Below are 72,089 nucleotides of genomic sequence, written 5' to 3'. Positions count from 1 at the left end.
ATATATGAGATTTGAAAAAACAATTTTATTCAATTGATAAATGATTACTCGTGTTCATGAAATACTCTACCTCTGTCCCTTTTTGTACATAACAAAATTTTAATGCATCCAACAGAAAATTTTTTTTATCCAATTTGGTTGGTGGAAAAATATTCTCATTACATTCGATTCTAAAAAACGTAATTCTCAATTAATTTCAGAATGTGTTAGTACATGCCTTCACTCCCTTCGTTCACTTTTTTAAAATAGATTTTTTTTCACTTTTAACATATCAAAATAATATAATTAATCACATCAGAACTCCGAAGTTAAGCGTCTTTGGGCGAGAGCAGTACTAGGATGGTGACCCCTGGGAAGTCCTCATGTTGCATCCCTCTTTTTAATATATATATATATAAATTCTAATTTATTCTGAACATTAATTATTTATTCTCCAAATAATTTCTCAAATTTAAAAAATATACATCAATTAGTATAAACATGGTAAATTACTCAAATTGATATTTTTTAAGAAATATGCAAAATTTAAAATAGACAAGTAAAAGTGAATCACGGAGATAGCAAGTTAGTACCAAATTAATGGTGATGTACAAGTTGTGGGCATGGACTTATTATGAGTAGAAAGGATCCAAAGTGAATTATTATTAAGTAGTTGTACATATATAATTTGGACAGAGAGTTGAGTTTTCTAAATAGATACTATTGTTGCAGTGACACTGTTTTTTACAAATTCACTTACAAAAACAATCTCATGATTTTGCGCCAACTCAACGCAACCTTAATTTATTGTCGGGAAATACAAACTAAAGACTTTAATGCAACAAAAAACAAAAAATAGAAATTTCTTTTTTTCCTAAAAGACACTATAGCTTTTCTATTCTCTTTTTATTTTGCCATCAAATATGTTGAGTAAAATATGTCGGCATCCATTTTCTTAACTTTAAACTTCAAAGAAAAGTGAGCTTTTTGGGCTTCATTTATGAACCACAAGTTTGTGTAACAGAGTTATATTTTTCTTGTTTAAGTAAAAACGTTTCATACTTTAAAAGGTATGTGAACCTACTAGCTCTTTCATTCTTTTGTTATTGTTAAATATGTGGTATTAATTTTATATAATTAATTAAGGATTTAATGCTGATAATATTGTCCTTGTAATTAAAGAGTATAGCTTGTTTGGTTAAGTCTAATCAACATGTTCCAGTCGAAACCTTGTGGATTAACAGTTGTTAAGCCCCACAAAAGTAGTTAGGTTGATCCTTTCATCAACCTTAATAATGCTACTAATCTATTTCCTATTGGACCTTTTGTGATTTGGCTTGGTTGGTCCACGGAGAGAGGGGTGGAGCTAGTAGCTTGCATGTGGACCCAACAACTTTTATTTAAATAATGTATTTAATTTAGAACTCATAAAATTAAATTTTAGTTTCGTCAAAGCGTGTCTGATTGGTAAAAACAAGATATATCTCCCATTTATGACAAGAACTCTCGAGTATATCTTCAAAATAAATGCTCTTCATAATAAGCCATATCATTCTTATAGTATTTCCCTTCGTTCTTTTTCGAAAAAGTAGACTAGTAGGTCCTAAACAATAGGATATCATTTCCCAGATTCAATAAATTAAACGAAATGCAAAATTGACTATTATATAACAAATGAACCATCCTTCTGGACTTTCTTTGCCTCCAAAAGGACTCATGGACATAGTGCCAACTGCCAAGTCAAACCAAAATGAAATATATCAATTTATTAACATTGCAGTTAATAATCGTTAACGGAGCTTGGTACGTAACAAAAGGCAATGGAAAGTAAAAATAACAAATTTAACCGAACCTAATACTTTTAATACAACTAGAAATAAGAATTCATGAACTATACACTACACATTTATTTTGTCTAAATATTATATAATACCTATAATTAGACAATAGCAAAAAACAATTTTATTTTTTAGAACGAGGGGCAATGACTGCATGCTATAAGCTTACAGATCGTTGCGTGTATGGTTGGTCAACTTTTTCTCTTCTTTTTAAAAAAAAAAAATATTTTGGTGGGGTAGGGGGTGGGGTAGGGTGGGCTGGTTTGGTATGCTAAAAATAAAATAATACTAGTTGACCAAAGAGATCATACCGCGAGTCCGTGCTTCATGACTGCTGTGTTGTACCCCAAAAGGAGACGTACATATAATATTTAACTTCAAAAACTTTAAAAAAAAAAAAAAAGTCTATGCCATTCTTCATATATTTAATTTTATATGTATATATTATTAAAGCTACAGTAAAATTATCTTTATTTAATAGATCACGAGTTCAAGTCATAAAAATAATTGCTAACGTTATGAACTCCGCTCACATGGAATATTTTGCACAGTGGGAGTCTGAATTTCACAATAAGAAATAAAATTAACAGTAGAATGCGGCGCCTAACGATCCCACAAATCACGCCGCCAATCCCTCCTTTTAATCTTGACTTAATCTATGTAGTGTCTTACGTTAACTTCAAAATAATACAACTTAAAAGTATAGTATTGTTATATTTATATAGTAGTATGAGAAATGGATAATTAGATAAAATAGAACTGTAATAATAAAATAAAATAAAAAGGTAACGCCAAAGATATTTCAATAAATTATAATATTTCAAAGATTTGTTGTCACTATGTGAAACGGATTCTACACTAATAAAAAGAGAACTGTTGCCAAACTGTAGAATAGTCTACGTGGGAAATTTGACTGGGAAAAATATGTATCCTGACAGTTCAACAACATTAATCTTTTTTTTAAAAAAAAACTCTAGAAAATCAAATTCGTAGTAATTACTTTTAACTTTTTTCTCAACACAATTATATTTCTTTCTCTAGCGTAGTTTATGAACTATTATAAAAAAAGCGGAGTTTATCCTATGCACGCACATCACGGTTGAGAGAGAATAGAAGGTACGAGGAACATCAAAGATATATGTAAAAAAGGCTATGAATGGTAAAACAGGAATGACTATTCAGAGTAAAATGTAGTAAAAGAAAAAAACAGAAACTCAAAGTAAAGAGCATTTTACTATTCCAATAAACCAATATTGACAAGAAAACAAGGAAAATGAACAAAAGAACTTCTCTCCATCATTCATAATTATATTTGTATTCCATCTCCCTAGCTAATCTAAAACTAATCTTTCAAGTATATGATTAGCCATATAATCAAGTACTTCAAGAAATTAAACCAATCCCCATACCCCATATTATTATCTACAGTACACTTGATGAAATTAAACTAAAGTTCTTTGTTTTTTTTTTTGGAAAATCATGATTTAGAAAACATGATGGTAAGCTAGCACTAATTACTAAATCTCTCTCTTTTTTTTCCCTCTTCATTGTTGTTATGATCACATAATCATGACTTCAATTATAATCTTCTTTTTTCTAATCTGTAGAAAGAAGCCATGATTCCACCATACCTTCAACACCCTTGGTTGCAGCTACTGTTTCCTGCACCTTATCACCATGAAAATTTGTTGCAACCACTGTTTCCTGCAAATTATCGCCATGAAAATTTGTTGCGTTGACTGTTTCCTGCACTAACTTATTGCCATGAAAATTTGTTGCATTGATAGTGCTGTCGTTGATGGACGATGCTGTTGCTGCTTGTTCTTCAGAAATCAGATTGGGAAGCTCAGTCAGAAGATGTCCATGCTGGACGCTGCTGTTCATTCTTGATGGCATTTGGAATTGCGAGATGTTATTTGATGGCATTTGGAATTGAGAGATGTTATTTGATGGCATTTGGAATTGTTGTTGTTGTTTCAACCCAAATGGGTATTTTTGAGAACATTGAAGAAGTGATGTGAAGATTGAGTTGTGTTGAATTGAATTGAAATTATTAGAGCCTTGTCCGACAGAATTGGCAACTCCGGTGGGAAGTTGATAGTTAATAGCAGAATTAGTAGCACTAGTAGTTGATGATGAAGCAGAAGCAATGTTGATAGGTAAACGATTCAACACTAACGGTGAGGATGATGAAGAAGGAGAAAGATAGGGTGGTGGTGGCTGAGGGAACGGCCTCGGTAGATAATTAGACGATGGTTGTGAAATGAAGAAATTAGGATTGTTATTAGCTACAGGAGGAGGAGGAGGAGGAACAGATCTTACAGCAGAATTAGGGGCAGAAGCAAATAAATCAAATCTGTTTCTAATAGGAAAATAGGAAGGAGGAGTAAAAGGTGGTCCAGGAATCCCTGTAAATTCTTGAACCATAGCTCTGAAATTAGTTGTATCTGTTGTCAACACAGTAGTTGGTGCCTTCCTCGAAGCTCTCGATCTTTTCTTCGTATTCCGTGCCTGTTGTTGATCCGCTGCAGCTGCACCTGCCGGCTGCTCGGTAATAGTAGTAGCACTCACATTTCCACCAACGGCGTGGTGTTCTTCTGATCTTGATGGGAAAGAAATACTACCAGTAGTAGTATCAAAGGATAACGAATTATTAAAATCAGATAATGGTAATAACATCGGGTTGTTGGGCTGATCGGTTCTTATCCTTTTACTGTTCCAATGGAATTCGAGATCGTAAATTGAATTTTGGGTGTTCTGTGACGGAGGTGGTAGTGGTAGTGGTAGTGGTGGTGGTTGGGGGCGGGATACGGGGTCGAAAAAGTTGATAAAAGGGTCAAACATGGAGGAATTTTGTGTGTGAAAAGCTGTAGAAAAAGATTGAGAAGCAGCACGTGAATCGTACTCTTCATCACCAACACCACCACCAACACCACCAGTACTTGATGACTGCAAACTAGCACTGTTATTTCCAGAATCCATTAATTTTTTTTTGCTTTAAACAGCTCAGATAACAAATGGAATAAAGCAAGAAGAAGAAAGGACAGAGATATGGAGAGAGAGAAAAAGAGATTTCTATTTGTTGGTTTTAGTGCACTTACTGCAAAAAACACCACCTCACTAAAAATGGAACACAATCAGAGAGAGATATATGACTTCAAATCTCTGCACAAAAGAAGAAGAAGATGATGATAGCAGCAGTACTCCTTTTCCCCATGCTTCTTGTCTCTGATCCACAACAACACAAGAGATGAACACAAAAAGTTAAAAATTCATCATGACAACCATATATATATTTTTATTTAGGGTTTTCATCAAATTTGAGAAGAAGAAAAAAAGAGAGAAATGAAGGAGGAGAAGAAAAGAAAAGAAAAAAGAAGAAAGAGAGGCGGCTTTAGAGAAGATATCTCAAAATTTTGCACTCAAAAGTAGAGTGGGGTATAGCCATGAGAGGCGCTCTACTTGAAAGGGACTACTACAACTTCTTTTTTCTTTTTTTTTTGAGTGTGTTTTGATTTACAGTGTGAAAGGTTTTATATTGCTTTAAAAGAAATCCAGTCAATAAAAGATTTATTATCATTGCTTAAAGAGGCAAATTGAAGTTATTGTTTGGATGAGATTATATTGAATGTTTTTATTTGACTAAATCTAATTTTTAAAATAAGTGTTTAAATATTCGTTTTTAAAATTAAAATAATAAAATAAATCAAATTACACTAGTTATAAGTTTTTCGTCTGTTATAAACTATTTTTTTGTATTTCATATTAAGTGAATTTGTGAGACAATAAATATTTAAAAAAAATTAATAACATACTTTAAAACCTATTGAATTCTTATTATTGCCTTTTGTGAAATCATAAATATAATTTTACAAATAATGCAATCCATCTCAAAAAAAAATATAAAACTTCTATAAAGAAAAAGATAAATATTTTAATTAGTTATAAGCATATTTAAATAGGTTTTTAGCATAAGTAAATTTAGGACCCGCGAGGGTGTTCACACTAACCCTTTCGACAAAAAAATGTAGGTTTTTAACATTTCTCAATTTTAATATATATATATATATATATAAATTTTAAATCACCTAAACACATGAGAAGATATTGACTCAGCAGTTTAGATGACTCAAAATTCACCTTTACATTTCAAATTCAAATACTAAACAGTATATTTTATTTTTTAAACTCTCTTAATAAAAATTACTCTAAATTTGTCACTAGCTCTTAGTAGCTTTGATCGGCTATACTTTAATTTGATTGGTAAGTACTCGATTCTGCTTTGTAATTATTTCCCACATTTTCCCTTTCTCTTTCCTCGTCCTTTAAAAAAAAGACTTAAAATTATATATATATTCCTTAACATGAAATAATGAGGGTAAGCATTAAGCCAAATTATTAGAGAAGATGATGGTTGGGGAAAGAAAGGCCATGAAGGAAACAGAGAGAGCAACTAAATAATTTAAGTACATATCACCTTTCATACAAGCTAACAAAATGTATATATCCACATCAAATATTATTATTATTTATCATAAAAATTTGACAAGTCAAAATACTCCTACTTTTTTGCTATATTACTTTATATTAATCCTATTTATTTAATTTAATTTAACTCAATAAATAATAATATTGAGTACTACTTTTTCTAAAGAGGGAAACGAATATCACTTCCACAAGTATTTGGATGTTATAGTTTATATATTATGCTTGTACAAACTACTTTAATTGAAAGTTGTTAAAATAACAAATCTTATTCCAACATTCTTGAAATTTAATATTTTTGAAAGATAAAAATGAAAGTTACACTTGGAACTTACAGTAAAAAATATATATTGCATGTTTGACTAAGTGGGAAAATTCAGAGTTTTTTTTTTCAGAAAAAGGAAAAGTAGGGGATATTATTACAAGCCTACAGAGAATCTCTCGTATATGTCCTCTTTCAACTGAATTGTAGGTAAAAATCATCATTCTTTCCTGCTTTTACATCGTTAAATTACCTCCTTATTAAATATTTTTCCTTATTACGACTGCAATAATAAAATAATATATTTAGCATAATTTCATAATATATTTGGATGTTATTATATTTTAAAAATAGAAAAAATATTCTTGATAAATTTTTCAAGGAAAAGTTATTCAAAGTAATATTAAGAAAAAATAACAAAATAAAGACAATTACAAATTTACTTTTCGTACAACAAGAGTACATTTTTTAGATGTAACCAAAGTTTATATTTTTTTAACAAAAAATAATTTTGCTTTTGATGGATGGATAGATCAGTTCAACAACACTTCAAGTTCGCTGCAACTATCGAAAAACAAATTGTCATTAAAAATTCTTTAATTTTGTAAAATCTATACGTATACATTTTTATTTCGATTATACTATTATTTTGGTGTAATTATTATTATTATTCACATATTTTATAATACTTTTTGGATTGTTTGTCTTCAAATCAAGTATCTATATGAAACAATTTTTATTTTAGAAAATTTTTTGTACATTTTTATCATTTTCACACTCTATAGACTAGGCTGACTATGTTATTATCATTGGTACTTTCATATTCCATGGTATTTTATATCCAACTTGCTTGCGGAAAAGACCGTCTTGGTCACTCAACGTAAGATTGTATAATTTATACACAAACATTTATTAATGTATTTATACCAATGTTTTCTTTTAACACCCAACTACGAACAAAAACCCTAATCCTAAGGCTAAATCCCTCACGTTATGCTGAGTCTTACACGTAATATCATAAAAAAGCAGGTGGCAAGTGGCTTAACACTCATCTCTAGTGTTTCTTAAAACCTAAACAATTCACTAAATTTTAACATATTAATTATATACATATATGCACACACCCATAAGGATTGTGATTATAGAATAGTAAATACTTCTTTATTCCTAATCAGAAATTCGAGATACGAATTTCCTTTATTAAAAAACGCTTTAATGTTCAATATAGGACATCCCGCTCCGAAAATTAAAAAATATACTAATGTATACATATCATATGGAAAGGGAATACTTTTAAGATATATAGGATTTCATAGATACACGTGGCATTAAATGCTGAAAGAATTGATTACCTAAACCAAGCTTAACATATGAAGTTGCTTGTTCAATTTAAACTACTCAAATGGTGTAACACTATGTAGGCACCGGTTTCTATCAAATCATATAATATATATATATAATATGTGTACTAAGTACTACTTACTATAAAGAGCTAAAAAAATATTTTCGATACCTCAATTGTATGCAAACATAATTTTTAATTCTAATTATAACATAACTGTTTGATTGAATAGTACATAAAAAAATAAAATTATGTTTAGGACACTAATGATAAAATAAATGCATGTTTATGAAACTAAGTGTCTGGTATGGAGAAAAATATTTTCTCATTTTTTCTCATGTTGCTTTATCAATTTTTTGAAAAATATTTTTTACATAAAACAAGTTTCTTAACCATGAACATAATATTTTTTTTATAAAGATATATGAGAAAAGTAAGTTTTAGAATGTGTCACTTTCAGTCTCCAACCTACCCCACTCGTCATATTTAGCTACATCGCCATCATCCCTACACTCCATAGTATTTACCTTAATTATATATAAATATTTGAATTTTTTACCCTCTATATCACTAGGCCCAAACTAATATTAGTCATAGTGAGCCTATTTTTTTGAATTTTATTCTATTTAGTTCATTTTGTATATATTGGGAAATACTTAGGAAAATGGTAGGAACTCTTAATTTGTGATTATGATTTTCAAAAAAAAATTCTGCTTAGAAATTTATTGAGAGTAATATTCATTTATCATCACAAATTTAATCAATGTTGTGTGAATTACAAGTGAAAATTTTAAAATTACATCAGATGAAATTTTTATTTATCATCATAGATTTAATTGTTGTCTGATAAATTACAAGTAAAAAAAAAATAGAACTCCCATCACTGGGATTTGAAAGATTATAAATGAGTTTTGTGATTTATTCAAAGTTTAAATAAATTGATGATCGAAATGTCACATCAAAATTTTGGTTAAAATTTGAAGTTACTTGATTGAGATTTGAGCTAATTGGTGATGTTTTGCCCTATTTCAAATAGAGCTTCGTGGGTTGAACTTTATAGGACACGAAATTCAATTTTTTGTATGAATTTATACAATATTATATAATTGCGTCAAAGTGTGCATAAAATTCTCTTATACTCTAATATACATTTTTGTACAAAATTGATATATGGTATACAATTTCGTTAGAAGGAGTTATTCATGCATTAAATTTAACATAACGTTATACTTTGTTTGGTAATAAAGATGAGGAAAAATAATTTCTACACAGATTCTAGCATAAGTTATATATACAATGTTTAGTTGCTTGTTTTGTTTTCACATAAACCATAGTATTGCTAATACAACCTAAATTTGGTTCATATTCATAATTTTCACGACTAAAATATGTATAAGTTATGAGAAGATATGTAGGATAGAAGATGAAATAACTAATATATGAGTAATTAAATCCTACATAACTAATTTATGTATTACTAATCTCTATGTTATTAATCTCTGCATAACTTTAGTCGACAATCAAATCACCCCTCCTTGAAAATTAGTTATGTAGGATTTAGTTATTCATGTATCATAAGTTTATTTCATCTTTTGTCTTGCATAAACAATACATCAATTCCCTCATAACTTATACTCCCTCCGTCTCATTTTATATGGTAACATTTGACCGGGCACAAAAATTAAGAAATAAATGAAGACTTTGAAATGTTTACCAAATTACCCCTTCAAAAAATAGCTCACTTTTCTCTCCTTAAAAATGTATTGAAGTACTATTTTTATGATTAAGTGGGACCAACCAGGGTAAAAGAGGAATTGTACCTTTAAATACTTACCATTTAAGGAAATGTGACATTCTTTTTGGAACTAACCAAAAAGGAAATGGTGCCACATAAAATGGGACGGAGGGAGTACATGTATTAGTTATAATGAGGGTTGTGAAAGGGCAACATGTACATTGTATTAGGCGTGTTGAATTTTATTCATAACAAACGAACGAATGCTACCAAACATGATATTATTCATGCAGAATTCAATAAATAAATAACTTAGCTCCTAATTAGCTATACCGGTTACATAAACACTTTTACAAAATTAAGTTGTCTCTACGAGTGTATAAACGAATATATGTAGATAAGTATACAACATGGAAATTGATTTTGACCGTCCATCTTTTTTCATAATATTGCTTGTGTACCTTACAAAAGGAGTGAAGATACTCATATTATATACATTTTTATCCTAGCCATTGGATTCAATAGTGAAACCATATTATTGAATTGTCATTCATGTAATATTCCATCTCTCATTATGGTTTGTTTGTCGTACCATACTACATACTATACCAAAAAGAACATTACAACGTGGATAGCTGGCTATCAAAATTATATTCCAAAATTATGCCACTTTTTGGGATCGTAGATATTTTTCTTTCTTTTTCTCTTAGCTAGGTTGTTTTCTTAGTGGGATAAAAAAAAATCTTTGGATACAATACGGAAATATTTTGTTCCATATTTAATTATGGATATTATTAAATCTTGAAAATCATTGTATACTAAAACAGTGGAATTATATCCTTGTCTATATTCAGATAACCAAATGACTCTGGATTTTGCTGTTAATATGAATTTAGGAACTTTTCAATCCATGAAGCTCCTACCGGTACCTTTGGTGGACAGAGTTATCTAATAGATGTTACTGATGAGAAGTGACAGATATGTTATGAAATTAGTCGGAAAATAAACATGAATTTAGAGAAAAGGTTGTCTTTTCCTACTTTTCCTAATACTAATCTAAGAAGCATGAAACATGAACTCTCTAGTTTACATTATTTTGGCAAAATTTAGATGCATGATACATGAGATCCTTACTAATTACAGTGCTAGAAAGGAATACTTTTTTTGTCTTTTTTCTTTTTAAGCTATTACTTATATCAAACGAATAATATTTACCACTATGCTAAGTTTGACCATGAGTCCATGACCAACATAAGTTTTTGAATTTGATGTGGCTTAATTTTTGCAATATTCAGTATTTTAAGCTTTTGCAATAAGTATTTGGTTAAAGAGTTTCTGAGGTTTTTTTTTCCAGACCTCATAAATTAAGGGACCCTTTGATAGCGTACATTAAAAAAAATATATACGTTAACTTTTTGCATTATTAGTATGCCTTGTTTGGCACAATTTTCAACTTATTTAACTAAGCGTTAGTTTATTATTTGTACACTTTATTTGGTATTAAAATATATATAACTAATTATACATGAAAATGCATAGTATTAGTAATACAAAGTATTTTAATGTATGCATTAGCATTGTTAAAGACGTGATTGTCCCTCAAAACATTTTCTACATTCTTTTTAATGTATTTGTAGAGAATATAAATAAATATAATAAATAGAAATATGCAATGCATATTATTTTTAACACACCAAACCAAACAATGCATAAGAAATAATATCCTCATATATAACTAATGTCAATATAATTAAATAATACACTATATTCAATATTATTCTTATATACTTTATAAAATCTCTAGAAACTTCCACAATATTTATTTATATCTTAATGGAAAAACTTTATCAAACAAATACGCACTACAACAAAAATGATCTTTACCAACAATTAATTAACGGTAATAGCTCAATTGCCGTTAAATATGTATTTTAGCAGCAATTAACACTCTTTGTATATGTTCCTAACGACTTGAGCGACATTGAATTTAATGACACTTAACTAATGCCGGTAAGACTTTAGCATTTTTTATTATTGTGTCTATTTGTTACCGCTAAAAATTATTTTCATTGCGGTGACGTTTTACAAAATTTAAAAACTTAATTGGTTTGTGAAAAGTGATGTGTCAAATGCGTAGTACTGTATAAAGTGATTTACTAAAAAGTACATTAACTAGGTATAGTAATTTTCATGTAGTGGAATCATTAATAAGTTGAAAATAGGCAGACAAGCTTTAATAAATGGATAAAACTACACCGACCAACCAAAAGCTACAGGTTATATTTCACATCGTGGGCTATGATATATAAAATAAAAAGAAGTTCAGTTTTACTTAAGAACCATTTTTACTATATCAATTAATGTAAATCACTTAGAAGCCAAATCCTTTTATTGGTTGGTTTAAAGAGTCAATATGTTGAAGAAGAAAGAAACGAAATTGGTAAAAATAGTTGTAGATACGAGGTGTATTTGATTGTAATCAAAAGTCCTTAAGGATTGGTTGATCCGAATACAAGTTATGTCAAAAGTTATAATAATGTAAGAATTTGTTATATAGGAACCATATTAGTTACACAAGGATTACTAACATCATATTTATTAGGTATTTGGTTCATTATATTAAAATTAGATATACAAAAAATTACTTTAAATATTTATTTATTTTTCAAATTTAAAAGTTATGAGTTTATAATTATACCTTCGGATGCTTTGTTTATTCAAAAATAGGTACGTACGATTGAACTTGTTACTAGGGGCGTGTTTGGTATGAAGGAAAATGTTTTCCTGGAAAATAAGTAGATTTTTGACTTATTTCTCATATCTGGTTGGTGACTAGAAAATATTTTTCGAAAAAGATTTTTTAGTGTTTGATTTATGAATGAAAATTATTTTTGAGAAAATATCTTTTATTTTTACTAGAGAGTAGAAAATATTTTTTGAATTGAAATTGAAAATATTTTTTAAAAATAAACTTAATTTTTTTTTTGGTTGGGTGGGGTGGTGGGGCTGGCGCGGAGGGTAGGGGTGAGATGAGGTAAAAAAAAATAAAAATTTGAAGTTAAAAATAATTTTTAAAAACGAACTTAATTTTTTTTTGAGGGGGGGGGGGGTGGTAGGGATGAGATGGGGTAAAAAAATAAAAAATTGAAATTAAAAATATTTTTTAAAAATAAACTTAATTTTTTTTGGCAGGGGGTGGGGAGTGGGGGTGGGGTGTAAAAATAAAAATTTAAAATTGGAAATATTTTTTAAAACAAATTTTAAAATTTATTTTATTTTTTTTGCGAGGGGAGTGGTAGTGGGGCTGGCCGTGCAGGGTAGGGGTGGAGTGGGGGGTGAAAAACAAAAATTTGAAGGGAAGTCATTTTTCTTGAATTTGAGAAAAATGAGTTGATTTGGAAAACATTTTACCCAACTAAACATGAGAAAATTGGAAAACATTTTTCCTTCATACCAAACACACCCTAGGTCATAGACATGTGGATTGATTTAACTTGTTATATAAATCATTATCAAGCAAGTAAGTAAATAAATATATTGTTAAATGAGCTTAGTAAGAAAGATAAAGAAATAAGTGAATGAAACGATAATACTCACCACACAATGACACATAAATGAGTAAACCGACTCACTATATATATATCAACTTTCTACCTAACAATACAACTTAACTCAATGAAAACAGTTTTAAGTCCTTTTTATTGGTCTAGAGTCACTCATAGAGCCTACGTATCTTAAATAAAATATATCAACCTTTTCTGCATAATATTTTTAAATAAATCTACCTAACATTGTATTGGCATATCTACATTAAGCACCTAGCATTTTAAGGCATTTGAGTTACTCTTCTTTATCCTTGAAAACAAATCCTACGATATACAGTTCAAAAGACTCCCTCGAAGAAGAACTAAAAATAAAAAAATCAAGTAACAACTAGCACGACACATTAATACTAAACAAGATTACTAGCATATAAGATAACCAAGTAATTTTTCACACACACTTAAAAAATTGGCACTATTCTTAGGGCGTACCATAAACCATACAATGGTAAAAAAAAACTTATAAATCACTACAAATTTCAGCCCCAGTCTTCATCTCTGAGAGCTTACTGTCTTCGATTCATAGTTTTCATGTAGTTAGTTTAGTATATCAGTAATTTTTATTGGTGTTCCATCTCTTTATTGCTCCTAGCAACATCACAAACAATAAGACAATCATAATAAAACTTAGGAGAGGAGAATATATAAGAAATACGATAACCATTACAATGATCATCTTGACCACCACAAATATTATATATATATATATATATATATATATATATTTCATTCAAAGGATTGGGGAGGTGCACTCTATCCATTCTCGAAAATATTGCAACAAATTTGTCATAAGCAAGGTCCTTTACAATTCATACAAGGATCACCATAATAAGAATATTCATTATTCATTCAATTTAAATTTCATGTCATGTTAAAAGTGATTAAAAAAAACTCAAAAAGTATATATACAAAAATAAAATTAAAAAAACGTGAACAAATAAAAAGAGTCTAATATGAATAATCAATTAATTTCTAAGTTTTTGATAGGGCTTTAGAAATTTATTATTCTCAAATTACACACGCAAGCGTACACAGTCATTTGTGATTGCAAGCAATTGAATGTCGAATCCATAAGGACTTATAATTAAATATTTACCAAATCGAATATGTTCTAATTATTTTCTCAAGCTATTAAATATCAAGATTTGATTGGTTATTAATTATACTTGTTATTATACCAAAGAATATAAGAATAAATATCGTGGAGGTTATTCAAAGAGAAGTTAAGACCTAGAATTATGATGCTTGAGTAATTTATTATAGCTATATATGTTAAGCGAATTCAGATACCTATCATTTTTTTATTCACATGGTTGATAATATAGTCATGACCTCTCGAGCCTCTAACCTTCTATATATCCAGATTGACATGACACCTAAATCATTGAACAAAAATATGGTGAATTTCTCCGAATGCATTTATATACCTTCTTGAATTTGTGCTAAGTAGGAAAAACTAGGTATATATCTATCTTAACCGCTAATCCGTCTGAAAACAAACCCTACTTCCCTTAATAGTAAAGATGAGATTAAGAGAACAAAATGTAACAGTATAATTCGCAATAACACTTAATATAAAAATTAAAATATTCATACTATGATCATAACCCTAGAAAGAGGGATTTCAGCCTCTCAATTATTATTTTTTTGCAAAAGTTGCACTGCATCACCTAGCGAGGGCTTCTTTCTTGTTTGAGGCTTCGTTTTCCGAGGACCTTTGCCTTGCGAGGTACTTGCAATTTTTATCTGCAGGGTCAAAACATTTGTTAGCTTACTTTTTCACCTTTGTAAATTCTATATGTAGTTAATTTTTAAGCATTTTTGCCTACATACACAAAAACATCTTACATAAGTGCTAAAATATGAAAATAGGTATAAATTATCAAGAATATTAAGCTAGATTATCATCAAAGCAGAGTATAAATGTAGGCAAAATATAGCAAAGAAAAGTCTATATTAGTCCCACATAACAACCCTACACTTTAATATTTCTTCGTCCTCAAACAACCTCTAAACACTTTTAACTCAATACCTACTTCATCACCCAATTCAAATTGGTATGCTTTTTACCTAGATTTCTAAGAAATTTTAAACATGAAAGGAACTCTCATACGTAGTGCGTTGAAAATTTTAAAAGAAGATAATTCTATCAAGATAATGTACCATTTACAATCAACTCACCTACAAAATCCATAGAAATTGCAATCATATTATTAAATTGGGACTCTAACAAATGGAGATAGGATGGCTCAACTCAAAGGATTGCAACTCGCACCTAACAATGTGGATATCATTCGGATATGATGAGATCTATCATAATTTAATGGTATAAGAAATTGATGAATCATTCAAGAACAGATGTCTCTAACATTCAACTATTCACCAAACCACATTTTATTCTTTACTACTCCGTAACACCTCGAACTTTGGTAAAAAAAAGGAAATAATTTTTTTTTTGGATTGTAGGGTGGTTCTACGGGTCCTATATCTACTGACCGTAGAAGCTTCTACGGACCATAGATTACATCTGTAGAAAGAGGGAAAATAATTTCTTGAAAATCAAGTTTCAATAATTTTCTTACAATTGACCAGTACGGTCCATCAAATGATCTACGGACCGTAGATAGGTCTCGCCAAAAGGTCCCTTACTTAACTAAACTTTGAGGTATAAGTTGGGGTCTACAAATTGAGTCTATGGACCGTAGAAGATTCTACGGGTCATAGATAGGTCTCATCGAAAATGGGTAAAATTCATGTTCCAATACTTGGTCTACGGTTGACTAGTACAGACCGTAGAAGGTTCTATGGTACGTAGGTCAGAACCGTAGATCGAGTTTGGCAGTTATTTTTAGGGACTTTTGAATCTTTTCCTAATTGGTTTAAACCAATACGGTCAATTTTCCTACGATTGACCAGTACGGTCCATCAAATGATCTACGGACCGTAGATAGGTCTCGCCAAAAGGTCCCTTACTTAGCTAAACTTTGAGGTATAAGTTGGAGTCTACAGATTGAGTCTATGGACCGTAGAAGATTTTACGGGTCATAGATAGGTCTCATCGAAAATGGATAAAATTCATGGTCCAGTACTTGGTCTACGGTTGACTAGTACAGACCGTAGAAGGTTCTATGGTATGTAGGTCATAACCGTAGATCGAGTTTGGCAGTTATTTTTAGTGACTTTTGAATCTTTTTCTAATTGGTTTAAACCAATACTATGTCGTTTTGTCTTCTACCCTAAGCCCTATATATATAAAGCTTTCAAGTCCTAAATTACCCACTAAAACATTCATTCTCATATTTCCCCAAAACCTAATTAAATTCACTCCCCAGATTCCCTCTCAACCTAAGGAAGAGGAAGAGGAAGAGGAAGAGGAAGAGAAAGAGGAAGCAGAAGAAGAAGAAGAAAAAGAAGAAGAAGAAGAAGAAGCTAGGGTTCAATCCAAGTCTCCAATTCACCATTCATCTTGGGCTTTGAATAGCAAGGTATGTGGATATTCATCCATGGAGTGGTATGTGGGTATTCACCCATGGAGTTCATTCTTCCATGGGTCCCCAAGCTTTTCAATTTCAATTGAACAAGTTAGGGTTTCAATTCAATCTTTATGGGTTTCATTCAATTATGATTTATTATTATTGTTGATTAAGTCTTCTAATGCATGATTTAATGTTAAAACATGATGTCTAGTTGAAATGATATTAATCCATGCATGATTTATGATTTTCAACTATGAATCTATGATGAACCTATGAACCCATGAACTATGAATTTTGAAGAATATGCATGTCATATGAAAATGATGTTTATGATGATAGGGTGATTTTGGTGAAAGTATCAATGTTATTGTGAAGTTTTTCTCACATACGAATATGATTGTGAAAGGTATTTCTCACATGTGGATTCACATTGGTGAAAGATTTTCTCACCTATGCTTGAATTGTGTTTTAATGAGATATTCTATGTTTTGATCTTTAAGATGTGGATTAGTGTTGATCATTGCATTTCCTATGTTATATTGATATTTGACTTTTATCTATTCCGTTGAAATTTAGACTTAGCACCGAGAGGACTTTGAGGTGGAGGCTCAAATAGGGCAGTCTCTAGTAGCAACCTCTAGTTCCTAGCTAACTACGTGCCCCCATAGGATTTTCTTAAATGACCTAGATAGTGGATCCAGTTTAGCAAAAAATAATATGTACGGATTTTACCTTGGCAAGTAGAATCACCTTCTTTCGATATGAGAAATATACCGAATTTCATGATATAGCTCTCATGGTCTTATTGTCGGTTAAAGCTAAGATCTCACATAAATGACTATGTTTCTTCAAAGCTTTTTCTTATGTCTCTTATTTTAAATGCATTGACTATATTTCATAATTTATATGACATTGTTTATTTAAGCTTTTAAATGTTTAATTATTCGTCATGCATTACATTTTTAAGCTATTTACGACACCATGTCTATTTTATGCATATTTTCCCATACTTAGTACATTCTATGTACTAATCCATACTTGTGTCTATATTGTCTCACTAACATAGGGTCCGACGCTCGTACTCCTCACTCTCATGGCTATTTAACTCTTTCAGATTTAAAAGTTTGGTGAATCCTCATGTTCCGAGGACCGAGATACATTTACTTGTTCAAGTCTTTCATTAGTTTTCCTACTTGTACGTGATGTATGGGTTACGTCTCAATCACTTTTCTTATGATGTATTAGATGACTTATTGAGACTTATGTTAGACTTTCGTTTTTTCAAACTCTTTTGAAATATGAAATGCTACTTTTGAAATCTTTAATTCTTTTACCATGTATGATGTATGCTAAGTGGCTTGTGCAGGACCTCTCGGGGTTCTATACGCCATGTTACACCTAGGGTATACTTTGGGACATGAAAACCTTGATATCAGAGCTAGGTTTAGAAAGGTCATAGAATGTCTCATAAGCCACACCGAGTAGAGTATTGTTCACAAGTGTGAAGCGCACCACATTTATGAATAGGAAGCTATAAGACGTATAGGAAATTCCACTTCTTTCATCACTCTAATTTCGTGCAATAGAGGTTAACTCTATATGTCTCTCTCCTAATCCTTATTTGATGATTTTCATGATATGACCCTCGAAGAACATACGTTAGGAGGAATATGAATGAGAATGTGGAACGAGAAGCTCCTCAAGTTTCGATCAATCCTTTGTCCAAACAAGTGAGTAATGCAGAGTTTCGAGTTGTTTTTCAAGTTTTGGCTCAAGTCAATAGGGAGGTTGTGGTCCCCGTGAACTCAAATGTGGGTATGACAACAATTAGAGTGAGGAATTTCACTAGAATAAATATTCCGAAATTTCATGGTTCGGAGGTTACAATTAGTGAAAAATTCCCCATAAAAAAGGGTACAATCTAACATGCTTGTAGTTTTGTTTGTTTTAGTTTTCTTTCTTTGATTGCTATCACTGTTTTGTTATAATAGTTCCCCTAAAAATTCCCTAAAAAGGGTACGATCGTATATACATTAAAACATCATTAAATTAATGCTCGGTTAATTAATAATTTCTCTAAAATAATATTTTTCTCCAGTCCCGATTTGGTTCAATGGAAAAAATTACTCATTTTAATAAGATAATATATTTTCAGAAGACCCTTATATAAATATATGATCTCATTAATATTATAAATCAATAATTCTTTAAAAGTACAAATATATCTAAGACAATTTAGTAAAATATGATTCTATTTTGTTCTGTTTTTTTGTCGAAATTTAAATCTATATAGTTGAAGTTCATCTCTAACTTTTCTTTTTGCATCCAGAAGTTTCGGTGTTGTCTTTTCGAACTACACCATTAAATTGTGAAGAGTTGTAGATGTGATAAGTGCCTCCTTACGCTTAACTGGTTCCAAAAGTATTGTATTATCATCAACATTATCTTTTCCAATGGTATTCACAATTTGTCCTAAGCTTTGAACCTCTGAATATGTATCATTTTCACTCATTCAACATGTTATTGACGTTCATTTATTGCGATAACCGAGATCATTAATCATGACTTCAAGTCCACAATTGACGTTTTCACAAGTGGGTTCATTCAAATTCTCTAAGATTTCATCCCCGAATGAATTTTTTGGTATCGAAACACTCTTCAAATTAATGTTCATACGTGGTCTATTTAACTTTTAACTATATATGGATTAGAGCGGTTAAAGGTTAATTAAAAGTTGACAAGTCATATATTAATATTTGGTATATCAAAATACATCACATCAACCTAAACTTAACTGCTTAATTATTATTTTTCAATAATTAGAAAAATAAATTTGTACAACTTCTAAGGAATCCCAAATTTATTCTTATAAAATTGTCATTATTACATATATATACGTGCCTATTCCGTACTGTAGAGCAAATAAGCATCCTTTATTCCTGTAACAAATATATAAATATATATATTCCCCAAATCAGAATTTCTCTGCAAAACAACTCATAAGAATATTTATAATTCCACTTTTTTTTTCTTTTTTTCTTCCTTTTTATGGTGGTTTCTTGATTGGTTTTTATTCTATGCCAGCCAATACTGAAGAAAAATTGGATGGATACGTGTTGGATAGGTACATATAATTGCATGATATAGCCCCTTTTACTAGAAGGACCATGGAGAAAAAGAAAAGGAACAAAACTTATAGGGTGTGTTTGGTATTAAGAAAAATATGCTCTACACAAAATGATTTCCTAGAAAAAGATTTTTAGAAAATAAGTTGGGTTCTTACTTATTTTCTAGCGTTTGATAAGTAAGCAAGAAATATTATCAAGAACATTCATATGTCATCTAGCAAAATACTATGGAAACGGATGGGGATTGGAGGATTTGGATGCGTAGAAAGGAGACAATAAATTTGAAATGATACTTATGCAACTTGTTTTCCCTACTTCCATTAGGGAAGTCATTTTCCTCATTTTTAAGGAATTTGTTTTCCTAGATTAAATATTTTCCAAACATTTTGACCAACAAACATAGAATTTTTTTTAAAAAAATGGAAAATATTTTCCTCCATGCCAAACATACCTTTAGGAGAGAAATCTAACAATTTTTTAAAAAATTAAAATTGGAGGAAATTCTAATTAAGTACTAATTCTTCTATTGCAAATTTGTATCTTACAAGAGTGTTATTTTTTCCAATTATTGCACCTATATTTTCTCTTTTTACGGTTAATTATTTTCAACAAGCCGACGCATATTTTTGTTTGTTTGTTTGTAGAATTAGAGTTCATGTTATGTGTTTTTTCTCCTCAAATGTTCATGCATGTTGTGTGTTTGATATTCTAAATGATTTGATTGAACATAATAAAATAAGAAATTAATTTTTTAATTTAAATGTTCGTTTGGAAATTTTCTGAAAAAGTTAATCATAGATTTTTCTTTTCGTTGGAATAGTAAAATTATTATGCTTATTACTAAAATGCGTTGAAGCTGAAATATAATCAATGTATACCTTTTTTATTAGATGTTGAATTAATCATCATCAGAAGAATTATGCAAGATGAAACGCTTTTATTAAAAGATTGATGGTTTGAGAATTAAGTTTCATTCTATACATATCAAATCATGAATTGACTACTTCCAAAAAAAAATTAAAAAACAATCTCAATTGTGTCGAACTTCCCATTTTTAAAATAATTACTGAATGTCTATGAATTTATGATCAAATCTTATTTTGTGATATTTAAATTAGGTCCATTTTTTTTTATAAAAAAAAAGTCTATGAGAAGACTTGATCAATCTATGATTTATATTTCAATCTTCGCTTTTAAGGAAAATTATTCTTCTATATATATTCAACGGACAAACTTGACATTCAGAGAATAGCTTTCACATTAAAGGTTGTAAAAAAGCAAAATAAAATAAAATATTCAATCCTTAATTACATATCCTTTCGAATTTAATCATTGAAAATAATGTTGTATTTGATGACTGGAGCAATTTACCTTCCAAAATAAGACTTTTTATCGTAATTTTAGATTAGTCAAATCTCAAAAAACGAACAAATACTAAATATGAAACCAACAAGAAAAAAGAATATATAGCTTGTGAATTATATGCGCCAATAACTCCACATGTTTTTGCCATGAAAACAATTAATCAAATTATGTAGAGATTATAAATGTATGAGTACATTGAATCAATAAGATTAGTGTCACCTAATTGGAATTTCCCTCGCACTATATAATCATGCGAAAAGAAGAATTGTTTTGTTCCATGTCCTAAACGTGTTTATCTATCTTAGAACCCAATGATTGTCTAAGTCACTTGTTTTCTTTAACCTTTATTAGGTTAATTAATTTGGCAAAATAATTTAAATAAGGCGAGACAGAGTATACACATACACATACACATACACATTTAAACGTGCATACTTCAAATTACTTGAAAATTGTCGAAATAATGGAGATGTATATTTAATATGTTCATATTAATACCACCAAACATATTAGACTGTCCAGACCGATGTAGTCAAAAGTTTGTTATGATAACTCTTAAAGGGGTTATTTGGTTATTGGTTACTAGACTTATACATATTAGTTACTTAGTATTTAGTTATTTCATCTTTTATCTTATATAACGTAATACATAAATAAATTTATAAGTTATACCTATTTGTGTAAAATCGTAAACTAATAACCAAACTCTCTATTTAATGATAAATTTTATACAAAATAACTATAAAAAAAAAAATTAGCTGTATGAAATTAACTTATAGTACATAAATAACTCTTTTTCTAACTAACAATTAAATGACCGTAACGTTTGAGTTTGAATACTTTTTTGTTTGGGAGTAACAATTAGTGATTCATTTTTTTGTATTATTTCCCTTCTAATTGCCAGATGCAAAAAAACGCGCAACAAATATTAGCTCTAATATAATCAATAATTAATTTCCTTTATTAGGCATTTTTAAAAGTTATTTTTTCTTATTACTTATTTATATTAGTAAATTAAGAATAATCTTTTAATATTATTTTTATTATCAAATAACTATATAAAGTGATAATAATCAAATTAATTTTTAAAGCATAATTAATAAAATTAATTTAATAAAATATTTTTAATAAATATTGTCGTTTTAAAGAGCTATAAATTAGCTTAGATCACGTAAAATGAAACAAATGGTTAATTTTGTTATATTAAAAAGAAAAAACTTTCAAGATTTGATTGGCCATAGAAACATAAACATTTTCGTAGATGACTCGGCTATGGACCAATCTAGAATACGCCAAATATGAATTTTCATTATCAAGCTTTACCTAACCCCAATAAGTAAATTTAGTTTAATATCTAAGTAGTATTATTTAACTGATGAGACATCACTTAAAGCCTTTTCTCTCTCATTTTTTTTAACAATGATTTAGATATCTATTTTTGCCATATTTTTTAAAACTATAATGGATTTTTTTTGGTAAAGGATTTAAAGTTTGTAATTAGTCAATAGTTATCATATAATCCGACTGTATTCCTTGTTATCTTTAATTTTTCGTCTTATTCCTTGTTATCTTTCACTATATCCTCTAATGTGTCAAATCTGGAATTTGCCAAACCAATCGAATCCCGTTTAGAAAAAAGATTAAAGAAAACGAGAAGATCGACGATGATGTTACATATATTGAATTGAGGTGGTGGATGAAATGGAGATTGCATTGGGTGTCTTGTGTGATAAGAATGTGTCAGACTTAAAGATGGTAGTTGTAGTTCAGCATAAATGGGTGAACTGTCTGTTTTAGTGTGTGTTTTTAGAGAGGGTCCATTTTGGTGTTTAGGGTTAAAAAAGTGTCCATTTTGGTGCCGGACTCGTAATTAAGCTCTATATAGAGTAGTTGTTAGACCAACTATGTTGTATGGGTGGAGCATATATTGGTCAATCTAGAAGATGAAAATAGCATAAATGAGGATGATGAGATGGATGTGTGGACATATTAGGAGAGATATAATTAAAGACAGATATTTGAGACAGGGTATGTGTGACAATCGTGATGGATAAGATGAGGAAAACGAAATTGAGATGTTCGAACATGTAACGAGAATATGCATTGATGCCTCAATGAGAAGGCGTGGGGATGCAGGGTCATCTTAACCCCTAGGCCATTAAAGTCATCGCTTGGGCCTCATATATTTTGGGGGTCCCATTTTTAAAAAAACAATTATTTATATATGTTATTTTAAAATATATATATATATATATATGCACTATGAGTAGGGGTGTTCATGGTTTGGATAAAAACCGATTCAAACCGAAAAACCAAATCAAACCGATTAAATGAACCGATTTAATTTGGGTTTTGGTTTGGTTTGGTTTTAGATTGTTAAGAACCGATAGTATTTGGTTTGATTATGGTTTTGTTCGAAAAAAATCGAAGAAATAACCGAACCGAACCGAACCAACAAGTTATATACATAAATTTTATTATTATACATACATAATATATTATATTCATAAACAATTTTAAAGATTTTATATATGTTTCATCAAAATTTATTTATAATTTACTTATGAAAGAAAAAATGTCCAAGGTGAGAACAATTTTCTTATTGGTTTCATGTATATGAGTGTCTATGGAAATTCATTGTGGGACTGAAAATGTCATTGTCTCTTCCTTCTATGCCAAAATAGTGAATTTTGAAGTTTTATCCAGTAAATTCAATGATCCAAAGTTCTGTAATGCCAATCATTTTAACTATTTTTTCGTTTGAATGGATTATTGTCACTTTTTTCACGTTTTGAATGAATTGTTTCTTTTATTTTTATGTATGGTTAATAACCGAATAACCGAACCAAATCAAACCAAAACCGAAAACAACCAAACCGATAAATATATATTATATTTGGTTTGGTTTGGTTTTGATAATTTTAAAACCGATTAAGTTGGTTTGGTTTTGATTTTTACCAATAACCGACCCAAACCAACCCATGAACACCTCTAACTATGAGTATTATGATTTCTAATAAGGAAATTGTATATGAGATGAAAATAAACCTGAATTTCGTAAGAAACAATTTGATGAATATATGGATAGCGAAATCACAAAATCCCTTGAAGAATCTTTTAGAGTTGATTGTTTTATATATGTAGAGTAGATCATACTATTTTTTCACTTCAAAATAGATTTGAACCAATTGAAGCATATGGAAATATTTTTTATTTCTTATTTAGTGGTAAAATATTGAGATCACTAGATGATGAGAATTTAAAAAAATATTGTCTTAACCTTGAACTTTCTTTAACACATAATAGTTATTCTGATATTGATGGTTTAGATTTATTTTTTGAATTAAAAATGTTAAGGGAAATAATACAAGTAGAAGATAATGATCTAATGAAAATACTCAATCAAATAAAAAGACTTGATTCTTTTCCAAATACACATATTGCTTATAGAATAATGTTAACAATTCCTGTAACCGTTGCCTCAGCCGAAAGAAGTTTTTTCGAAATTAAAATTAATTAAATATTCTTTAAGATCAACAATGTCTCAAGAGGGATTGAATTAATGAATTAGATATATTATCATTTGAAAAGGAATTATTAAAACAAATTGATTATAAAACACTACCTAATGACTTCACATCTAAAATAACTAGAAAAGTAGATTTTAAATAAAAGTATATATGATGAAAAAAATAAAATACTAGGCCCCCTCTCTTAAGTTTCGTTTTAGGCCTCCAGTGTTGTTCTATTTTAGTGTGTATTTTTAGAGAGGGTCTCTTTTGGTGTTTAGGGTTCAAAAAGTGTCAATTTTGGTGTTGGACTCGTAATTAAGCTTTATATTGAGTAGTTGTTAGACCAACTATGTTGTATGGGTGGAGCATATATTGGTTAATCTAGAAGATGAAAATAGCGGAAATGAGGATGATGAGATGGACGTGTGGACATATTAGGAGAGATATAATTAAAAATAGATATTTGAGACATGGTATGAACGACAATCATGGTGGACAAGATGATGAAAGAGAAATTGAGATGGTTCGAACATGTAACGAGAATATGCATTGATGTCTCAATGAGAAGGCGTGGGGATGTCTATGATAGGTCTGAAGAAAGGTAGAGGTAGGTTGAAGAAGTATTGAAGAGAGGTAATTAGAAAATACATGCACATCTCCAGCTTATCGAGAACATGACCCAAGATTAAAAAAAATACAAAGGTTGAAAATTAGAGTATAAGGCTAGTAGTAATTAATCGAGCATATATAATCTAGTTTTCCTTCTGAATGTTATTACTATTATCCTCATATTGTTTTGTCCCTCCATTGTTATTATTATTTGTTGTTTAATTTATTTTGATTATCGTATTTTATTTGTTTTTAGGTTCAATTCTGCAAAATTTATTTCTGCATTATTATATTTTCTTTGCAAACCTACTTTAACATATTTTACTTGAGTTGAGATTCTACTAAAAACAATTCTATACTCCTTTATAAGGTAACAATACTAAAATCCTCGTATATCTCTTTTTACCCACACTTTACTTATTATGAGATTATACTAAATATGTTATTAGTATTGTAATCTCTTAATTGATAAGGAAGAATCAATGATTTAAACATATAGACAAGTATTTTATGTTATCAAATATGTATTTAAAATCAATACTAATGACAGTAAAATTTTGCAGAAACAATAAAATTCCAAAGTTTAAATCATGTAGTGAAGAACATAAATTAATAACATTAATAGAAATTAATGACCGTAAAACATACCAGAATCTGTAACAATTGTATGAAACAGAAAGGAAAGAAAATCAAGCCCACTGAATGCACAGTGTCTCCTTAAAGAAATTATTCTCCTCTAGTATCTAAAGTTTGAATTGAAATATATTCTCCCAGGATAGAACGATTCTATTCACCAGTGTATTGATACCCAAAACAATGGTGTCAGCAAGCCACTCAACGACAGTAAAGTACACGAATAGTGAATTGTGCAAAAGAAGAAGAAGTTCAGAAATTTTGTAAGTGAAAAGTCTGAGGAATCACATGTATTTATAGCCAAGAAGCACTGATTCTGAAAGGTTGCAACCTTTCAGAAACCACACGACCATTCATGAAAGTTTGCAACCTTTTAGAATGGTCATGGTTGTTCCTGAAAGTTACAACCTTTCAGAACAGTCATTTTCAACGGTGGAAAATTCAAATAAAATGGAAAAGATGTTTTAAAACACGGGTCGCTCGAATCCGAGTTGGGTTGGGTCGTTTCGGCTAATTATTTAAAGGCAAAATGGTCTGGTGGACCCTTGTACTTGTATGTGTTTGTATTGTGAACCCTTCTACTTACCTCTTTGTCATCTGGACCCTTGAACCCATCTAAACTCAACCTGTTGAACCCTTTCAACTCATCGTGACTCTCAATCGCGCTGATGTCACACTCCATGTCAGATAAAATTTGCCATATCATTTTTTATCCCTTTTTATAATAATTTCTTTTTTGACAAAAGAAAAATCGTAAAGTTTTGATGCAATTTTGACAAATTAAATTTTAATTTATTATTTTAAATTAAAAGTTTGGGTCTCCTAGCATCATCTTCCATTTTCACTGTGAAATGGCTCAACTGCCAGAGAAAGTCGCTGCTGTTGCCACTCCTCTTGTCGGTGAGACCACAAATACGATCTCCCTCACCAGTCTCCATCTTCATTGCACACCCTCACCATTTTTCTTTCCTCCTTCTCTAACCTCCACAAATCGCCGCACCAGCTCTTCGCCATTGCCGACTGTTGCGAACCACTAGGGACCCCCTATGCCTCCATCCTCTCCGGTGTACCAGAAGGCCAAGAAACTCCTCATTGCCTCCGGCGTACAAAGGCTCCTCGCCGCCTCTGGTGTACCAGGCCATTTTGCCAAAGAAGATGGAAGAAAGAAAAAAAAAGGGTTGGGCAAGGATGGATGGCTGAAAAAGCAGATGGATTGGTTGAAGAAGAATGATTTTTTTTTTCTTTTTTAAGTTTATATTTTATTCAATTATAATTTAAATATTTTTTAAATTTAAATATGGTGTTCACTTGCCTTAATAGGCGTGTAGCCTCACTCTCTTGCCAACTCAACCATCTTAATGTCACATAAGCATGGTCAATGGTCAGAGGGGTTTGATATATTGTGTTTTATTGAGTGTAAGGGTCCAGATGACAATGACGTAAGTAGAAGGGTCCATAATACAAATTGGTACAAGTACAGGGGTCCATCAAACCATTTTGCCTTATTTAAATAATTAAAAACGTTCCGGACATTTAATTTAATAAATAAATAATTAAAACAAACTTTGTCCGAAAAATAATCTCTTGATCGATCATTTTTCAAAGCTGTAGTAGTTGTAGCCAAGTGAGCGTGGCGATCCCTCTTAGCAACCGTTTTAACAACTAGCAGAAGTGTTTCTCTACTTAAACACTTTAACTTTTCTTTTCACTACCAATGAGGGAGAAGTATATTTTTCTTACTAAAGCATAAGATGACCTTTCAAATTCCTCTTTTCATCTTCCTTTCATTTTCCATTAATTCTAACTATATACCCAACGTATTATAGGGTGGAAACCATACCCAAAAATATGCACTTAAACGCATAGTGATAAACTTGCACTTTTTTCATTAAGCAAGAAGTTATGAAATTGTACTCGATAAGCACACATCACTCGCACACAAATATTAGTTGTGTGGTCTAATATTCCGTCTGTTCAAAATAAGTTTGATATTTTATTTTTCGAAAGTCAATTTCATAATTTTTGAAAACAAAATTGGATTAGTATATGCACGTGTATTTACTGCCACAAGCCAACTGCTGTGAGGAATTGTACGTTTTGGTTTCTTTTCATATGTAGTTTTCTTTTTGTAGGTTTGTGCAATTAATTTCATTTTACTTATTTTTGTAATAATTTTCTTCTTCTTTTGAGTCAAAGAAATTGAATTGTCAAAAGGTTTGACCAGTCTTGAGATTATCATCATTGGATCCCACGCTTTCTGACTCTTACACCCTCTTTAATCTTCACACTTCTGCCAATTTATAACTTGCTTGACTTTCTGTTTCTTAGACTATTTTTCACATTTAAGAGGTCATTTGGTTTGAATACAAGTTATGATATGAGTTATGATGGAATAAATTATATTGAGATAAGTTAGAATGTGATAAGTTATGCTGAAATTAATTTTTATTGGCCGTTTGATTGGTTGCTTTCAATATAATATGCATTACATAAATTCTAAGAATAAATTGTTTGTTTACAAAAATACCCTTCAATTTATTTAGTTTTTTTTATATATATTTTCTTTTCAAGCAGTAGTTATTTATTCTTAAAAATAAATTTTTTGTCTTATTTAGCTTAAATATTTTTGTGTGTGCATTTCCATAATTGTACCAAATGTATTTAAGAATAAAATTTTCATCTAAATTTGTTAAAGTACAAAATGATTTATTATTTATGTTACTTCATTTAAACACGTATCATTTTTAAATTGTAAAATACTAAAGTTATCTTCATTTTTAAATCATCTTTCATGTTACTATTTCCTTCAAAATTTATGTGAACTAACAATAGAATTCTTCCCGAAATTAGCGTACATGAGATGAAAAGAAGATAAAAAAAATAAAAAATACACAAAAGATCTAGCTAAAAAGAATACCAATATAAACTAATTTAAGAGAAAACTGCACGGGAAGCTTGTATTCAGTACCGTAGCATTTCGTTTTATCTCTCATTTTAATTGATATATAAAATATAAATTTTCAAGTGGCTAAAAGAATATACAATTAAAAATATGTAATTCGATAGTAAGGAAATTAAATTAAAATATAAATAAACATAAGAATTAGTCAAATAAATTCATAAATAAAATTATATTTATATAGTGTAATTATTTTTTTTAAATATGGAGAATTATTATAATAAAAATAAGGAGTAGTGAAGGTCATAACTATTATTATACATGATATTTAAAATAATATATGATTTTACATTGATATAAAAAATGAGGTATAAAAAGAGTTTAAAGGGACACTTTTGTCATTTTATCTATCTTATACCGGGATAATTATCTCGATATTACTATTTCACCCAAAGATAGGAATAACTTATCCCAGGACTAATTATTAATAAGTTATCCCATGCTATGCAACCAAACAAAGGATTAAAGGGTGTCCAAAATTTATCTCGGAATTAACTCCCTTTATCCATCATACCAAACGACCTGTTAGAGTATTCTTGTCCTCATATTCTCCTGACAACTCTGCCTTTGATGTTGAATGTATTTGTTTTTGGACATAAGACTTGGATTGTTGGTTTTGTTTTGTTCACTTTAGAAGTGACAGGAGAAAGATCAACCAAACAGTATGGACCGCTGTGGATTTGTGGTGTAATGGTGGAACTGTTTCACTCTTAATTAGAGTTTTTGAGTTTGAACTTTGAATATAGAGAGAATTTTGTTGGGAGCGCCACCCTCGATTGTGCCCTACAGATTGTAGTGCACGATCTGGACTTAGTTAGGGCTCAAAAATAAACTTAACACTAGGGGATCGTGTGGTACATGGTTAGAGTTGAGTATGTATTAGTAATGTGACATTAGATATGCATGTGCTAATTATTCAACTTTTTATACTGCATATAATAATATATAAAGTCTCTCGTAATTTATATATGTATTCCTTATATCGATTTCTAAATTGCAAACCAAATACAATATTATTTTTATATATAAATAATTTACCATCTAATTAACTATTAAATGTAGTATTACTTATACAAAAATTTTAATACCTGCATAACTCACGTCTAAATCACCTACAAACGATCTCGAGTAGTCCTCACCAATAATAGTAATAATAATTACACTTGTAGCTAGAGATTACTGTGGTTAAATGATAGTAACATTTTGGTGAGGTAAAAAGGGAAAAAAAAGGTGGCCTAGTTCGGAATGGGGTCCATCAGAGTGGGACTTGGGGATGATAGAGTAGGGCTATTTTTCAATGTTAGGCTACTTGATAGAGGGTGGTACACTTTGTTAAGTATTATTCTCCTTCTATTTCTACAATTTTCTTCACTGAAATTAGAGTAAAAAAACTAGGGGTACTATATTTGGATATCATTATTTAACTTCTATGTATTTATTTTTTTGCATGTCTATACATTTTGAAGAAAATATATGGTATATGAAGTTAGATTTGACAAAGTCTAATAGTCTAAAGTTTCATATGATGAAGTTGAAATTCAAATTTAACTTCAGCCACATATGCCTGAAACTCTAGCAAAAAATGCTTGAAGTTCGGGCAACAATGACCAACATCATCCACATATATATGGTTAAAGTTTAGGCAAAAATTAATGGTTGAACTTTAAGCATATAAAATTTAAGATATCACATCATGTCAAAAGTGTTCTGATGTGGTTAATTTGTAATTTTACATACCGAAGAAAAATGCACGACAAGACAATAGCGAAGGAAAATTCAATCTAAATGTTTCCTTCTATTTGAATCAAGAGAAGAAAAACTAATTTAAGCGCAAACGTTGTTTGGGGTACCAAGTATATCAACCAAAACAAACAAGACAAGCAAAAATAAATTAACAACAAACTCCAAATTTACGAAAACCTCTTCGGAGTGAAGAGTAAAAACTACAAGACCAAAGCTTCATTATAATTAACAAGAATTACAAATGTACTCTCCAAAATGGTCACCAAAGAAGTGTCAAACAATGAGTAACAACAACTACAAGATAAGATCAAAAACTTGAGAATTAAAAGGAGTAAAATCACCAAACGTAACTATTGTTCACGAGCGAAAATCTAGAGCTGCAGAATTTTCAATTCACCTCTCTCAATTTCCAATCAAAGATTAAGTTGAAATGAACAAGCTGTACAAAAATCAGCTTAATCGAACAAGGAATGAAGTGAGAATCGCGATTTGAAAATTAATGCTAGGGCTGTAAAAGGGGTGGGAAAATCTGCCCTCTTTTCTCGTTGTTCTTTCTTTTGCGGCTACTAATCTCTCTTGTGAATTAGATGAATGAGACCTAAAGATGGTCTCACATATGTACCACAATTAGGGTTGTTCATGATTATGGTTAAAAAATCAAATTCAAATCAAATCGATTAAAAGAATCGATATTTTATTTGGTTTGGTTAGATTTGGTTTTAAATTTTGAAAACAGATACTATTTGATTTGGTTTTGATTTTACTAAAAAAAAAACCCGTAAAAATAACCAAAATGAATCGAAAAATCAGATATATAAATTTTACAATTATTTATTTATTATTCATAAATAAATTATAAATATTTTATTAAATTTTAACTTTACCATTTTCTCAAGCCCAATACTTAAATTTTAGCCCAACTATTACAACCCTACGTCCAAGTCCATCAAAATGCATAACTTTAGTCTTTACCTACCCTATCTCACATAAGATAGTCACACTTTCTCTTAATTGAATCACTTTGTTCGTGTAATAATAACTCTAGTATTGTTGAATTGCTTAATTGAATCCACAGTAGCTTTCATGTGGATTGTTCATATATTAGGTGTCTATGTCTATCGAGATACGTATGTCCTCAAAAAAATTATTACTTTCAGACTGAAAATTCAGAAAAATCAAACCGAACCAAACCAACAATAAGCTAAACTGACTGTTATTTTTTTCGTTTGATTTAATTTGGTTTTAGAAATTTAAAAACCAACTAAATTGATTTAGTTTTTATTTTAACCAATAACTGATTCAAACAAAACCACAAATACCATAACCATAATTATTGTTACTGGACTTATGGACAAAAATGAACTGATCAAAATTGAATTTTTATTTATTCAAATAGAAAAAGAAAAAACTCAAAACCCAATAAAAGGATAATTTTTGGGGAAGCGCTAATGCATAATTTGCCATTCAAATTAGCTGATTTTTTTAATTTTTTATTCTTTTGAATGGAGTGTTTTTAAATTTTTGTCATTAGATACACATAAAACCTTTTAAGCATATGGGCATATATACTTTATAAAATACTATGATACGAAAGTATTAACTTATGGCTATTTAAGGACAAATTGGGCTTAAGTTGTCCATGACCAAAGTCTTACCGTGTCCAAGTGTTACTCTCAAAATAGAAAAAATTTAAAAACCTTATATACCAAGTATTCAGGCACCTGAAATTAATTTTTTCAGCCCAAATTAGATGACAAATTATAAGCATCAAAGTGATCCTAGCAACTTGAAAATAGTTACTGGAAAAAGTACAATCTTTGTAGTTTTTTTTTTTCTCCGACAATCTTTGTAGTTCATGATAATAGAAATTGACCCAAAAAGAGATTTGGTGGCAGATCACCAAGGTTGGGCCTCTTTGAAGATTGACTTAAAAGGCCCAAAGGCCAAACCATGAGAGATCAGCCCTGCAACTACATAACCCCAACTAAAAATTATCAATTCGATTATAAGACAAACAGCCAAAACGATAAAACTATTGATTATTGATTTACCATATACACGCTCTTATAGTGTCATTGACTAATGAGTAATTTCTGAACAAGAAACTTTAATGATACCAATGTTGGGTTTTAAAGGTGTGAACGGAAAATGAAGGGTTGTGACTATGCCGAAGGGTTGTGACCTTTATGAAAGGTTGTGACATTTATGAAATGTTGTGTCCTTTCTAAAGGGTTGTGACCGTTTGAAAGGTTGTGCCTTTTTCAAAGTGTTGTGACCTTTCTGAAAGGTTGTCTTCTTTCCAAAGAGTTGTGACCTTTACCCTTTGTTGGCTATAAATAGAGAGGTTTTCTCTTATTTTTCTGCATTGAATTCTTCCCTTCTTTTGCATACATTTCTTACAAAATAAAATCGATTGATCGTGTATGTGTGTGATTCGTTGCTGTCATTTTGAGTTCGTTGAAATTATCGAAGTTTGAGTACTGCTACTTCTTTAATGGTTAATCTGCTTTATCTTGGGAGAAATTAATATGCAACCTCGGGTATTTGAGGGGATTAAATTTCTTAAGGACACACAGTGGGTTCTGTGGACTCGGATAGTTCTTTGTGTTTTCTTTTCATCTTTTATTATTTCTGGTTTGCTAATCTGAATACAGGAGATAACAAACTTAAGAAATTTATTATTGATGGTATTTTCTGTGGTAAGAAAATTACTTCTACTTTTTGTGTTCTTTTTATTGGGAAAAACAAAGAAGAAAAAGAGAATTATTTTATCCTATGATAAAAGAGATTTGGAATGAATTAGTACTACTTTAATATGTTCGAGTATATTTTCTATAGTAAATTTTCCTTGGATGGGTAAGATTATTTTTATGTTCTTCCCAAGTGCATTAAAACATTGCACCCCTTCAGTTTTCTTTTCAATGAGAAAAGTTATTTTGTGCATAAAGGCTAAGATGAACACTTTAATTATTTTTCCTATATTCTTGATTTTATATAACTATGAGAAGAAGTAAATGAACAGATGTTGTCTCCTAACAATATTTGAACATGAGTTAAGTTTCTCGTTGAAATTCAATATCTTCTAAGAAAAATTGAAGTATGATAGAAACTGGGAAAGAAGGAAAAAATTAGCAAGAAAAGTGACTTGCATGAAATCATTGCTGACAAATAGAACATGATTCAATAGGGGTAAATCAAGTTTTATCTTTATTTCCCTTGATTATTTTTTTTTTCTATCCTTTATAAGTTATGAGATTTATTTCATAAATTTTAGGATAGATGGTCATTATGTGATGATCTCAGAATATATATTTATTACTATTAATATGTATTCTGTTTAGAGGAGGAAACAAAAAACTTTTTTAGTTTTCTACTCCATGTGAAATTTGATTGTGTTTGACTTTTGGAGACTAAAATCCTCTGATTTTTTACTTCTTTGGTTTGAAGAATATAAGAACTTCACAAACAAATCATATTGTGCATTGGTTTGAAGAATATAGAAACTTCACCAATTTGTTAAATACTCCGTTTGAATGAATATTCTGACTCGAAGAGTACAAAATTTTCGTTGGAAATATTAAGGCTAAATGATTTGAAAAAGATAAAATCTTCATCGTTAGCTAGAAACAATGTTGTATTTGAGGTTTCTGGAGATTAAATCTTTTTTTTGGTTTACTACTCTATCTGAATGTGAAACTGATTCGAAGAATATAAAAACTTCATCAGAATTCAAGGTTCATTCAGTTAACGATTAGAAGAAAATGAAAACTTCATCGTTTAAATTAGAAACAAGTTGTATAAAGATTGAATCTTTATTGTTAGTATTCTAAATACTAAGTGGTATGTCTAATTGTGATAGAAAGGGGAAAAATAAACACTAGTGACATAAAATTAGTGATTTTTGTGCATGCAATGAGTGTTTATATGGATTAAATCTCCAAAAGAAGGCTTTGTGTTGCTAATGTGTATTTTGATGGTATAGAATATGAAAGCTTGAGAAAAAATATGTGAAAAATATTTTTGAGAACATATTTAAAATGTGAGAGATTTTTTACTTGTGATAAAGACAAAATTAAACTGACTATCTAATTTAAATTTGAAAGTACAAGGTATGAAATTAATGGCATTCTTGTATTATGTTAGACCCACAAAATTCTTGGAGTATATTTGATATTGTGGTCGTTGAGTCTCTCTTTACTAGTATATGATATTACTAGTATAAAACCACAAAGTTATATCACTCGTTCAAAAGAATTGTATTCTTTGATGAAAAAGTGTCACTTAAAATATTGTGATTTTTCATGAAAAGATATGTCTATTAAAATAAATCTATTTGTATAGACATGAATATTGGTGAAAAGTGATAAGTTATGATTGTGTTGTAAAACAAACATTTGGGTCATATTGCCCTTATTGGACCGATGAGACTATGATTATTGGTAATTCTATAACAAATTGAATGTTATGGAAATGTCCTTCTGAAAAGGACATCTGACAAGGTGCTGACTCTAAAACTGTGTTTGTATTTGACAAAGTTATAAAAAGAAAAGAATAAAATATATTATTTGTAGAAAAAGGTTACCTCACGGAAGGTCTTTTTAACCAAGCATTTCTGTTTGTTCTTACTTACTTGAATCAAATTGTTTGTGACATTAATGCTTATGACATGCTAATTACAAAAACCTTGCAAAAGCTGATCAACTTAGAAATTTTGCCTAACTTCTAGTGCAATGAATCAAAATGTCAAGTATGTGTTGAATCTAAGTATGCTAAGCATACTTATAATTTTTTTGAAAGGAATTTTATTCCTTTAGAATTGATTTACACTGACATTTGTGATATGAAGTCAACACCATCTCTTGGTGGGAAAAAGTGTTTCATAAATTTTATTGACAATTGCACTAGATAGTGTTATGTCTATTTGCTGAATAGTAAGGATGAAGCAATAGAAACATATAGGCAATATAAAACTGAAGTTGAAAATCAATTGAATAAAAAATTGTCATGTTTAGAAGTGGTAGATGTGGAGGATATGAATCTTCTTTTGCAGAAATAAATTTGAAAAATGGAATCATCCATCAATTTACTGCACATATTCACCTCAATCTAATGAAATTGTTGACAGAAAAACCGAACTTTCAAGGAAATGTTGAATGTCATACTTTTAAGTTCATGTTTACCACAAAATTTGTGGGGGGTGCTATCATTATAGCAAAAGAGAACAACAAAAAGTTTGTCTGTTCAGAAAAAGAGGAACAAAAGTTTTATTTGTTAGTAAAGGGAGCAACAAATAATTTTTTTTTTGTTTTTTAAGAAAGGGAGCAACAAAAAGTTTTGTTTGTTTAGGCTTTGTTGTATCCTGATAGAGAACTGCTTGTCGGCCCTTAAAGTATATACAAGCAATAACTCTTGAAAGATAGTGATCTAACAATTTCCAATATAGTCTATTCCATATGAGAAATGTAAATGAGGGAACTATTCCCAAACGGGTCAAAATAGGACCTAGGACTGTGGATTGTATGTTCATTGGATATGCTACAATGAGTAAAACATGTTGATTTATGGTTCATAAATCTGAACCGTCGGATAATCAAGTGAAGGGTCTAAACGACATTGGAAAGAACCAAATGAGAGTGTACTTAATAAAGAGATTCAGAGGCATAGTAAATGTCAATGAACAAATTACTTCCTCCGGGTTTAATTTTGTAACATTTCTTCTTGAAAATGACTCCATATAGTTGAAGAAGATATGTCTTCTGTGGACTCATCCTTTTTGAAAAGAGGCTGTCAATAGTAGGATAGATTCAATTTTGAGCAACCACACTTGAGAGTTGGTTAATCTTCTCCCAAGAAATAAACTTTTGGGTTAAAAGTGGATTTACAAAAGGAAAAGAAAGTTGATGAAACTATTGGTAAATACAAAGTAAGACTTGTTGTCAAAGGCTTTAGACAATAAGAAAGCCTTGATTATTTTGACACATAATAGCCACTAACTAGGATTACATCAATTCAAATATTAAGTCACTTTGTGGACTAAAAACAAGCGCCCAAATAATGACATGCGAAGTTTGACCAAACTATGTTGGCAAATGAATTCAAGATTAATGAATGTGATAAATGTTTTTACATTAAAGACACTCCAAATATATCACAAGGCCATTGTTTGTTTTTATGTTGATGACATGTTGATCATCAAAAGAGACATTTCTGCTATGAATGTTGCTAAGCATATGCTAGAAAGTAACTTCGATATGAAAGACATTGAAGTTACTGATGTGATTGAAAATGTACTTGACAAGTTCAAGCATTTGGATTTCAGTATTGTCAAGACTCCAATAAATGTGAGATTTGTACTTCAAAAGAATGAAGGCAAAAGTGACTCACAATTGGATTGTCCTAGAGTATTGAGAATTATGATATATCATGAAGTGTACGTGATCAGATATAGCATGTTCTATTAGTAAACTGAGTCGTTTCACGAGTAATCTCAATCAAACTCATTGAATGACAATGAAAAGAGTTTTGGAATATTTTTTTTAAAAAACTATTGCTTTGCATTATAACTAATATTCAACATTATTGGAAGAATATAGTGATGCAAATTGAATCACCAAGTCAAATGAAGTAAAAAATCCACGAGTGGATATGTATTTACTCTTGGTGGAAGAGCAGTCTCTTGGAAATCTTCCAAACAAAAATGTATCGCTCGCTCTACTATGAAATCTGAGCTTATCACTCTAGATAAGGCTGGTGAAGAAGTTGAATGACTTCAAAATTTCTTGAAATATTTTAGGCCCAAACCTTTAGCTCAAGTATGCATACACGGAAAGTCTCGTCATATATGACGTAGACATAATTTCGTTAAAGAACTACTCTCTAATGGAATTATCATAATTGACTATGTAAAGTCAAAGGATCACTACTAGAAATTTGATCTAGTGCAACAGTTCAGTTACCGTGGCAATAGGCCGCTACACCATTGCAGTACCTCTAATACCACGGTTTAGGCAACCGCTACAACAGATCGCGTAGCAATAAGTCTGTTGCAATGATTAATTCCGACGGTTCAAACAATTGTAGCAATAGCAGCCCGTATTCCGTCGGTTTACACTTTAAGTATTTGCCGACGGTCAATAATCTATTGGGACGGTGTTTAACCGTTGCAATAAATGTTTATGCAACAATTATTTACATGCTATGGCTACAATATTCTCACCATTTTAGTCAATTGCGACGGTTTTTATATTATAATGCCACAGTTCTAAATTACTACGACTATTACTATAGGGCTATTGCTACAGTTACTATGGGATAATGCAACCACTCTTTGCCTGTTGCCACAGTTACTATTAGGCTATTGCTATATTTATTATTAATATTATTGATCTATTGCCACTAATATTATAAAGCTATTACAACAATAAAATAGAACATAAATTACACAATTCGATCATGAGAAGAAACTATTCATTACCAAAATTTCAATTAGGGATCAAAGAGGTTAGTAATATCAATAATAGTAAAATATACAAATATCTTTTTACTGTTCAAAAAGGGTGAAACACACCACAGTTTTCAATCTTCATCAAAATAAAAATATTTGTAGAACATAAATGATTAAAGTTAATTAACATCAATCCAGTCAACTCCTAGGTCAAGTCTTCTGTACTGCTTTCATCTCCTTCAATTTCATCACCTACAATAGAACACAAAGAAGTTTAGCAATGCTTACATTAAGTTATGATAGTGGAAGATGTGAAAGTTGATAGTCATGCATTCACAATGGTTGTTCCTTTGCAGATTGTCATTTGAACAGTCAACTTGTACTCAACAATTTAACTATTTCTTGAAGGAAATAACATGCTAAATAGGTTCTACAAGGTGCAACACATACAATAGTTAACTACAAGAAGACATTCTACCATCCTCGTAGAGCACTCCTAGGTGCATAAGTAATACTATCGAATAAGGTAAAATTGAAAGTTATACTAGTGTTCAGACTCTAACTAAAAGTCTGCACAAATGCATTTCTGGTAATCCTCCATTCAAGTTGCTTCTTCTTTATAGATTGTATCTTATTGGAAGACTCAAAATTCAGTCTTAGTAATTGATAAAGGACAAGAAATTTCTTAGGTGATACAACTGGTTATTCTTCGCGACTTAACAATGAGCTAGACATAACAATCCCACTCAAAGAACATAAGTGGAGTATACATACTGATCCTTACATATCATCTCTCTACTTATATGTGAATCGCATATGGCTTCAACGAAAGATAATAGAAAAATTAGGTTACTTTAGAGTCGCACACTCAAATATCACCATGAAAAAATCGAGCTACAACAACATTATCACAGAAAAGAATAGAAAAATAAAAAAGTTGTCAGCTTCAGACTCTGAAATACATTTTAATTACCTTGAATTTCTCAGACTTCCAATATTTGAGGAGCTCTCTAAACTGATATTGGAATATGATCAGACTTTTTTTTTCATTCGAATATCATCATTGTCATACGAGTCATAATAATTGATCTTCAAATCACTTCTATGCCTTCTCCAAGCTTTTCGAATTGTTACCAAAGTTCATTTTTTGCAGCTTCATGAATAATATATTTCTCCTACAATTTCATGTCATTCGATTAACCAACATATGCAAAATGCTTTGACATATATTTAAATATTGAAAATTTTAGACTTTGGTGTAATCCCATAAATCCTTTTTGGTGTCCATGTTCCTCCAATCAAATATATCAAATGGGCAAAGTGTCGCAGTTCTTGCCAATGTGCCTAGGAAGCTACTTAACTCTGTTACAACTTTATCAGTAGGACCAACATGTTGATTTAACCTATTCAGTGTGATCAATTTGCGCTCGCGTCGGTTATGTACTTTATGCATTTGTGTTCTGCCTTTTGTGTTTTGAGTTGAAAGGCCTTCAACTATAAGAAAATACAAGAAATTAGAAATCATGGATGAATTCAACAAGTTTGTAAGCTTATATGTTACCTTGTTCTTCAGATTGTTCATTTGTTGGAGGAATTTTAATTTGCACTTACTCTTCTAGAGGCTGCTCCTCTAGAGGTTGTTCCTCTATAGATTGTCCAATTGCTTCAGATTGTGGTACTATATTTGGTTGTTGTTCTTCAATTAATTTTAGAAGATGTTCTTTCTCTGACTCTATAGCTTGAACAATTTCATTATTGTCAATAATCGTGATTTTTTATTTACCAAGAATGATAATGATCCAGGTTTAGCGAAGTTCTTTTTTGCTCTTTTGTTTCTTTGTGAAGGCTGCTGTTGACTTATAACTATTCAAATCTGAACAAATAATCACCAAGAACTTAAAAAGCACATTTTTTTATCAGTAGAACTGCATAAATCTAACTTTCTGATGGAACAACAACAACAACAATAAAAGTGACAATAGCGAATGAGCATAAAGCAAGAAAGTGCAATTATACATAAACAAATATTCTTTTTAGAAACAAATCATATGGATCTACTCCAAGTTTTTTGAAACTTTATACTATCTAAATGGCTACGTGCACTAAACATAGGCTATCCCTCGCTTTGCTTTCAGTAGTCTTGCCATTTGCAGCAGATGGTATTAATTGAAAAATAGAAAAATCAATTCTTAGAGCTGATAAATTAGGAGTTGAAGTGATCAGTCTTGCAACATTAAACAAGAATGAGGCAGTAAATGGAGATGGAACATTATTTCTGAACAAGCATCCTAACTTAATTGTAAGGGTAGTACATCTAATGCTTCTAATAATGTCAGCAAATGATGGACTAGCAAAAGAAGAAATGTCAACCTTTAGCTTCATCTAATGCTACTTTGAAGAAAATCAAGCATCTAGCACCTAGCACCAGTAAATGAGAAAGATTCCAGAATATGAGATCAAATAGTTTCAACTAGCACACAATCTGATTTTTTCATCTTGAATAACTTAGTATTAGCCTTATTGAAAGAGTTTTCTACAGAAAACATAAACAATAGATATTTAGTGTAGTTAAATGATTCATGAATGCAAGTTTTCTAGTATTTTGTTGAAAAACCAGAATGCTGATTGATTTTCTTAAAATTAGAGCAAGTTCATTAGTCATTTCTTAACAAATTCACACTTGGTAACATGTTGAAAATTTAATGGAACAGGGGAATCAATATTTTTTTGGATTTAGTAAATCAAATAAGGTTATTTGTACTGTCCAGACCTAACTTTTTTTTTGTCAATGCTTGTACATAACCTTACCTAATGCTTAACTTCAAGAGCTCGTCCTTGTTTTCATTTTCATAAGTTGATCTTACATCAACTACAAAACTCAGTCTATTATCTTTATACAACAAAATTTACAGGTAAAAAGTTTTTAATGCATGTTAATGGACAACCAGATGACATGAGTCACTTGTAGCTGAATAAGGTAAATCAGAATCTACAAGCTAAAAATTAATACATCATGAGGACTTGCAAGTGCAAAGTTAGTATTTCCTAATCATTTTACCAACAAAAAAGATCTGAAACTCTAAGGTTCAACATCAAATTCTCAAAAGATCCCTAAATATAAAATGTCATTTTTAAGAGAAAAGCCATTAAAAGCTAAACAAAGAAGAGTCTAGCAAATTCAAAACTTTAGAAATTTGTATATGCAATTTCCAAGGACTTTATATAAGGTATAGGGGTGCCACAATATGGAATAAGAAATGAAATCAAACTAATGTTATACAGTTAACCGTCTAGCATGTAAGAAGTGTAGGACTGACCAATTCGAGAGAAAATAATAACAAGATTGATAAACTATCAGATTTCATAATTTGGTACGCACAAACGACTTAACTCTAACCAGATACATACTAAACCAATCCTTCAAAAATTTGATCAGAAGCAATGACACCTAAATAAATGACCTTAAGCAAAAACAACCTAGAATGCTTGTTGACAAAGAACATAACTCACACTGTTGGAAACATGTACTCAGGCCAACAAATTCAATTGACAAGAGAATAAACTTTAAATTCTACTTATAATAAGCCCCGAACTCGCACATGCGAAAGATATCAAATCAAGAAGATTTAGACGAAGTGCTGACTCTATTCACAACAAACAAAGACACATAAAACACCAGCCCATTTTATAGCTTAAACGATTTTTAAACAGAAGCTCGATTGCACTAAAAGAGTTAAAATCAAGAGTCTTGTAGCCTTAAACAAGATCTGACTTTCACAAATGAGAAAAATGTATAGATTTTTAGTATTTGAGCTAAAAAACAAGTTTAACTTGGATATTAAAATGAAGGTCAAATTCGAAAACTAATTCTGAAAAAAGTCAAAATATCAGGTCTTTTAAAATAGTAACTAGTCATAATGGATGTTTACATCCATTGACATACGAACCGTAACATTATAGAGAACAAGACCAACATCTGCAATAATCAAATAAGGAGTATATGATTCAAAACATATACACATTTAGACACATTAATATAATAAACACACTTAATATTGAAGGGAATTCAAACAGGAACACAAATCACCCTAAGGAACATAAATGAGAACTAGAAAAGGCATCAACTAGTAAGAAAGCAAACTAAATAAGATTTTACATACTAACAAATTAAGTCACATAAATCGATTAATTAATCAAAATTTCAACTAAGGAACTAGAACATATAAAAGAGTATTCAGAGTTTGAACTATAATTCCGAAAAATGAAAAATGAAATCCAACGAAAAGGAATTACCTTCTTTGGAGCTGTGACACTGAGACGAGCACGAGCTAGCCACAAGCTTCCACAACCACGAGCCGATTTCAATGAGCTTCGGAAGGTAAAAGAGTCTCCAATCCCAGAAAAAACTTAAAATAACCTTTGTTTCAGAGGATGAATCTTTGTATTTTGGATGAGAAAAATCTATATTTCTAGATAATACTAATAAAATTGAAACCAAGCTTCTTGATGAACTTTCACAGAGAGTTCAGAAATCTTCAACAAATCAGAAATACAAACTCAAAATCACAAATAGATTACATCGCTGACCTAAATTGGAATAAATAACATAAATTGCAAACAAACCCACTTGTTATTCTTTAAGAATTTTGAGAAACCCTTCAATGGAGTTTTAGATTATACAAAATATTATATGCATAACAAATTAGAGACAATGGGGACTTAAAAATAATGGAGTATATAGAGGAAACTTAAAAATAGTATACCTTTATATACAAAAGCTTGCGGTCGAAGAAGATTTATGTTGGAGAATAAGACCAATGGAGATGAAATGAAGAAGACTTGTCAAACCTAAGAAGAAGACTACCTCACTATGAAGAAGAAGAAGACCAGAGCTTGTTGAAGAAATGTACTGCCATTAATCGGAGCTCACGTTATTCTTTCCATTTTTTCAGAAATCCTTTTGGAAGAAGAAGACCAAAAGTTTAACCCTAAATGAAATAAATGACACTTTAGCTAAAGTTTAGTAGTGGAGGGAAATATATTTTTGGGGAATAAAATTCGCGGGTTAACTAAAATAACCGTTGCCATAGAGTCTTTTAGTGCGATGTTTGTAAAGTGTGTTGCCTTAGAAAATCTATAGCAACGGTTGTAAGAATGATGCCACAGTTATTTTTAATTATTGTTCTATTAGATTCCTTGATATATTGCGACAGTCATAACCGTTGCAATAGATAATATATTGCAACGGTTGTAAATGTGTCGCCAAATATGTGTGGCAATAGGTCAAATTTCTAGTAGTGGATAATGTGTCGGATCCACTTACAAAAGGCCTAACTAGAGAGGGAGTTGATAGATTATCAAAGGGAATGGGACTATGGCCGAGGACAAGTCATTGTGGCGGTAACTCTACCTAGAAGACTGGAGATCCCAAGATCTAGGCTTAAGGAGATCAAACAAAGTCATTGATAACGGTCCAACATTGTCAAAATATTTTTTTTTATGGTCCATTCTCATGATACGACAATGTTCAGTAACAAAGATAAAGGCATTAGGACTTTTTAATGGTTTCTAAGTTTGATACACGGTATATCAAATAGTGTATCTACGGGATAACACATTTATGTAAGTGTGAAGTGTCGCTTCAAGGAGAATTCAATAAGGCCAGTTCTCTACGCACTTATAAACCAAGACGTGTTCATGACTGAAATGAACAAAATAATGAGCATCAAAAACAGTTCAAGGATTGATTGTGTGACTTATGTTGTCTAGGTATACACCAAAGCTCGACGGTTCAAAGATATCAAATCTACTGATTGACTGAGTATATTCGATATATGTTCACTATGGAAAGTTCAAAGGAAAACCCACTTATCCAGATGCAATCAATCCTTACTTACGAATCACACAGTTTTTCATGCATATGTTTTAACAATAGCCATTCGCTATTCAAGTGGGGGATTGTTGGGTTTTAAAGGTGTGAACGGAAAATGAAGGGTTGTGACTATGCCGAAGGGTTGTGACCTTTATGAAAGGTTGTGTCCTTTCTAAAGGGTTGTGACCGTTTGAAAGGTTGTGCCTTTTCCAAAGTGTTGTGACCTTTCTGAAAGATTGTCTTCTTTCCAAAAAGTTGTGACCTTTACCCTTTGTTGGCTATCTTCCCTTCTTTTGCATACATTTCTTATAAAACAAAATCGATCGATCGTGTCTGTGTGTGATTCGTTGTTGTCATTTTGAGTTCGTTGAAATTATCGAAGTTTGAGGTACTTCTACTTCTTTAATGGTAATTAATCTATTTTATCTTGGGAGGAATTAATCTGCAACCTCGGGTACTTGAGAGGATTAAATTTCTTAAGGACACACAGTGGGTTCTATGGACTCGGATAGTTCTTTGTGTTTTTCTTTTCATCTTTTATTATTTCTAGTTTGCTAATCTGAATACATGAGATAACAATCAATACAATATATATATATATATATATATATATATATATATATATATATATATATATACTAATTTAGTATCAAGTTAAACAGAATTATCAGTCTTAAAGATACCAATACATTATATGATAATGATTTGAGACCTTTTTTTAATTTATCAAAGTCATAATATTATATTATACGGGTATATATTAATCGAAATTGAACAAACTATAATTACTGATTTATCATATCCTAAAATACCAAAATTGAACTTCAAATAACGAATTAAAATAGAATAGTAATAATATAATATTTTAAAAACTAAATATTAAAATTATGATATCGAAACTTTCACACCGTATCAAGTTGCGTTATAAATTGAACCACCGTCAAGCTAAAAACCAAATGATAGTGAAGCTTTGACACGTGGAAACTAGGTGTCTCTTGTATAATCCACTTCCGTGCATGCATATGCAACTATATAGTAATTGAATTATTCACAATTATAACAATAGATTAGTGTTCTTCTTACAATCTTCAAAGAAGGAAAAAATGTCAAGAAATTTGATAAAAGAGGGGATGAAGAAAGTAGTTGGGCGTTGGAGAAAGAAGGAGTACTCTAGGTTTCCTATACTTGAAGGGCATCCAATTGCACAACAACATGGAGAACAAGTTGTAAAGTCTGTTCGGAACCTCAAAAGAGGTGATGATAAATGTAAGGAATTCAGAATTTATAGATGGAGTCCTCATAATCCAAACCAAAAGCCCTATTTTCAGTCTTTCTTTCTTCACCTTACCTCTTGTGGCCCAATGGTATGTCTTATTCTAATTTTTTCTTGTGTTATTTTTGTAGTTTTCAAATGCTCAATATTTTATCCAACTTTCAAAAAAGACTTATCTATGTTATCCGTTTAGAGTTTTGGCTTATCTATGTCATTTTTCTTTGAGAAAAAGACTCATTCATTTCATTATTTGTTAATCGAAAAAAGTTTTTATTTTGCAAAATCATTTTTACACATAGCCAAATCATTAACTAAATTATTTTTTAAAAGAAAAAGGTTCATCCATTTAAAGTTTCAATTTCAGTTAACAAATAATGAATGACATGGATGTGTTTTTTCCCATGGAAATGACATAGATAAATTAAATTTTTAACGTATTACATAAATGGAGCCAATGACATATTTAAACCTTTTTAGAATATACGGATAAATTTTTATAGCTAAATAACAAAATGTCTAATTTAAAATTTAAATTGTTAGATGAGATCCTCACAAACAAAATTCAATACTTACTATTTTTTTCGAGTATGAAAAAAATGAAATTAAATAAGGTCGACTAATGAATTGGTTGACAGTCAACCCTTGTTACCCCAGAGCATTTTCCAATTCTTCATTTAGGGCCGGTCTGGAGAATCACTCAGTAATTGAACTTGGATTTAGTGCACTTATAATTAATTATTACTAAGGTACTAGTCTAGTACAGCCTATTAATGTTGGCGGGGGTAGCTCGACAGTCTTAAAAAAAAAAAAACACATGTGCCTTAGGCCCCGAAATTATTTCGGGGCCTCATTTTTTATAATAATAGGTTATAAGTTATTATTATTTTAACAAATATTGAATACTATTTGTAGAAAAAGTAAATTTTCATGAAAAATGAAGGAATTATTAGAAGAAATTTGACATATTTGGATACTACATCTCATGAAAAATAATTTAAAATAAGAATGGTTATATTATCAATTGAAAACTAGAACAAATCAATAATATAAAAGTTATTACCAATTTAAGTTTAAGGCTCTGTTTGATTTTTGCTTTAGACCACTAATATGCTTGAGTCGCCCTTGAATGAATGTTGCTTGAATGTGTCCACCACCCGTCAATAGATTAGGTCAAGAAAGAACCGTACGGAAAGTAAAATTTAAGAATAACAAACACAAAATGTTTACGTGGAAATCTTTTTGCTGGAGGTGGAAACCTTTTTGCTGGAGGAGAAAACAAGTCTGGAGCCAAATGGGTAAAAAATTGAGCAAAATTTTCAGAAGGGTAATCAAAAAATAAGGATCAAATCAAAAGGATAATATTTGGATGGAAGGCGCCTCACAGTAAAAAAACGAATTAATATTCCTTCTCCATTATTTATTCAATCGTTTTATTATTGTGTTTTCGTGTTCTTTTTTCTATTTTCATTACTTATACTTAAATAAAAATGTAAGTGATCTTTTCGACTTGCTCTCTATATTAATTTAATTATTACATAATATTTTATTTAATAATAAAATGAATTAATTATTGTAGTAATGATATTGATAATTATATATCTGAAATTTATCAAAAACATGATTATACTTATAATTTTAAAAACTTTGTAATCAACACAACAAATATCTAGATTAAGGAAAATCCTAAAATAAGACACATGGTACCTTGTGCATTGTAAGGTACCTTACTCTACCTTCTCTTTGGGATCCAACTCTCCAAACACGACGATAAGCCTGCAAGTGTTGGAAGAAAATTGCTTGCTTGCGCTGAAGTTTGTGGGATCTGTCATGCTATTCGACAATTTGCAGTGTTAGAATCAAATCAACACTGTAAAAATACAAAATTCTTAGCTATATTCGACAAATATATATTCATAATTTATATTTTTCGATAAATATAGAATATAGATAAGGATTTTGCGTGTTAAATTTTGCAGTGTTGATTTGATTGAACACGGCAAAGTGTCGAATATAGATAAGATTTAAAAAAATTTAGTGTTGAATCAACTCAACATTGAAAAAATCAGAAGAAAAAAACACAAAAACACAATAATAAAATGATTGAATAAATAATCTAAGCACACAATTTCCAAGAACATTAATAACAATTCTAACTAAGCGCACAAATTGCAAGAACGTCATGAACCACATGTTTGACAAAAAAAAAAATCAATATTTATAATCAATCATATTTTATGACATTGTTCAAATATTTTTTTGAAAAATAATTTAGCAATTCAAACATCACTCGGTATATATAAGGCAAGTTTATCTATTCAACTTTATGACATCATCATTCATTATAAGACAAATTTGTAGAGGACTCATTCTTCCCAATATTATAGTTTCAATTGCTAGATGAGGTAATTAACTAGTAGGGTTGCAATCGCCAAATTTCATGCTAAATTAATTAGTTGATTTGAATTTTGTTCATTGTAGGTTCTAGATGCATTGCAAAAGATAAAAGGAGAGGTAGATTCGAGTTTAACTTACAGGAGATCATGTAGAGAAGGGATATGTGGATCATGCGCGATGAACATAAATGGCGTTAATACAGTAGCATGTCTCAAGCCTATTGATACGGATACGAGCAGGCCAATGACCATAACTCCTCTTCCTCACTTATTTGTCATCAAAGATTTGGTCGTCGATCTCTCTGATTTCTATCAGCAGTACAAGTAAGTAATTTCCCCTTATTTAATTTTTTATTTATATAGTTGTGCATCAGTTTATAATTGCATGTATTGGAGTTGTGTTTGTGATAATGTAGGTCCATTGAGCCATGGCTAAAGACACGAAATCCCCCGCCAGACGGGAAAGAGTATAGGCAAACACCAGAAGAAAGGAAGAAGCTTGATGGCTTATACGAATGTATATTATGTGCTTGCTGCACTGCTTCTTGCCCTTCTTATTGGTGGAATCCTGAGGAGTTCCTTGGACCTGCAGCCTTGATCAATACCTATCGATGGATCTCCGACAGGTTATTAATTAATTCTTAAAATCATCAAAAACATGGTTCATATATATATAATTTTGATCAATTGTTTGTTGTTTTTTTCAGTCGAGATGATTTTGCAGATGAGAGATTGCAGGCAATAACAGAGGACGAAAGGCGTTTATATCGATGCAGGGCAATAGGAAATTGCACAGCATGTTGCCCTAAGAGCCTTAGACCTTCTGAGGCCATAAGCAAGATGAAGACCAAGCACTTAACTGGGATACCAGTGGAGACTCTAAGCAATAATATGAAGACTAGCCACTAAACTGGAATGCTAGCTGTTCTGTTGTGCATTGTTGTAGAATGAGGAGTCTTATTATTATTATAGTTTGGCATTATATTATATTATATGTTATCTCTATTTTCTGTGTGACCTGTCTAGGTCATTTTTTCAATTGACTGACACAACCAAATCAGGAAGAATATATTACGCAATCCCGAACCAGGATACAGAATAACAAGACCTACATCCATAGTCAATAATCCAAATTGTTAAAGCGTCGTAATTCTCCATTCGATCTGCTCAATAAGTAGTCACGCATTTTTAGAATTAATTAGTTATTATCAATTTCTTTTTTGTAAATCCAATTATTAGTGATATTTATATTTTAGCATATCGTATAAATATCGTTAAAATTTATAAAGAAATAATTTAATGACAATTAATAATTAATATAGATAAAAGTTTAAACACTCTTTAGGTAAAACTTTTTTTTGTTTTTAAAATGATACTCCCTCTTTCCATTTTCAATTGTCATAGTTTTCTTTTTTAGAGTTAAAATGATAATAATTTTGATTAGTATTTTACGATGTATTTTTCATCATATTGATATATAAAAAAATTACAAGTTATAATTTTTTTTTTTAATTTTTAAATATTTAAATTTTTAAAAGTATCATAATTTTGAAAATGAATCAAATTGGCTTTCGAAAATTGTAACATAATAACTAAAAATAGACAGAGGAAAGGGAGAAACTGTGAATATGATCGTCAAGGTAATTGACACGTGCAACCAGGTGTCTCTCTCTAATCCATTCAATTGCATGCAATACAAAGTAAGCTCTCTCATAATAAAGAACACATAAAGCAAGCAGAGAAGTGTTTTTCTTTCCATATTTCTGGAGGTCTTCATTCAAAGAAAACAAGAAAAAAATGTCAAGAAACTTAATAATAAAAGAAGGGGTAAAGAAATTGAGGCATTTGAGAAAGGAGTACTCTAGGTTCCCTATACTTGAAGGGCACCCAATTGCACAACAACATGGAAAAGAAGCAGTGGAATCTGTTGGAATTCTCAAGAAATTAAGTGATAAAGATAAGAAGATGAAGGAATTTAGGATTTATAGGTGGAACCCTGATAAACCTAACCAAAAACCCTTTCTTCAATCCTTCTTTGTTCATCTTCCTTCATGTGGCCCCATGGTATGTGATTTTTCATTGTTATCGTTATTAGTTTTTGTTAAGTTGTTTTTATTGTTAGTACGCAGTGGAGTTTTATCATTGCTTTTCGAGGGTTTAGGTTTGTTGTTGTACTAGTTGTATTATATTGTAGTTCTTGTTTTTTATATTTGTCTCATTTGTTTATTGTGGAATGTCATGTGTCGGGATATTTGCAAATTGCAAATAAAAGAGAGTGTATTACATAAACCATTGAGGGGTGCTTCTGAAACTAATAAGTGGTTATTGCACTATTTTGTTTTTCTGATAGGGTTTGTTTGCAGTGTTTTTCTTGTTAGTTGCTACGTTCTCTTATTATTCTCACTTGAGATGAGGTGAGGTGAGAGTCTTTTGGAAATCGCCTCTCCTGCGTGAGGTAGTAATAAGGTCTATGGACGTTCTATGAACATATTTTACCTGTACTTGTGGGATTCTACTGAATATGCCGTTGTCGTTGTTTTTATTGTTTGAGTCTTTTCTTCCCTCAATAACTAGTAGAGATAATAAAATCAAAAACAGATTCGAAACAATATAAAAATCGAGCCCACTGAATGCACAGTGTCCCCTTAAGGAAATTATTCCCTTCAAGTACCCGAGGTTAATGGAATATATCCTTCCAGGATAAAACGATCTTACTCACCGGTGTATCATACCTAAAATCACGGCGTTAGCGAACCACTCAGCGGCAGTAAAGTACACTTAGAATACTAGATTTAGTAGTAGTGGAAGAAGTCCAGAAAAATTTCTTCAACTAAAATGGGAGGAAATTCCTCAATTTATAGAAAACAAAGAGTAGTGTGAAAATGTTCTTATTGTGCCTTACCGGAAAGGTCACAAACCTTTGGAAAAGTCACAATCTTTCGGAAAGGTCACAACCTTTCATAAAAGTCACAACTTTTCATAAAAGTCGCAATTTTTCATAAAAGTCGCAACTCTTCATAAAAGTCACAACTCTTCATAAAAGTCGCAACTCTTCATTTTCCATTCACACCTTTTAAAACCCAACAATCCCCCGCATGAATGGGGAATGACTCCAAGACAAATAAACAGACAAATATGTGTACTTTACAAGCAAGAATTAATTGCATCTGGATAAGTAGGTTTCTCCTTGAACTTTCCGTAGTTAACATATGTCGGATATACTCGGTCAATCGGTAGATGCAATATCTTTGAACCGTCGAACTTTGGTGTTTACCTAGACAACCATATGTCACACAATTAACCCTTTACCGTTTATGGTTCTTACGGTTGTGTTCGTTTCAGCCATGAACAACTCCTAGTTTCATGAGTGTATAGAGAATAGGCTTTTGACAATAATTCTCTTTGAAGCGGCTTACACTTCACACTCACATAGGTGATTTCTAATAGTGTCATTGCGTAGATACACTATTTGGTCAAGTCTGCCAAACTTAGCAAATCATTAAAAACTTTAAGCTTTATTGTCTTTATCATGAGAGTGGATTGAGTTGATTGACAATGTCGAACCGTCAGTCACAACTTTGTTTTTCTCCTTGAATTTAGCTCTTGGGATCTCCAGTCTGCTAGATAGAGTTACCGCCATGATGACTTGTCCTAAGCCGTAAACCCAGTCCCTTAGATGATCTTTCAACTTTCTCTCTAGTTAGGCCTTTTTGTAAGTGGATCCGACACATTATCCTTTGACTTTACATAGTCAATTGTGATAATTCCACTAGTGAGTAATTATTTTCTAATGGTATTATGTCTATCTCTTATATGATGAGAATTTCCGTTGTACATCATGCTCCATGCCCTACCTATTGCATCTTGACTATCAAACTGTATGCATACTGATGCCAAAGGTTTGGACCAAAAAAGAATATCAATCAAGAAATTTCTGAGTCTTTCAACTTATTAACCGGCCTTATCTAGAGCACCTAGCTCAGAGATCATTGTACAGCTAGTGATACATGTATTTTTTCGAAGATTTCCAATAGACTGCTTCTCTACCAAGAGTAAATACATATCCACTCGTGAATTTTACCTCATTTAATTTGTTCGGTGATTCAATTTGCATCATTATATCTTTTCAATACTGCTGGATATTGTTATAATGCAAGACATAGTTCTGAGTATTTCTTAAATACCCCAAAACTCTTTTCATTGTCATCAAATGAGTTCGACTGGGATCACTCGTGAATCGACTCAATTCATTAATAACACATGCTATATCTGATTGCGCACACTTTGTGATATACATCATACTTCCCAATACTCTAGCACAATCCAATTGTGAGTCACTTTCGCCTTCACTCTTTTGAAATGCAAAGCTCACATTTATTGGAGACTTGACAATATTGAAATTCAAATATTTGAACTAGTCAAGTACCTTTCAATGCAATGAGACCGTGACAATGCTAAATGTTATGAAGTTCTAAGGATTCTTATACCTAAAATCGCATCAACAACTCTAAGATTTTTCATATCAAACTTGCTTTCTAGCATACGTTTAGTAGCATTTATGTCATTAGTGTCTCTATTGATGATCAACATCATGTCACCAATACAAACAAACAATGACATTGTGATTTTAATGTGAACACATTTATCACTTCCATCATTCTTAAATCGATTTACCAACATGATTTGGTCAAATTTCTTATGTCATTGTTTGGGTGCTTGTTTTAGTCCATAAAGTGAATTAATAAGTTCTCACACTTTTTTTTTACCAGGAACCACAAAACCCTCGGGTTGTTTCATGTAAATTTCTTTCTCCAATTCTCTATTTAAGAAACTTATTTTCACATTCATTTGATGAATTTGGAGGTCATATACCACAACTAACACAATTAACATCCAAATGAATGTAATTCTAGTTACTGGCGAGTATGTGTCGAAAAGATCAAGACCTTGTTTTTGTCTAAAGCTTTTGACAAAAAGTCTTGCTTTATATTTATCAACAGTTCCATCGACTTTCATTTTCTTTCTGATGATTCACTTTGAACCCAAAGGTTTATTTTCTGGAAGAAGATCAATTAACTTCCAATATGGTTGCTCAAGATTGCATCAATCTCACTATTGACACCATCTTTTCAAAAGGATGACTCTACAGAAGACACAAGAAATGTTACAAAATCATATTCGAAGGAAGTAGATGTCCTTTGACATTTATTACGCCTCTGAATCTCTTTATTAAGTACATTCTTTTTTTTTCTTTCCAAGGTTTTTTAAACCCTTCACTAGACAACTCAAGTCTAATTTTACAGTCCACAATCATAGGTCCTATTTTAATCATTTTAGGAATAGGAACTTGGACTTTGGCTAGACACCCCCACACTTTGAAATATTTCAAGTTGGATTTCCTTCATTTCCATTTCTCATATGGAATAGATTGTGTCCTAAACAAATAAAATTGTTTTCTTTCTGAAAAGACAACTTTTTGTTGTTCCCTTTTGCAGTAAGAATAGTTCCTCCACACAAGTTTTGTGGTAAACCTGAACTTATAAGTAATCCTCAAAGTTCGGGTATTTTTTTTTTCCATTCTGCAATTTCATTAGATTTAGGTGAATAGGACAGTAGTTTGATGGATAAATCCATTTTCCAAACTTATTTCTACAAAAGGAGATTTATATTCTCCATCCCTATCACTTCTTATCTTTTTCCCAACTAATTTTCAACTTCAATATTATATTGTCTAGACATTTCTATTGCTTCATCCTTACCATTCAGCAAATAGACATAGTCGTTTCTAATGCAATTGTCAATGAAAGTAATGAGATACTTTTTCCCACCACGAGATGGTGTTGACTCAATATCACAAATGTCAGTGTAAATCAACTCTAAGGGATTAGAATTTCTTTTAACAAATTTATAAGAATGCTCAGCATACTTAGATTCCACACAAACATGACATTTTTATTTATTGCACTCAAAGTTAGACAAAACTTCTGAGTTGATCAGTTTTCCTTACAAGGTTTTGTAATTGACATGCCCCAATTGTTCATGTCACAAACAGTTTGACTCAAACAAGTAAGAACAAAGAAAAATATTGAGTTTGTAAAGCTCTCCGCGAGGTAGCTTTTTCTCACAAATATTTTGTTCCTATTTCTTACAATTTTGTGTGATACAAACATTGTTTAGAGTCATCACCTTGTCAAATGTCCTTTTTGGAAGGACCTTTCTATAACTTTCAATTTAATTGTTATAGAACTGCCCATGAACAAAATTTCATAGAGTCCAATAAAGACAATATAGTCCAAATGCTTCTTTTACAAAACATGACAAATGACTATTCACCAATATTCATGTCTATTCAATAGTTATATTTAATAGACATATCTTTGCATGAAAAATCACAACATTTTAAGTGACACTTTTTCATAAAAGAACTCAATCATTTTGAACAAGTATACATATAATTTGGTAGTTTCATACTAGTCATACCATATATTAGTAAAAGAGAAACTCAACGACCACAATATCAAATATACTCCAAGAATTTGATGGATCTAACATAATACAAAAGTATCATTGAATTTCATATCTTGTGTTCCAAATTAAAATTAGACACTAAGTCTAATTTTATCTTTGTCATAAGCAAAGACCCCCCCCCCCCCCCCCACATTTTAAATATGATCTCAAAAATATTTTTCAAATAGTTGAAAATAATTTTTCCACATATTTTCCCAGACTATGAAAATGTCATTGGCAGCATGAAACCTCTTTTGGAAATATTATTCTACGAAAGAATTATAGTGCTTCAATTCTCTTTGACAATCTTTACATAGTGTCAAAGTTCATTCCTAGAGGCACCTATTCCAGGCACAAAATCACAAACTTTAAGTCATTGGTCATTTTTCTATCACAATTAGACATACCAATTAGTATTTAGAATACGAATAATAAAGACAAATACTTTTGAACAATTTTTTCTATTTAACAGTGAAGTTTATAGAAAACAAAAAGTACAACACTAACTTATTAGATGAAGTTTTCATATTCTTGAAACCAATTGCATAGTCTTATTTATCCAGAGTAGAAAACTACAAAAGTTTTTTTACTCTACAAAAATCAGACACATCAGAGTACAAAACTACACAAGTTTTTTTTCTCCAAACAGAATAAAACATATTCTTAGATTATCACATAGAAATGTTTTTCTTTTCAAATAGCCTTCCAACTATAACATTTTGACATACTATTTTATCAAACAAAAATGTGCATCTCTCATTCTGCAAACTAAAGAATTTTAAAGGCAACACTTTTTGCCAAGGAAAATTCATTGAGAAATCATATGGTTTGCAGATCTTTTTCCAAAGACATACATGATAAATATCAAAACTGTTAACTTTTAGAAACTATTTTCCTCCTTGGATAAATAATAAGAAGGTTACCTGGTGTAATCTTTAACCGAAATACCACCAATTCTTCTAGTACATTCTCACTTCGACCTTGCTAAACAAAGCACCGAATTCTGGAGAAGTAATGCATTAATCTTCTACTTCCATGATATATTTCTCTCAATCAGTAGAATACAAGAAATACCAACAGTATACTAATTTTCTTAAGATTGTTGTTCATCTTGTATTCCTAAGATACTTAGAACAAAGCTTTGAAGAACTTGGTAAGAAACAACAAAGTTTAAAGAGTATTTTCAAACTAGAAAATTAAAACTAGTAGAGAAAATAGAATCAGAAACAGATTAGAAACAATATAAAAATATTTTTCTCAAACAAATAAAATCGAGCCCACTGAATGCACAGTGTCCCCTTAATGTAATTATTCCCCCAAGTACCCGAGGTTAATGGAATATATCCTCCCAAGATAAAACGATCTTACTCACCGGTGTATATATCGGTACCTAAAACCACGGTGTCAGCGAACCACTTAACGGCAGTAAAGTACACTTAGAATAGTAGATTTACTAGATTTAGTAGTAGTAGAAGAAGTCCAGAAAAATTCGTTCAACTAAAATGAGAGGAAATCCCTCAATTTATAGAAAACAAAGGGTAGTGTGAAAAGGTTCTTATTGTGCCTTACCGGAAAGATCACAAACCTTTGGGAAAATCACCATCTTTCAGAAAGGTCACAACTTTTCATAAAAGTCGCAACTCTTCCTAAAAGTCGCAACTCTTCATCTTCCATTCACACCTTTTAAAATCCAACATTAGAACCTCATGAACATTTCTTATAACTATAAATTAAGGAGAACAAGAGTTGATTGAAAATAATACAATTCAATTTAGTTTGAAGAAAATTGAATGATAGTCCTCATGCGCATTTGAACTAATTTTATGAGTATTGGGTGGCTTTGGTTCTCAAAGTTTTGACAAATGAGAAAAAAATTGCTTTGTATTTTGTGTCTGCTGGATTTTGAACCTATTTTGACTTTAGATATGGAGATTAAGAAAAGAAGGAATGACTTAGTCCTAGACACACATCATAACATTTATGTGTTAGCTTTGACTTCAGGTTAAATTTTTTCCAAATTTAGGGAAGTCGCTTCTTTAGGTGTGCAATGTAACTTTTTTCTCTTTGTTGTAAATTTTAGGGGAAAACAGAATTTGATTCGAACCTAACAGTGTCTTATATCCATAGTAACTATTATAAGCGTACTATTAATAAAAAATTTATTAGACGCACTCAATTTAGTAAATGTTTTTTTTTTTATAGGTTCTGGATGCATTGCAAAAGATAAAGGGGGAGGAAGATTCGAGTTTGAGTTACAGAAGGTCGTGTAGAGAAGGAATATGTGGATCATGCTCAATGAACATAAATGGTGTTAACACCGTAGCATGTCTCAAGCCTATAGATACAGACACTAGCAAGCCAACTACCATCACTCCTCTTCCTCACATGTTTGTTATCAAAGATTTGGTGGTTGATCTCACTAATTTCTACCAGCAGTACAAGTAATTTCCCTCTCCTTTTCTCATTTCATCAAGTTATTTAATTCCGATTATACGTCCATCAGTAATGTTCGATGTAGACATGTCATATTTGACATTGATGTTTAGAAATATCACCCTATTGTTTCAATTTACTCAAAAAGATTCTGGTAGTCACTACTATAGTAGTACTTATTTTGTTTCAATTTATGTTGCACTGTTTGATTAGGTACATGACGTTCAAGAAAGTAACTAAGACTCTTGAAATTTGTTCTAAAACAAGCCTCAAGACATTTTTATGAGGATAAAAGAGGAATTTTAAAGTTAAGTTGTTTCTAATTATGAAAAATGTAATATTCTTTTTGGACAATTTAGAAAGGAAAGTATGCTACAAAAAGGTTATAACTGTATTTTATAACCTTTCGTTTTCAATAGATGTGAATCTGCAATCTAGATTTAGCAGAGTAGGTCTAGAATGGATGATCTTATTATGTCTATACAAGTTCTAAATGTTTTTGGTGTGTGCGTATATAGTTACACTGAATCAATGAATTAATAATGAGTTCATCAGTTGAGTTGAACTCTGTGATAAATTCGGCCTCTCATCGACAATTATACATTGGAGCATGGTGCAAAAAATGAATGTTGTGGGTGTTTTGAGGATTTGCAGGTCTATAGAGCCATGGTTGAAGACACGAAAACCGCCCCCAGATGGGAGAGAATACAGGCAAACACCATTGGATAGGAAGAAGCTTGATGGCTTATATGAATGCATATTATGTGCTTGTTGCAGCACTTCTTGTCCTTCTTACTGGTGGAATCCCGAAGAGTTCCTTGGGCCTGCAGCCTTGCTCCATGCCTATCGATGGATCTCGGACAGGTTAATTCTTCAAAACACCAGTCGAATAAATACCAAAAATATGGTCATTTCACTCCGATAATTAATTTTCATTTTTCTTTAGTCGAGATGAATTTGCAAATGAGAGATTGCAGGCAATAACAGAGGACCAAGGGCGTTTGTACCGGTGCAGGACTATAAAAAATTGCACAGCGTGTTGTCCGAAGAGCCTTAATCCTGCTAATGCCATAAACAAGATGAGGACTATTCACTTAACTGAGAAGCCAATCGAGGATCTTGAAGCTGAGCCCGAGCCTCGTTTTGGGCAAGCATAATGTGTTATTACTCTAGTGTGTTCATAGAAAATATATTGTAGCACGTACAAGTCTATTATAGCACGTAGCAAATATAAAGTGTGAGTGTAGTTTGTCTATGCTCACACTTTAAGATTGTTATAGTTACATTTTAATTCAAAGTTATAGATATTCTTCAAAGTTCGAATTACATTACTATATCAGCTATCTGGCTCATGGCCATCTTCAGATTTTCACAACATAATGTCTTTCATTACTTATTACTGATTGATTAAATTGAATTTCATAAAGTAGATGGAACATTAGGTAAGTGAAAATGTCACACCCATGTTAAATTATATGTGATATATATAAGTTTATTAGTTACTTTTAGTAGTATATATTTCAAGAAACTAAAATAAATATTTATTTTTAAGTTCTAATTTAAAGTTAAAGCTTAACTACTTTAGAAGATTGTTAAAGATTAGGGTCTGTTTGAATGAACTTATAAAAAGTAGTAATTTATAAATTAAAGGTGAAATGGTCTGATGGACCCTTATAATTGTATCAGTTTGTATTTTGAACCCTTCTACTTACACATTTATCATCTGGACCCTTAAACTCAATAAAACACAATTTAACAAATCCTTTGACCATTGACCAAGCTTATGTGTCTTTAAGATGGTTGAGTTGGCGAAAGTGTGTGACTTCACGCATTTTTAGGCGAGTGAACAACTTTTTTAGGTTAAAAAAATATTAAAATTATAAAAGAAATATTTTTATTAAAAAACAATTAATTAAAAAGTAATTTCTTCTTCCCAAAGCTTAATTGCTTTCCTCTTCCCAAAGCTTAATTGCTTTCCAACCCTGGCAACTTCAACTTTTTTAGATCTTCTTCCCAAAGATCTCCGTGCAACTTGATCTGCTGCAAAATCAATTGAACTTCCTTCCCAGTCAGTCACCTTTCCCCAGCTTCCTGAACACATATGATTCCAACAACATGGTCCCAAGCAGGGGCATAGACGGAGATTTTCTTCATAACATGTTGATCTCAAATTTCAATACCATTCCATGGCGTTCACCGGAGAGGAAGGAAAGTTTCTGTTGGTTCATAGCCTGAGTATAAAGCCGAGAAAGGGAATTAGCAGCGCTACAGAAAGTCGAATACATGGTTCAATCCACCTCACCAAGGCTCGATGCTAGAGACTTCCTTTTCTTCCCCATCTTCAATCTTTCACAACAATCGTCTCCTTCTAATCTCTTAAACATGTTTTTTTCAATCGGTTTCGATAACCCAAGAAAATCTCAGGCGAATTTTGGGTATATTTTGATGAGTTTCAGGCAGAGGTTGGTGTGAAATTGTATTTGTAAGCAATTTGGGGTGTGAAAATAGTAGTTGACGTTGGATTACGAAAAGTTTGGCTAGATCTGGTTGTGCGGTGGCCAGATCTAGTTGTGTGGTGACTTACGTTGTTGTTACTGTGGAGGTTAGAGGAGGAAAGAAAAATAGTGATGGTGTGCGGCGGAGATGAAGACGGGTGAGGGAGAAAGTATATGTGATTTCGCCGGTAAAAATGGCGACGTCGCCGGCGATGGCTTTCTTTTGGTCGCAAAATAGTGAAAATACGGAGAATTAGAAATGCCAATAATAAATTAAAATGTTATTATTTTACATTTTATTAAATAATTTTGGTTAATAATTTTAAAAATAGTTATGAAATAATTATGATGTGGCATTAATATATCTGACGTGGATATGATATGTCAATTATATAAAGGAGAGTGAGCTACACATATGGTTGGAGGGGCTTAAAAGTCTCATTTTAATTGAGTTTAAGGGCCCAGATGACAAAGGGGTAAATACAAGGATTCAGAATACAAACTGATACAAGTATAAGGGTCCATCAGACCATTTCGCCTAAATTAAAAGCTAAAAGTTACAAGTAGAAGATATCCTACTTTTGACCTATGATTTATTTTATATCTTTTTTTACCTAAAATTGAGGGGTTAAAGTCATTTTTTAACCTTTTTAAATACCTCTAAAATTTAAAAAATATTTAAAAATCAAAAGCACCTAAAAATAAACAAATCCAAAAAGGGAACTAAGTGGCCTCAAAATTTACATGAAGAAATATGTAATAAAAAATATAGGGAAAAAGGACAAATATACCCCCGAACTAACGAAAATGGTATACAAATACCCTTCGTTATACTATTGAGACACTAGAGCCCCTACCGTCCAAAAAGTGGTGCATCTATGCCCTTCTCTCTAACGGAAGGACACGTGTCGTCATCCTATGAATCTACCCTTATTATTCACCAAATTCTAAACCCACAACCCGAATTAAAAAGACCCACCCAAATAACCCCCTAACCCACCCATTAAAATGACCCTCCTAAAAAATGAAGGGGAAAAAAAACCCTTTTACACTCCAGTCTCCATGGAACTAGATGGAGACTCTCCACCTATCTGGTCCCAACCAACCACCACACTCCTCCGTCAACGCCACCGACAACCACCCTCTCCTCCTTTTTAGATCAAGTTCACACTTGTTGCAATGCATGTAAACTTTCAATATCAATGACTTAATAATTTCCTTCCAGATTCAATAGAAACAAGTCAATGGAAGGATCAATTTCTAAGTAAACATACATTTGGACATGGATCCATATTGATATAATATATAAAGTTCATTTGAAATAATGAATTAGTTTGATAAATAAATATTTTACTGTTCAAAATTTTGAAGAAAAAGAAATACTCTGCACAATATGCAGAAAGGGGTTTAAATGTCTCTTTTTGGTGTGAATTTTTACGTTCTACGACATCGGAGTATGATAGTCACCGTTAACGGCGGAGCGAGAAGCAGAGGGAAGAGCCTGATGTTGAGGTGATTCCAGTAGATACATTTGAAAGTCGTTCTTCTCCATCTGAACCTTTATTGCCGGAAAAACCTCCTCCGATTAGCTCATGGAAGGAACCTCAGGCGAATTTGAAAAAGAGAAGATCCTTTCATACAAGGTTGAAATGCAGAGTAATGAACCTGAAGTTGAGCACAACGAAAAACAAGAGGCTCAACCACCATCAGCTTCTATGCCGTCGTCGCTTCCAACGGAGCTATCACCTCCGGTGGAAAAGCCTCAGAAGCTTCAGCGGAGAAAGAGTGGTACGAAGGAATTAGCAACTTTCGCCTCCTACGACGCCGTTCAAAATGCAGGGGATGAATTTCGTTCCCTCCGATGATTTCGTCAGGATAAGGACCGCGCAGCTCTCGCTGCAGCTCACCGAACCTTGAAGACGTTGAAGTTGACTTGACAATGTGGGTTATGGGTTATTTGGGTGGGTCTTTTTAATTCGGGTTGTGGGTTTAGAATTTGGTGAATAATAAGGGTAGATTCATAGGATGACGACACGTGTCCTTCCGTTAGAGAGAAGGGCATAGATGCACCACTTTTTGGACGGTAGGGGCTCTAGTGTCTCAATAGTATAACGAAGGGTATTTGTATACCATTTTCGTTAGTTCGGGGGTATATTTGTCCTTTTTCCCAAAAATATATGCAAGAGAATAAATTTATCTCTATTACCTGTGGGAAAAGTCACCCAAAAGGATCTTGGCGCAAAAGTCACCAAAACGGTGCCGTTTTGCTCATCACCTTCTTAGCAGGATTTCCATAACCCTTGCAGTTGATATTCAGTAGAAAAGAAGATATTAGTATAGAGAATAGTGCAATTTGTTGCCCCATAAGTTCCAATTCTGAGATACCCAATTTTGTTTACTTCACATAATTTGTCAAGTTTGTGCAAAATGCAAGTATACAGGTCTCTCTTAAATTCAATCAAGAACCGTTCTATACAGTCCCTTAATACATATGAAAGGTAATGTGCATTTTTTATAATCTATTGTCAATCACACACTGTTGAAATTTTATGGGTTTTGGTTTTCTTGAATTTTTATGGGTAATTTGTGTTTCTATAACTTTTTTCTGTATTATGGAAATTTTATAGTTTGGTTTGGTTATTCTTTTGTTTAAATATGGTTTTTGTAGTGTTTTGCGTCCAAATATTCTGTGTAGTCTGTTGGTTTGTTACTAATCTACTTAGATTTTGAGAAAAAAATGTGAGAAGATTCGTCCCTTTACGAACCTCAAACTGTTTGGTTGTTGGAAGGGGGAAGTAAGCAAGAAGAGATGAAACTGTAGTGATCTACTTCTCCGTAGTGAGAAGCATTACTAATTTCTTTCCAGTTGCTAATGAAGTTGGAGAAAGCAATATTGGTATATTTTCTTATAAATGGACGGATCGAAATAGCATTATGAGAGAACAAAATATGTTAGTGACAGCTCTAATTATGATGTTATTGATGCTTGGTTGAAGAGTAGGAGAAACAAATTTTGATGAACACACTGGTTCTAGTTTTCTATTGCATTTAATATGGTTGATGCGGAGTTAGTTATATCTTTTGCCTTAAACTTGAATACTAGAAATAATAATGTTGAGAGTACCTTTGCATAGATGATACTTAATATAAAGCAAAATTTGAAATATCTAGGTTAAAATTCCAATTGTATGACTGTTAGAAACGTGGAAGTGTGGGTGGCATTATCGTCAAAGTTGCTTTTATGTCTGATTTCAGCTATAACATGGCTTACTAAAGTTCCTTTTGATAAACATTGGTTAGCGGGTCTTGTAGAATTAAAACTTGTCTAACCTAATGTGTTACTTGTGGTGTTTTGGGTTCATGAGTTTCAATTGGTAGTAGGGGGAGGCTGTCTTGGATAGATAGATTAAACATGCTATGTGGCTCATGGATTTCTCCAAGAGACATGGAGGTCCCCTTAGAAGGAAACTTTGTGAAGTTTCAGTTTATGCGTAACAACTCTTACTTTCACCCGTAACTATGTACTTCTTATAGTGGCCAACTGTCTCTTTCTAGTTTCTCCCTTAGGCATTTTGCTAATTATAAGGTTGTAAGATCCATCAACAACAACAACAACAACATACCCAGTGAAATCCCATAAAGTGGGGTCTGGGGAGGGTAGAGTGTACGCAGACCTTACCACTACCTCGTAGAAGTAGAGAGGTTGTTTCCGGTGGACCCTCGGCTCAAGTACATCCAAACCAAGCAAGAGGAGAGGAAACATTATATATAACATAACATAACATCCAATAAGAGAAAAAGGGGCATAATCAACAACGGAGACAATAACATCAAGCAAGTACTGTGAGAGGCGAAGCGCAGTAAACAACATATGACTATAGGATCACAGACAAGAACTACAAGTGCCAGGCTAGGACTACTACAAACCCTACCAACCCATACCCTCACAAGGAAAGACAACCCGCTAACCCTACTAACCTTCAACCTTAATACGCGACCTCCACTCCTTCCTATCTAGAGTCATGTCCTCGGTGATGTGAAGCTGAGCCAAGTCATGTCTAATCACCTCTCCCCAATACTTCCTAGGCCTACCTCTACCCCTCCGCGTACCCTCTACCACCAGCCCCTCGCACCTCCTCACTGGAGCGTCTGCGCTCCACCTCTTCACATGCCCAAACCATCTCAGTCTCGCTTCCCTCAGCTTGTCCACCACATGAGCCACTCCCACCTTCTCCCGGATAACCTCATTCCTAATCTTATCGCTCCTAGTGTGCCCACACATCCATCTCAACATCCTCATCTTCGCAACATGCAATTTTTGAACATGTGAGTTCTTGACTGGCCAACACTCCGCTCCATACAACAAGGCCGGTCTAACTACCACTCTGTAGAACTTACCTTTAAGTTTAGGTGGAACTTTCTTATCACACAAGACTCCAGAAGCAAGCCTCCATTTCATCCAAGCAGCCCCTATGCGATGTGTGACATCATCGTCAATGTCACCGCTTCCTTGGATTACAGCCCCAAGATACTTAAAACTTTCTTTCTTAGGAATGATCTGTGTGTCAAGTTTCACTTCCCCATCTGCCTCATCCAACACATCACTGAATTTGCACCCCAAATATTCCGTTTTGGTCCTACTCAACCTGAAACCTTTGGACTCCAGCGTTCGTTTCCACACCTCCAGCCTCGCATTAACTATGTCCCGCGTCTCATCGATCAGTACTATGTCATCCGCAAATAACATACACCATGGGACCTTCTCCTGAATAGACCGCGTCAACTCATCCATTACCAAAGCAAATAGAAAAGGGCTAAGGACTGATCCCTGATGCAGCCCCATCTCAACTGGGAAATGCTCTGAGTCTCCTCCAACCGTTCTAACCCGAGTCTTGGCTCCGTCGTACATGTCCTTTATCGCCCTAATATAAATCATCGGGACACCTTTAGCCTCCAAGCACCTCCAGAGGACATTCCTCGGTACTTTGTCATAGGCCTTTTCAAGGTCAATGAACACCATATGTAGGTCTCTCTTCCTCTCTCTATATTTTTCTACCATTCTTCGCATAAGATGAATGGCTTCAGTAGTCGATCGTCCCGGCATGAATCCAAACTGGTTCTCAGAAATAGACACCCCTCTTCTCACCCTCATCTCCACCACTCTTTCCCAAATCTTCATAGTATGGCTTAGCAGTTTGATACCCCTGTAGTTGTTACAGTTCTGGATATCACCCTTGTTTTTATACAACGGAACCATTGTACTCCACCTCCATTCATCAGGCATCCTTGCTGTCTTAAAAATAACATTAAACAGCCCAGTTAACCACTCTATACCTGCCTTGTCCGTGCTCTTCCAAAATTCCACCGGAATCTCATCGGGACCGGTCGCTCTTCCCCTGCTCATCCTACTAATAGCACGTATAACCTCCTCGATCCTAAAACACCTACAGTACCCAAAGTCCCGAAGTCTTTCAGAGTGCGCCAAATCACCCAACACAATGTCTCTGTCCCCTTCTTCATTTAAAAGTTTGTGAAAGTATCTTCGTCATCTTTGTTTGATGGAGGACTCTTCCACCAATACTTTGCCTTCCTCATCCTTGATGCACTTCACTTGGTCCAAGTCGCGAGCCTTTCTCTCTCTTGCTTTTGCAAGCCTATACAATTTCTTATCCCCACCTTTGTCCCCCAGCTCGACATACAAGCGTTCGAAAGCTGCCGTCTTAGCCTTCTAACAGCTAACTTAGCTTTTGTCTTTGTCGTCTTATAAACCTCCTTAAGCGTCCGCTTCTCTTCCTCATCTACGCACTCCATCATGAGCGAAATTTGATTGAGTAAGAGACTAGTAAACTTGCAACAACAACATACCTAGTGGAATCCCACTTGGGAGGATGGTGAGTAAATGACTAGTAGCAACTTCCATCAGGAAAATAAGGGAGAAACTTATAAGTTTGAAATGTAGCAAATAATTACTACTGCTCACATAGAGGCTAAGTTGGGGGAGCGTCAGTCTTTTGTTGCTATAAGGGAAGGGGGAGAGGATTGTTTCACGGCAAGTCAAAAAGAACTGTAAGTTTCCAATCTTCAGAAGCTTGATGTGGAGAATTTCTTAAATTTACTCTCCATCAGATTCAGCTTTGTAAGATTTTTGACTCATCTAAAGTTGCAGTTATACCTGTCCAAAGTTTTAGTTAGTCGAGAGAGCATCAGCTTCATGTGACGGTAAAGTATTGAAATGTAGATGATACTTCCACTGTTGTGAGCTTGATGTGTTAAAAGTAGGGGAGTGTAGATGGAGCTTTTTTACTTCTATTTTCTACAGAAAATGCCCATTTTGAATGCATAAAATGTATCTATGAGGAGAGATATGCATAATGTATTATTACCTTGTGAGAGACTAGAATGGACTTAAGACGTATTTCTTTTTTTCATTTTGAATTTACTTGCAATTATCCTGGCAAAAGAATCCAAAATTTGCAAGAAGAGAGGAACTCTCTATAGACATTCACTTCAATTATAATTGGAACAAGTCGTTTCAAGTTTTATTCCTAAACAAAGTTATGATGTATTGGTGATGCAAATCAAGCCCTGTAAGTGCTCACTGATGCTTTCCATGATACTGCCTTCCCCTTTCAAAAAAGAAATGGGGGGAAAAGAGAAGAGAAACAACTCAAATACATGTAGAACAGGAAGTATAAAAGTAAACCATTTCAGTTTCAAATTATGGAGTGCACTGCAATTTTTCTGATTACTTGTTTCATGTGTAGGTTTATCCCACCTAAGCGCTTCCATTCAGCCAGCTGCATGAGGTCTGCTAGAAAGACTTATGATCCGCCTTTATTAACTGGACCATCAACATCAAAATCTTGGAAACCTTATATATTAGTATTGCATTTGAACTCCATTTTCCTTTTGATGTGTTTTGTGACTGTTGTTGCATGTGCTCTGTGTGGTTGTCTATGGCTCCGTTATCTCAGTTGTCTTCATCTTATTTCTACTTTGCAGCCTGGAGCTGCTTTGGGAGGATTCGGTGGACTGCTCCTTTTTCTTCGTTATAATGATGAAAGGAGAGCAATTCCAAAAGGTGGGGCTCTGGGTATATATTTTAAGCAAAGCTTTATGTGTCTTTCAATACAAATACGCCTCAATGCAGATTATGTGCCTTTGAATGCTGCAATTAATACTTTAGATGGAAACAAAAAATGAAGAAACAAATTAAGGATGTAGATGTGTAGTGAATTATGAAGTGGTACATGGCTGAGTCCATATGCTGGATCATAGCTCCTTACTTAAAGTGGTTATCAGCTTTTGTTTAATAATGGAGCACAAGAGATAAAGCTTCTTTTGGTTGTTAAACTTCTAATCTACTAGAAGTCCAGAACTATAGACTAAAATTATTTTCTTCCCTGAGTCCTACTTATCATGCAGCCAAATAGCTGCATACTGGATCGTTGATAGACTTATTATGGCAGTCTCGGTATCTTTCTAGTTTAAATGGAATAGTTCATTGGACAATTTTCTCTCCTTTTATGTTTCCTTATCAGAAAGCGTTGGTATGCTTGTCCACTTGAATCATGCTCTTTATGAAGTACCGTGTGCATTTACTTTCTGATAGTTTTGTAGTGCCATAAATATTAATGATTGGTACACAATATAAAGCTTTCATGCCTTTCAGGTCAAGGCGAGAAATTTGAAACAAGTGCAATTCAAGGGCCAATCATTGGCGGCCCGTTCAGCTTGATTGATACAGAAGGCCGTTTGGTTACCGAGCGCAACTTGCTGGGAAACTGGGTTCTTCTCTACTTTGGTTATACTTCATCTCCTGATGTTGGTCCAGCAGAAGTACAAAAGATGGCTAAAACTACTGATATTCTAGGTTCAACTCGGGTTCTTTGAATGGATATTATATTTTCTTATTTACTGGCTTATGTTGCTGATGTTGTTACTTTATTTTTGCTTTGTGGTCCTTTCTGCTTAATGTAAACAAGGTTCAAAACAGGATCATCATAAGATTCTCCCAGTATTTGTCACAATTGATCCTCAACGTGATACGCCTTTGCAACTTCAAGCTTATCTCAAAGGTCTGGATCTAGCTTCTCTGATCTCTTTCTCTCTCTAGGTTCTGGAATGAATGTCTTTGTTGAAAGAATTGTGGAAAGAGATCCCAACCGGGGGGTGGGCTTGAAGAGAAAAGGGCTCAATCCTATAGTTGTCTCCTTTTATTTGATGTTTATTTCCTACACTTAAGCTGTGCTGATTTTATTTGCATGAAACACAGAGTTTGACCCAAGAATAATGGGATTAACTGGACCAGTTGCTGCTGTTAGACAGATGGCACAGGAATACCGAGTTTACTTTAAGAAGGTTGATGAAGAAGGAGGTGATTATCTGGTAGAATCTTCTCACAACATGTAAGCCTCAAGTCCTATATATTGTCAAATAAGAAGCCCTCTCTTTACAACTATGGAAGAATAAACTCTCAGTTTGTTTTACCTGCGCTAGAGCAATTTGACAGAGTCAGATGTATATTGATGTGATAGGTATTTGGTGAATCCAAATATGCAAGTAGTTAGATGCTTTGGTGTGGAATACAGTGGGGAGGAACTGGCCGATGCAATAGTTAAGGAGCTAAAGAAAGCTGAGACATAGCAATACTCGAAGTGGGTTTGGTGAAGTAAGTACATCATACTTAGGTTAGGTTCTTATATTACCCTTACATATCTTCATCATCATGTTTTATTCAATGGTTTCTAAGGGTCATAGTTCATTTTTTTGTTCTAAATGTACAACTTCATTACAGAAAATAAATATACGTGCCAGTAACCTTGTTTGTCTACCATTTTCATGTACAGATCTTCTCCAATTCTTTGTTAAATGTTGTATTATCATCCTCTTGGCCAATCCATGGCTATCTGCAGCAGGTACCTAGGGGAATAGTCGAGGTGCGTGCAAGCTGGCACAGACCCCACCGTCGTATAAAAATGAAAAGGATTTCACTTATCTGCATAAGACCCTAAAAACATTATATTATGAAATATGAAGACAGTGAAATAGGGACAGAAATCCTGCTAAATTTTTGTCAATAATGAAAACACACTAAATGGAAAATATCGTAGATTCTATCAAAAGTTGTTTCTGCAAGAAAAACACGCAACACCAATAAATTCATGAGAGATTATTTCTAAAAGGGCTCCACTAAGTCACGTATGGTTATAGAACTACTACTATTATAAAACCCATATGAGAGACATAGGAATGGGCTTTTTTAAAAATTCTTTTCTCTCCAAATAATGATGCTGTCAGCTTCTTTACTGTCTTGTTTAAATCCCAAGTCTAATATTACATTTTACTCTAAAATAGTTAGGGAAAAAGGTTGATCCATGTGTTTTACTTCTATTTTATATTTGTAGCAAAAAAACATATGAAAAATGTCACCCAAATGTTTTATTGTTCCCAGATATGTTGGCTGCGGAAAATCTGTCATTTCTTAATCAAATTGCTATAGCAGATAGCTTTTAGTATGTAGAACATGTTTTTCTTTCATCTTCCTGCCATATATAGTGGAAAGGACAGTCCGCCTCAAACCTTGACGTTGGGGGGGCCCAGTCACCCAGGGAGCAAGTGGGGAAAGAAGTCAAGAAAGTTGAGTGGGGTCTGGCCTTGGGGTTTAGCGTATCAAATGGAAAGAATAGAAAAAGAGTTGGCTGCAGAATGAATGTCAGCTGCAGATTGATTAAGAGTTTGATGCAGAGTAACTTAATAAAAGAAGTACTAAAGTATTAGAAAGGAGCCATCCTTCGTTCTTTTGCTATCATAGAACATTGTATGTACTTTTTTATCCTCTTTTGTTTGCTCCATCCTAAACTTTTATCACCTTGTATCAGCATCTTGAGAGATTTTGAATAGCTAGTCAGATTTAGGGGCCATTGGTTTAGAACATGTTATGCAAGGATTAGTAGTGCAGGGATTATAACACGTAGATTATTTCTTGTATGATGTTTAGTTGATATATTACCAATTAGTAGTGTATAATTGATATATGTGCTAACTTCTTAAACAAATATAAGTTTTTTTGCTATTTTATATGAGGGTTAGTTTTGTCTTGTTTTAATCCATGTGTTACTACTAATACCCACATTCTTATTTCACGTTCTGTCCTACATATTAATACATAGATTCCCGCACCACTTATGCAAGTATCAGTTATGAGGAAAAGAAAACAAGTAATGAAACATTGTATTTATTATGTGGGGTTTTATGTGGAGATTGTTTTTTTTAATGAATCCAACTAAACGACCCCTTAGTGTATGAGCAGCATCAGGTACAGTACGCTAGTGTGTAAAAATAGCTTGTGACTTATAGCCGGAGAACATTACTAGGTTGATTTGTGCTGAGCTTATAAGGTGATACTCTGCTTAACTATTATGTCAAGTACAATACACATTCATGAAGCATGTTGTAAACCATTAGTTCTGTCTTAAGAATTAGTGGGATGGGTAAAATTCCTACCTTCAGTACTTGGGAACTTCTGCTACAAGATATCTGCTACTTTTTAGCTTGTACAAGTAGCGGGTACTCTTTCTACCAAGGTTTAGAAGATGAGAAAGAAATTACTTAGCTTTTTTACCTATACTAGAATTTTAACTCTGGTTTCTCATGTTCTATCCCCGTTTTATTGAATGCGAGGCGGATCTATTATATGAATCCTGTAATTCATTTCGCTCTATTTGGAGTTGCTATGTTCAAATACTCAATAAATTGATGTTAACGTATGTCTAGGAGAGTATGTCCCGACATATTCATTGTTATGAGGATTAATGGCAAATTGACTACATTATCTATAAGCCTACAGTAACTCTCCTCTTTTATCCATGTTCAAGACCAACAGTATAAGCTCTCATAGAATGCAAAGCTTTCACTTCAGAGTTTGATTGAATGATCTATGTTTTTTTCTTTAATTTAACATCTAGTTGTGTATGTTTTATTATTTTTAATGATCGAACGGTTTATGCTTGGTCAGTAATTTGGAGGTACAATCTCCCATATACCTGCTTCTTTGTGATTTTTCTGTTTGGACCCCCAATATGTGAAATAGTTCTTTCTGGTGAAGTATAACTAATCTTCTCCTATAGCAATATTGATTTTTGTCTGAAATCTTATTGTGTATTGTACAATGTGATTTTGGTGTGTGTGTTTGTGTTTGATGTACGAAGGGGTCATCACACTATTGTGAGTGTTTAAGGTTACATTCTCACAATTGACATTTTCATGTCCCTTAATAGGTTCTCATGCTTGTATGAAACCTTTCTTACATTCTTACATCTGACATTTACATGTCCCCTAATAGGTGGAGCCAGATGTTCAATTTTTGCTTGTTGTTGTGGCGATTTAAGGACCTTTGTAGCAGCTGAGTTCGATTAGGTGGGCTAGTCATCTCTCAACAATTTACTAGTTCAGAAAAAGTTTTGAACAGAAATTTCTCTGATGCTTAGATGGTCAGAGGCTTGAAAAAAAAGAGAGAAGAAAACTAGCAATATCTTCAGTTAAAGCAAATTGGTTCTGATACTTTTTGCCACCTTTTTTCATGTCTGGGCTTAATGAATTTGGACCTGGTCGGTGGGTAATACAGAGTAGGTGGCTGTTTGGTTGCCTAGCAAAAGTATCATTCTATAATTAATTGGATATCAGACTGAGTCAAGTTTGAAAACATAAACTGAAGAAGGGTAACTTCTTGAATTTCAACCTCATTGTTGACTATATAGCTACTTATTTTTCTCTTAGGAGAAGTGGAAACAAGAAAATGTAATTTAGGCATTGTTAAAAAACATGCAGACGAGTTCAAAAAAGAGACTATAAGGAGTTGAATTTTGAGTTTCTAAATTGATGTGCTCAATCCAAAGTTGATAATTCTATATTTGACTTTTTTTTAAAAAAAAAACTATTTTTCAAATACATGAAGTTGTGAACTTGTGATTTATAAGAAATTTAATGTAGCATGTAGTTTTTTAGTATATTAATTTTCTATCTATCTATCTATCTATATATATATATATATATATATAAATAAATTAGAAACTAGTGGTGAAGCTTTACATTATAAATTATATTGATCAATTCTCAAGGAGTGCATGCATGGTTATTGGTACTTCAAGGCTTAAAAGTCCACTTATTCGAATTATGATTTATTAAATTGATCTTTTGAATACATGATAAAGTGTGTTTATTAAACATTTTTGTGTGTTCTCAAGTTTCTATAAAGTAACTATTAACCACATAATATACATTGCCTCTATTAGTTATATACATCAACATCAATTGAGATAAACTCGAGATTTTACGTTTTATTGATGTTAATCATGCTTAATTGAAGGAGATCACTACGTTAAATGATTAACCTATCTATATAATAAGCCTTTGAGAACACATACTGAAACTTTATAAAAGTTCAAATCATAAAGTCTAATAGAAACATTTTATCATATGATTAGATGCTCAATCACAGAAAGATTTTACTGATAAGTTCAAGAAATTGATGTAATAAACCTTTTTTTCCTTGCTTAGACAATGTAAGACTAGGGTAGCATATTGGTTGGTTCGTTCAGTTTTGAAGTTTATCGATTCGACATATTTGTATCGATTTGTAGACATGCTAAATCATTATAGAATCATTACATGCTAAACCATTATAGAAGTAGACCATTAAGATATTAGTTTATCGATTATTGATCGTTATCGATTCGATTATTGATCGTTATTGATTCGATTATTGATTTAACCGTTAAGAATTAACACACACAAAAAAATCATTGAAGATTACTTAGAAACAAGGTGACAAACCAAATGAATCATTCACATGGGCTGACATATTACATGAACATCAACATATTATAAAATAATCGAGAGCTTGAGATAGTCAAATTTGAAAGAATGAAACTAAATTTAAGTCAAGGACTTAGTATATCAAATGGTATAAATACAATTTATTAATTTACTATCGAATTATCAGT

General features: G+C 32.0%; 4 protein-coding genes across 4 annotated transcripts; 3 read left to right on the top strand and 1 right to left on the bottom strand.

The window, feature by feature from the left end:
* Positions 1-3,413: 3,413 nt before the first annotated feature.
* On the bottom strand, positions 3,414-4,919 carry LOC125829595 (uncharacterized). Its single transcript, XM_049508801.1, has one exon. The coding sequence runs from the start codon at positions 4,797-4,799 to the stop codon at positions 3,414-3,416; it is 1,386 nt and encodes a 461-aa protein (XP_049364758.1). The 5' UTR covers positions 4,800-4,919.
* A 40,168-nt stretch (positions 4,920-45,087) lies between these two features.
* LOC125829509 (succinate dehydrogenase [ubiquinone] iron-sulfur subunit 3, mitochondrial-like) lies at positions 45,088-48,559 on the top strand. The gene is made up of 4 exons (XM_049508730.1): positions 45,088-45,348; positions 47,736-47,974; positions 48,067-48,276; positions 48,358-48,559. Exons 1-4 carry the CDS (start codon positions 45,088-45,090, stop codon positions 48,557-48,559), a joined length of 912 nt encoding a protein of 303 aa, XP_049364687.1.
* Positions 48,560-49,447: 888 nt separating this feature from the next.
* On the top strand, positions 49,448-57,747 carry LOC125829508 (succinate dehydrogenase [ubiquinone] iron-sulfur subunit 3, mitochondrial-like). The gene is made up of 4 exons (XM_049508728.1): positions 49,448-49,714; positions 56,360-56,598; positions 57,245-57,454; positions 57,537-57,747. Exons 1-4 carry the CDS (start codon positions 49,448-49,450, stop codon positions 57,745-57,747), a joined length of 927 nt encoding a protein of 308 aa, XP_049364685.1.
* A 3,551-nt stretch (positions 57,748-61,298) lies between these two features.
* LOC125829511 (protein SCO1 homolog 2, mitochondrial) lies at positions 61,299-70,647 on the top strand. The gene is made up of 8 exons (XM_049508732.1): positions 61,299-61,583; positions 65,850-65,967; positions 66,088-66,166; positions 66,758-66,958; positions 67,071-67,163; positions 67,361-67,493; positions 67,623-67,775; positions 70,430-70,647. The coding sequence occupies exons 1-7, from the start codon at positions 61,513-61,515 to the stop codon at positions 67,729-67,731; spliced, it is 804 nt and encodes a 267-aa protein (XP_049364689.1). The 5' UTR covers positions 61,299-61,512; the 3' UTR covers positions 67,732-67,775; positions 70,430-70,647.
* The last annotated feature ends 1,442 nt before the right edge of the window (positions 70,648-72,089 follow it).

The sequence above is a fragment of the Solanum verrucosum genome, unplaced genomic scaffold (assembly GCF_900185275.1).
Source record: "Solanum verrucosum unplaced genomic scaffold, falcon-dt-bn FXZP01000031.1, whole genome shotgun sequence".
NCBI classification, from domain to species: domain Eukaryota; kingdom Viridiplantae; phylum Streptophyta; class Magnoliopsida; order Solanales; family Solanaceae; genus Solanum; species Solanum verrucosum.
The sequence above is the reverse complement of the archived record's forward strand: the minus strand, read 5'-3'. Positions and strand labels throughout refer to the sequence as shown.

Bases quoted from the DNA above. Each gene is read 5' to 3' on its own strand.
- LOC125829509 (XM_049508730.1), top strand. From the start codon at position 45,088: ATGTCAAGAAATTTGATAAAAGAGGGGATGAAGAAAGTAGTTGGGCGT. The intron at 45,349-47,735 runs GTATGTCTTATT...TGTTCATTGTAG, and splicing joins TTACCTCTTGTGGCCCAATG to GTTCTAGATGCATTGCAAAA. The intron at 47,975-48,066 runs GTAAGTAATTTC...GTGATAATGTAG, and splicing joins GATTTCTATCAGCAGTACAA to GTCCATTGAGCCATGGCTAA.
- LOC125829511 (XM_049508732.1), top strand. From the start codon at position 61,513: ATGCAAGTATACAGGTCTCTCTTAAATTCAATCAAGAACCGTTCTATA. The intron at 61,584-65,849 runs GTAATGTGCATT...TTTCATGTGTAG, and splicing joins TCCCTTAATACATATGAAAG to GTTTATCCCACCTAAGCGCT. The intron at 65,968-66,087 runs GTATTGCATTTG...TCTACTTTGCAG, and splicing joins CTTGGAAACCTTATATATTA to CCTGGAGCTGCTTTGGGAGG.
- LOC125829508 (XM_049508728.1), top strand. From the start codon at position 49,448: ATGTCAAGAAACTTAATAATAAAAGAAGGGGTAAAGAAATTGAGGCAT. The intron at 49,715-56,359 runs GTATGTGATTTT...TTTTTTTTATAG, and splicing joins TTCCTTCATGTGGCCCCATG to GTTCTGGATGCATTGCAAAA. The intron at 56,599-57,244 runs GTAATTTCCCTC...GAGGATTTGCAG, and splicing joins AATTTCTACCAGCAGTACAA to GTCTATAGAGCCATGGTTGA.
- LOC125829595 (XM_049508801.1), bottom strand. From the start codon at position 4,799: ATGGATTCTGGAAATAACAGTGCTAGTTTGCAGTCATCAAGTACTGGT.